The sequence below is a fragment of the Phocoena sinus genome, chromosome 10 (genome assembly GCF_008692025.1).
Source record: "Phocoena sinus isolate mPhoSin1 chromosome 10, mPhoSin1.pri, whole genome shotgun sequence".
In the NCBI taxonomy this organism is placed as follows: domain Eukaryota; kingdom Metazoa; phylum Chordata; class Mammalia; order Artiodactyla; family Phocoenidae; genus Phocoena; species Phocoena sinus.
In genome coordinates, this window is record NC_045772.1 from 78,941,705 (window position 1) to 79,013,793 (window position 72,089).

The 72,089-nt window shown below is 36.6% G+C and overlaps 1 protein-coding gene across 1 annotated transcript; it reads right to left on the reverse strand.

Annotated features, from left to right (window-relative positions):
- Window positions 1–13,724: 13,724 nt before the first annotated feature.
- LOC116760921 (WD repeat-containing protein 82-like) lies at window positions 13,725–14,783 on the reverse strand. Its single transcript, XM_032646455.1, has one exon. It carries the CDS (start codon window positions 14,781–14,783, stop codon window positions 13,842–13,844), a length of 942 nt encoding a protein of 313 aa, XP_032502346.1. The 3' UTR covers window positions 13,725–13,841.
- Between the last annotated feature and the right edge of the window lie 57,306 nt (window positions 14,784–72,089).

Here is a 72,089-nt window from a genome sequence, read left to right on the forward strand (position 1 = left end):
GTAAAACATTCAGAGACCAAGGTGGTATGAGAAACCATAGGAATATGGAGCTCATATAACTTATCATCCAAGTGGGGATACCACTGGAAGTGAATTGCAGTGCTTTTAATAATTATGTCAGGACAACAGGCTTAAACCAGGACTGTCCTCTGTAACCAGGATGTATGGTTATCTAAGTCATGAAGGCATCTTGGATGGCTAAAGGAGAGAGACCACCATCCATGGGGAGAAGGAGCACCTGGAGCACAGGGGACTTCCCATTTGTGAGAAATCAATGAAGACAGCCAATTTAAAAAAAAAAACAAAACTTTGTTGTTAATTAGCTGTTAACTTCTTAATTCCTATTTAACTTATTTTCAAATTTACGATCTCTTGTTTTGGGTTTACTGCTAAAAGAATACAACAAATAAGATTGATTTGTTGTTGTACAAAAATTAAATGAAGAATATTCCAACTCAACAGAAGCTTTTAAAATTAGGTATATTAGAACTGCAATTGATTAATTAATTGATAAAGTGGGTTAAATTGGAAAATTTCACACCTAACTTATGTAGTTTATGTTAACTTAAAACATATAAATGGATCTTCATATACAGTTTTTTTTTTCCTTTTGTGGATTTAGAACGTTTTCTTTGAGTATGGGTCCACTGTTTGAAGTTCATTATTGCTTCTCTTCCATTAACTACACAAATTTTACATCAGTGTCAATGTCCAAGTTTTTTTTTTTCTGTGAAGCAACAACTTTAAAAAGTAAAAGTATTCTAAGTGTTGAATTTTAGATTTTTATTACTTTTCCCCTCTAATTTGGTTATATTTTTCTGCCTCCCCCTAATTACTGTGATTTGTATTGTCATTTCTATTAATAGAGTCTTTCCAAAGCATTCAACTCAACTTTCATAGAAACAGCAACTTTATTTTCTCACTCATGATTCATAGGCTTTTGTAATACTTAATTAAATTGTGAAATAATAATAATAAATTTAACTGGCAAGTTAAGGTTTGGGAACAAACACAACTGTGTCTTGGTACATATACAGCAAGTGAGTGCAGGAAGGGGTAGACCCACTGAGCGAGCATTTGGTGAGACTCAGTTATTGGTCAACATGTATTGCATTGGGAATGAAGAGCTCTGATAATCTGGTGAAATTGTTAAGAGGAAGTATAAGATTCAGTTTCTATCACATATGTTGGGAAAAATGTCTTCATGTGAAGAAGATGGAAGCTTTTGGAAACTTCAAATCCAGTGTCTCTGATTTTAAATTTTATGAATGTCAATTATAGATTTAAAAATAGTATATCATTGGTTTGAATTCAGACCAAGCTTTAGTCCCAGGAGAGGCAACAGGTTCTGCCATATGTGAGATTGGAAAGGGCAAGTAGTGCAGCCCACATACCTTGTGTTAGAATTTTAAGACATCTATATGAGGAGAGAACACATGTCGACAACAAAGAACAAACTCACAGTTCGATTTCCATGTAGGAGATGATTTAAAAAAATATTGTATCATTGAGAATAAGGAAGAAATAAAGCTAACAGTATTTGGTGGGGTAATGCACAGCACTGCAGAAGCAAATAATGCTCTAATATCCATAATTCTTCTAAATTTTTATCTAAAACACATTATGCAGCCACTGGGCAATGTGATTTTGATTCACAGTCCAGTGGGAGTTAATACCACATTTCAAGTGAGGAGATGAGGTGCAAACACGTCAGCCATTTTCTCATTGGACCTAGAGCACACATGTAACCCTGAAAATAGATGGTTTGAGTCAGTTACTATTTCAGAGATGTGAGCGTGGATTATATCAACTTCAGAAAATTGTTTCTCCCAGAATGCTTGCCTGTGTGGGTTCTCTGTAGTTTTTTTTACAGACTTTATGCCACCCAGTCTTCCCAATACAGAGACGTGATAGGTGTTTGGATCTCTACTTTGTATTCAAGGAAACTGAGGCTCAGTAAAATTAGGTCAATTGCCAAAGGTCAAACAGCTAGTGAGTGTCTGATGCCAAGCCCAAGCTTTTTCCTTCCTATACAATCTGCTTACTTCCTGACTTTAAGTGTACACATATGCAGGTCAGGAAGATATAAATATGCTGAAACTAACTAGGCATTGCCCTTTAAGTTTTGAATGACCTTTCTCTTTATAAAGGCTCTACATGCTATGAGTTATGCAAGTCTTCAGAGCTAGGAATAATACAAACATTCTCAAAAATGATCTCTCATATTCTTGTGTTAGTTTAGAAGACAAAGCTTCTAAATCTTTGTCATGAAAATAGAAAATCTCCATCTAAATAATTACAATAATAAGTTCAGTTAATTTTCTACTTATTAAGACTGGATTATTCACAGTTGTTACTCATTTATAAGACTACTAATTATCACCAGTATTACTTATTTTGGTTTTGAAATGAAATGAATTCACTAATGCCTGGAAATAGAAACATATTGGATAATCTCTAGAGATTATTTTGAGACTGCAGTTATCGATAATGTTTTTTCTTTATTAAAGAAAGAAAACAAGAGAATGGCTCAAGATGGAGAAGTAGAAGGACATGTGCTCACTCCCTCTTGTGAGAGCACTGGAATCACAACTAACAATCATCAACAGGGGATAGCCTCATCCACCAGGGGGAAGACAGCAGAAGCAAGAAGAATTACAATCCTGCAGACTGTGGAATGAAAACCACATTCGCAGAAAGATAGACAAAATGAAATGGCAGAGGACTATGCACCAGATGAAGGAACAAAATAAAACCCCAGAAAAACAAATAAATAAAGTGGAGATAGGCAACCATCCAGAAAAAGAATTCAGAATAATGATAGTGAAGACAATCCAGGACCTCAGAAAAAGAATGGAGGCAAAGATCAAGAAGATGCAAGAAATGTTGAACAAATACCTACAAGAATTAAAGAACAGCTAGAAGAATCAAAGAACAAACAAAGAGAGATGAACAATGCAATACATGAAATTAAAAATACACTAGAATGAATCAATAGCAGAATAACTGAGGCAGAAGAATGGATAAGTGACCTGGAAGACAGGATGATGGAATTCACTGCTGCAGAACAGAAAAAAGAAGGAAAAGAAATGAAGACAGCCTAAGAGACTTCTGGGACAACATTAAACACAACAGCATTCACATTCCAGTGGTTCCAGAAGGAGAAGAGAGAGAGAAAGGACCCGAGAAAATATTTGAAGATATTAGAGTTGAAAATTTCCCTACCGTGGGAAAGGAAATAGCCACCCAAGTCCAGGAAGCACAGAGAGTTCCAGGCAGGATAAACCCAAGGAGAAACACATGAGGAGACACATAGTAATCAAACCGACATAAATTAAAGACAAAGAAAAATTATTAAAAGCAACAAGGGAAAATGAAAATAACATACAAGGGAACTCCCATAACATTAACAGCTGATTTCTCAGCAGCTCTACAAGTCAGAAGGGAGTAGCAGAATATATTTAAAGTGATGAAAGGGGAGAACCTACAGCCAAGATTACTCTACCCAGCAGGGATCTCATTCATATTCGATGGAGAAATCAAAAGCTTTACAGACAAACAAAAGCTAAGAGAATTCAGCACCACCAAACCAGCATTACAGTAAATGCTAAAGGAACTTCTCTAAGTGGGAAACGCAAAAGAAGTAAAGGATCTACAAAAACAAACCCAAAACAATTAAGAAAATGGTAATAGGAACAAACATATTGATAATAACCATAAATGTGAATGGATTAAATGCTCCAACCAAAAGATATAGGCTTGCTGAATGGATACAAAAACAAGACCCATATATATGCTGTCTACAAGAGACCCACTTCAGACCTAGGGACACATACAGACTGAAAGTGAGGGGATAGAAAAAGATATTTCATGTAAATTGAAATCAAAAGAAAGCTGGAGTAGAAATACTCATATCAGATAAAATAGACTTTAACATAAAGAATGTTACAAGAGACAAGGAAGGACACACATAATGATCAAGGGATCAATCCAAGAAGTAGATATAAAAGTTATAAATATATATGCACCCAACATAGGAGCACCCTAATACATAAGGCAAACTTTACCAGCTATAAAAGAAGAAATTGACAGTAACACAATAATAGTGGGGGACTTTAACACCTCACTTACACCAATGGACAGATCATTCAGACAGAAAATTGGTACGGAAACACAAGCTTTAAATGACACGATAGACCAAATAGATATAATTGATATTTATAGGACATTCCATCTGAAAACAGCAGACTACACTTTCTTCTCAAGTGCACATAGAATATTCTGCAGGATAGATCACATCTTGGGTCACAAATCACACTTCAGTAAATTTAAGAAAATAGAATCATATCAAACATCTTTTCTGACCACAACGCTATGAGATTAGAAATCAATTATAGGGAAAAAACCTGTAAAAAACACAAACACATGGAGGCTAAACAATACGTTACTAAATAACCAAGAGATCACTGAATAAATCAAAGAGGAAATCAAAAAATACCTAGAGACAAATGACAATGAAAACACGATGATCCAAAACCTATGGCATTCATCAAAAGCAGTTCTAAGAGGGAAGTTCATAGCTATAAAAGCCTACCTCAAGAAAAATCTCAAATAAACAATTTAACGTTACACCTAAAGGAACTAAAGAAAGAAGAACGAACAAAACCCAAAGTTAGCAGAAGAAAAGAAATTATAAAGAACAGAGCAGAAATAAATGAAATAGAAACAAAGAAAACAATAGCAAAGATCAATAAAACTAAAAGCTGGTTCGTTGAGAAGATAAACAAAATTGATAAACCAGACTCATCAAGAAAAAGATGGAGAGGACTCATTCAATAAAATTAGAAATGAAAAAGGATAAGCTACAACTGACACTGCAGAAATACAAAGGATCATAAGAGACTACTACAAGCAACTCGATGCCAATAAAATGGACAACCTGAAAGAAATGGAAAAAATTCTTAGAAAGGTATAACCTTCGAAGACTGAACCAGGATGAAATGAAAATATGAACAGACCAATCACAAGTAATGAAATTGAAACTGTGATTAAAAATTTTCCAACAAACAGAAGTCCAGGACCAGATGGCTTCACAAGTGAATTCTATCAAACATTTAGAAAAGAGCTAACACCCATCTTTCTCAAACTCTTTCAGAAAATTGCAGAGGAAGGAACACTCCCAAATTCATTCTACAAGGCCACTGTCACCCTGAAAACAAAACCAGAAAGAGATACTACAAAAAAAGAAGATTATAGACCAATATCACTGATGAATATAGATGCAAAATTCCTCAACAAAATACTAGCAAACAGAATCCAGCAACACATTAAAAGGATCATATACCATGATCAAGCGGGATTTATCCCAGGAATGCAAGGATTCTTCAATATACGCAGATCAATCAATATGATACACCATATTAACAAACTGAAGAATAAAAACCATATGACCATCTCAATAGATGCAGAAAAAGCTTTTGACAAAATTCAACACCCATTTATAGTAAAAACTCTCCAGAAAATAGGCATAGAGGGAACCTACCTCAACATAATAAAGGCCATATATGACAAACCCACAGCAAACATAATTCTCAATGGTGAAAAACTGAAAGCATTTCCTCTAAGATCAGGAACAAGACAAGGATGCCCACTCTCACCACTGTTATTTAACATAGTTTGGGAAGTCCTAGCCATGGCAATCAGAGAAGAAAAAGAACTAAAAGGAATACAAACTAGAAAAGAAGTAATACTGTCACTGTTTGCAGATGACATGGTACTATATAGAGAGAATCCTAAAGATGCCACCAGAAAACTACTAGAGCTAATCAATGAATTTGGTAAAGTTGCAGGATACAAAATTAATGCACAGAAATCCTTGCAATCCTTGCATCTGAAAGATCAGAAAGATAAATTAAGGAAACACTCGCATTCACCATTGCAACAAAAAGAATAAAATACCTAGGAATAAACCTACCTAAGGTTGTAAAAGAACTGTACTTAGAAAATTATAAGACCCTGATGAAAGAAATCAAAGGTGACACAAACAGATGGAGAGATATACCATGTTCTTGGATTGGAAGAATTATTATTGTGAAAATGACTATAGTACCCAAAGCAATCTACAGATTCAGTGTAACCCTTATCAAATTATCAGTGACATTTTTTACAGAACTAGAAGAAGATGTCTTAAAATTTGTATGAAGACAAAAACAACCCTGAATAGCCAAAGCAGTCTTGAGGGAAAGAAACAGAGCTGGAGGAATCAGACTCCCTGTCTTCAGACTATACTACAAAGCTACAGTAATCAAGACAATGTGGTACTGCCTCAAAAACAGAAACATAGATCAATGGAACAGGATACAAACCCCAGAGATACACCCACGCACCTAAGGTCAACTAATCTATGACAAACGAGGCAAGGATATACAGTGGAGAAAAGACAGTCTCTTCAATAAGTGGTGCCGGGAAAACTGGACAGCTACATGTAAAAGAATGAAATTAGAACACTCCCTAACACCATACACAAAAATGAACTCAAAATGGATTAAAGACTTAAATATAAGACTGGACACTATAAAACTCTTAGGAGAAAAAATAGGAAGAACATTCTTTGACATAAATCACAGCAAGATCTTTTTTGACCCACCTCCTAGAGAAATGGAAATAAAAACAAAAATAAACAAATGGGATCTAATGAAACTTAAAAGCATTTGCACAGCAAAGGAAACTACAAAGAAGACGAAAAGACAACTCTCAGAATGAGAAAAAATATTTACAAATGAATCAACAGACAAAGGACTAATCTCCACAATGTATAAACAGCTTATGTAACTCAATATTAAAAAAACAAAAAAAAAATCAAAAAATGGGCAGAAGACTTAGACATTTCTCCAAAGAAGACATACAGATGGCCAAGAAGCACATGAAAAGCTGCTCAACATCACTGATTATTAAAGAAATGCAAATCAAAACTACAATGAGGCATCACCTCACACCGGTTAGAATGGGCATAATCAGAAAATCTACAAACAACAAATTCTGGAGAGGGTGTGGAGAAAATGGAGCCCTCTTGCACTGTTGGTGGGAATGTAAATTGATACAGACACTATGGAGAACAGTATGGAGGTTCCTTAGAAAACTAAAAATAGAATTATATATGACCCAGCAATCCCACTACTGAGCATATATCCAGAGAAAACCATAATTCAAAAAGACACACACACCCCAATATTCATTGCAGCACTATTTACAGTAGCCAGGTAATGGAAGCAACCTAAATGCCCATCAACAGACGAATGGATAAAGAAGATGTGGTACATATATACAATGGAATATTACTCAGCCATAAAGAGGAAAGAAATTGGGTCATTTGTAGAGACATGGATGGACCTAGAGACTGTCATACAGAGTGAAGTAAGTCAGAAAAGAGAAGAACAAATATCATATATTAATGTATTTATATGTGGAATCTAGAAGAATGGTACAGATGAACCAGTTTACAAGTCAGAAATAGAGACACAGATGTAGAGAACAAACATATGGACACCAAGGGGGGAAAGTGGCAGGGGATGGTGGTGGTGGGATGAATTGGGAGATTGGGATTGACATATATACACTAATATGTATAAAACAGATAACTAATAAGAACCTGCTATATAAAAAAATAAATAAAATAAAATTCAAAAAAGAAAACAGAGGCTGGTAACTTCAGAGGGAATGTATAGCATGTATTTGATTTTAGCAAGGAGAAGGAAAACAAAACAAAACAAAACTAGGTTTTCAAATGACTACATTTTCTCTAAGCTTTACTAGGTATGGAATTCTCTTTAAGTAACTCTTCTAAGAAAACATTTAAAAAAATAGTTTTTGTTCTCAAACCTAATTCCAGCATGGAATTGCTCAAATCGCAGGATTTTCTGGAACTTGCTAAGTATTGGCAAGTTTTATTTCTTCAAACCTTTTCAAACTGGCTGGATCATTCATTCAGAAGCAGCTAGACCCAGGATTCATCTTCACCACATTAAAACATTTGTCATCTTTCCGTCAATGTGCGGCAAGACACAGTTGTTATGGCTGTCCTGCCAGTTAAGCCTGTTTAAGGTTTTCTAACTGAAGCTTCAGATAGTGGCATCTGTTCTTCATCATCTTAATCTGTGGTCATTTTCCTGAAAGGCCAATTCATCCTTCGACTGGAAATCAATATGCCTCTAACCTCATGTGGCCCAGATTTTATGAATAACATCCATGGTTTCATTCAGAAATGCTCCACCTTCCTTTGAATCTTGGAAAAATAGAGATCATTCTATACTCTGCTTTCCAGATGGTTCTGTCTTCAGCCATCATTCAGCAATGAGCCAGAAGCCCTGTTTATTAGAAAAGTCCTGGGGAAACGCTCTCACTGGTGCACTGACAGGGATCATAGCTTTCTCATCAGATACCACTGCAAATGGAGATTCTGACAGGATAAGCAATGACAGGCATTTCCTGGGTTGCACAGACTTGAAAGATTTTCCATTAAAGAAAGATTTTGGTAATAATTTGATCGAACATTTCTGATTCTTGTTTATATTCAGGTTAGACTCATGGGATGCCACCCCCACTCGTAGATTCTACAATCAGCATCACAGTATCTTTACTGCATGTTCATCCATCTATTTATTCTACATTTCATCTATCAATTAATCTTAGTTTTTGATGTATTTCAAAGTAAATAGCAGACACACATGTATTTCTCCCTAAATACTTCAGCATGCTTACTTTAACTAAAGTTAAGCATTTGTTTACAGTACTTTTTCTTTCATGACATAATTTACAAACAAGGAAATTTGCAAATTTTACATGACTGTTTGGACAAATAAATATATCTATGTAACCCAAACCTCTATCAAGATGTAGAACTTTACCCTCACCCTAGAAGCTTCTCTCATGTCTCTTAACAGTTAATTTCCACCTCTGTTCCATTTACAACAGTTCTGATTATTTTCCACAATATTTTTTTTCCACAACAGTAGTTTTGACTGTTCTATGATTTCGTTAGAATGGAATCATACAATATGCATTCTCATGTAAGGTTTCTTTTATTCAATATAATGTTTTTTGAGATTCAGCTGTTATTGTATGTATCAATAGTTCATTCCTTTTTTATTTTTGAGTTACACTCTATCGTATAAATAAGTCACATTTTGTTGATTTATTCTCCTACTGATGGACACCTGGTCTATTTCCAATTTCTGGCTAAGATGAATAGAGCTGCTATAAATAGTCTTTTTTTTTTTTTTTTTTTTCTTTTGCGGTACGCGGGCCTCTCACCGCTGCGGCCTCTCCCGTTGCGGAGCGCAGGCTCCGGACGCGCAGGCTCAGCGGCCATGGCTCACGGGCGCAGCCGCTCCGCGGCATGTGGGATCCTCCCGGACCGGGGCACAAACCCATGTCCCCTGCATCGGGAGGTGGACTCTCAACCACTGCGCCACCAGGGAAGCCCCTATAAATATTCTTATACAAGTCTTTTTACAGATTAGTCTTTTCTATCTCTGGTAACATCTGAAAGTGAAATTTTGGGGGTCACAGCTGTGCCTTTAGTTTTATACTAAACTTTCAGACCTCTTTTTTTCCAAAGTAATCGTACAGCAATGTAAGAGTGTAAGAAAATTCCAGTTGCTCCATGTCTTCACCAACACTTAATATTGTCAGTCTTTTTAATTTTGGCTTTTCTGGTAGCTCTATTCATTGTGACTTTAATTTACATTTCTTTCCTGGCTAATAATGTCAAGCACTTTTGATATGTGCTAGTTGGTCATTCATATACATTATTAGTATAGTGTCTGTTCAAACGTTTTTCCCATTTTAAAAATTGGACTGCTTGTCCTTTTAATATAAAGTTGTATGGTTTATTTATATTCTAAATGCCAAACTTGTGAATATTTTCTCTAGACTAGCCTACTCATTTTTGTAGTGGCATCTTTTGTTGTATATCAGTTTTACATTTTGGTAAAATCTAAGTTATCTATCTTATATTATTGAGTCATTGCTTTCTGTGTTCTTTCTGAGAAACCATTGCTTAAAAGAAAGTAATAAATATATTCTCCTGTTTTCCTTTTAAATTCTAATTAATTTTGGGTGTGGTATGAGAAAGCAGTCAAGACTTCTTTCTTGCATATGGAATCAGTTGTTCCAGCACCATTTGTTAAAAATCCACACTTTGCTCCATCGAATTTCTTTGGCACCTTTGTGGAAAATTGAATGTCTACATAAGTGTGGGTTTAGTTTGGAGCATTCTATTTTATTTTGTTGATCTATCTCTTTATAGTTTGGCCAATACCATATCGTTTTTATTACTGCACATTGTAGTAAGTCTTGAAATCAGATAATGTATACCCTATAATTTTGTTCTTTTTCAGGCTTTCTTTGAATATTCCAGGTCCATTGCAGTGCCATGTATATTTTATAACCAACTTTTAAGTGTCTACGAAAACGCTGACTGGGATTGTGTTGACTCTATAGATGAACTTGAAGAGAATTAATATCTTTATGATACTGAGTATTCTAATCTATGAACATGATATCTCTCCATTTGTTTTGGTCTTCTTTTTATTCTTTCGGCAATATTGTGTTATTTTCAGTGATAATATTCTGCACACCTTTTATTAAATTTATTTCTAAAGGCTTTCTGTTATTTGGTGTTACTGTAAATGATATGCTACTTTCATTTTCAATTATTTTATCTTGACATATAAAAAATAAAATTGATTTTTATTTTATTTATTTATTTCTGTTTAAGACAGATAACATGGAAAAAACATTTATATGTTAATTACAAAAAGGACATAAAATTGTATATACAGTAGAATAACAACTATGTAAACACGTCAAAAATCTATGCACAGAAATGTCTAGAGGAGCACTAAACACCAAAAGATTAGCAATGGTAACATTTGGGTGGCAAACTGATTCTTTTTAAAATTCCCAGATTTTTCTTAATAAGCATTAATTATGATTGCAGTGGGTCTTTTCTTAAGAAAAAAAACCAAATACCCCACTGGCTGGTGGTTGAGCAGTGCAGTGTCACTGTCGCATATACATCAGAGGCTTTGGCCCTGACTCTTGAGAGCGTGGTGCGCCCCCCACCCCCAGGAGAGCTTAAGCGCCTCTGGCTCCCACTGAGGGTGTCCTTGCAGCCCTGGTGTTCCTCAGCTTCTCTGACCCACAAACTCTTTTCTCCCTTAATTCTGCCTTTTCCCACTACCACATCATCTTCGGTCACTTCCAGCTGCATCTTTCCCTCTCCTTCCCAACTCAGGAGCCAGCTATGCAGCCACAGGTCCCCATAAATAGAAGTGGTGCGCTGCATAATTTCAAAGGACATGGTGCCTCAGCTTGGACACACAGGAACTCAATACAAATCATTTTCCTGCCGATAGACAAGTCATGCGTGGTGGTTGCTCTGGGTACAGATATGTTAATTACGCAGGCTTTCTTGTTAACCTACAGTTCCAAATACTTTCTCTGAACAGTTATTCCTACCATGAATTTTCTACCCTGGAAAGCCAGGGGTGGGCAGTAATAGCTCAGATCACTTGGTTTCTAAAAGTCTCTCCACTCTGAGAATGTAGAGCTATACATTGTGTGGCACCTCAGAAGCTTCAGATTCTAGCCTATGTCTGGGAAACATGTATGCCCCTCATTTTTAAGGTTAAGGAACAAGGCAAAAAGTAATTGCTAAAAGAGCAAAACAAAACAGTAATTGCTAGCAATTCACAGCCTATTCCTGCTGCTGAACAGAGGCAGTAATGGCTTGCTTTCCCCACGAGCAACTAGGTACTCTTGGGCAAGTCAAACATAACCTTGTTGAGCCTGTTTCTGGATCTGCAGGGAATGTGTTACTCACTTAGACACTTGGGAACTTAGTGAAGAAACATGCCATTTGTCCTGCTCTTAGAAGGCCATTCAGGGGAAAAGGCAATGAGCTACCTGCAGCTCATCTCAACCCCAATCAGGAATCCTCCCTCTCCTAAGAGAAGGCAAGGAAAAGAAGTAAGAAAGCAGACATACCAGCTAAACAGGAGTGACCTATAATTGGCAAAGAAGCCTCAGACAAGCTGAAAATGCTCTGGTTCCAGCATCCTGTCCCCAAATGCTGGGAGCCAGACACAAAAGGCATGCAAAAGTGACTGTCACACACATACAGGTGCAGATAGAGCATCATTGGGCAAAAAGGGAGCTAATCCTGCAGAGAAGACCCTAAAGTGTGGCTTGAGGAACACAAGGGAGTCATTCCAAGACCTTCACTTAGCTGCCTTGGGGACAGCAAACACTCAAAAGATTTGCTTTTGTTCAGTCTCCCAAAGGGAAAAAGGTAATAAGGAAGACTAACACTTGTGGCAAACACTATTAGCAAGGATGCAGTCTTTCTCCTGGGGCAGAGGACTCTATCTCCTTCAGCTGAACTCTGATACTTAAAAATATATATATATATACACACACACACATGCATACATATATGTATATATGTATGCACACACACATATGTATTTATGTATGCACATACACGATATATTTAAATGAAGGTGTACACACACTGTGCTAAAATACAAACAACAGAAATCCCAAGTCATATATAAAAAGGCTAAATATAACATATAACACAAGCCTAGAGCCAGCCCTTGGTTGGGAGCTGGGGAAGAGATGGTATCATCTGGTGACTATGTACACAACTTGTGGTGGGCAGGGAAGGCACCAGTATAAACTCACTCCACAATACTGGCCTACAGGAAAGTGTGATGTAGCTCATATACCAAAATAGATGTCCACCTTGCTTTTTTATACAACCAAACTTGGCAGGCACCCAGAGGACTGTGGGTTTGTTTTGATGACAGGGCACCACATCAAGTTGCTGTTAAACCTCCCAGCCCTAGGAACTCACCTGCTACCCTTCCTCCCTCCCTTTCAGACTCTTGGCCCTTTTTCCCACCCAACACCCAGAGCCTGAGGCACACCCAGATCACCCACCCTCACACGACTAACGTGCAAGTCTTCCTGGAAAGCAAGGTCCTTCTGTTATCTGTCCCTTTCTGATCCTAAGATATATGGAGACATTTCTGTAAATGTTTGGCACCTAAGTAACATGATAGTTGTGGATAATGCCACAATGACACAGGGAGACCCAGTAACAAGACATGCAGGGTGAGGGCAAGGGGCACTGAGCTGCCCTAGCATCTCAAAACCAGAACTGCGGCTTCCTATGCATTTATGCGGGTGGGAGAAGGGATGTGCAGAATTAACTTCACCGACTCCTCAGCAGCAAATACATTCAAAATCGAAGGTGTCTTGAGGGTTCCACTATACCCTAGTCACGAGTCTGGTCACTCCTCTGGAGGAGCTCGGTGCAGTGACAGCTGGAAAATCTGAGTCCCGATCGAATCTGCCACATCAAGAGTCCTTTTTTTTTTTTTTTTGTGGTATGCGGACCTCTCACTGCTGTGGCCTCTCCCGTTGTGGAGCACAGGCTCTGGACGCACAGGCTCAGTGGCCATGGTTCACGGGCCCAGCCACTCTGCTGCATGTGGGATCTTCCCAGACCGGGGCACGAGCCTGTGTCCCCTGCATCGGCAGGCGGACTCTCAACCACTGCGCCACCAGGGAAGCCCCAAGAGTCCTTTTGAAGAAGCTTGGCAAAGTAATTTTTTCTTTTGAGCAAATGTGCAGCACATCCTTGGGAAAGTCATGTGGAAGGATGCTCTCCAGCCCAGTCAAATGATCCAATCTCACTATTATCTTAGTTCCCTCTGAGATTTTTTCCTACTGGCCACCCTCGCTGTACAGAAAACAGCCAAGCACCATGCAGGTCAGTCATCGATGGTGGGCAAACAGAAGGCCATGTTGGAACAAGCACTGGCAAAAGTCATGAACTTGGGGTTGACCTGCAAACAGGTGATGGGGCCTGTGTGTTTGCCATCCAACACAGCTACTTTTATACCACTGTCTCCATTCCAGACATGGATCTTGCCATCCTCTGTACCAATCATAATAAACTGCGAGTCTGGAGTAAATGAGGCCTTCAGTGTGACGGCTTTGCTGCTGGCATAACCCCCAAACGTATGCATCACCACTCGCTTGACTGCATCGATCAGACAGATGAAGCTGCCGTTGGTGGAGATGAGGATGAGTTTGCCATCATTGCTGAACTTAACTCCTGTCCACTCGCAAGTCCAATCATACTGCATCTTAAATGTCGCAAATGGCCCCTTATGGAAAGAGCGAAGATCATAAACTTTGACCATTTCAGAATTGACACCTGCAGTAAAAATTAATCCTTCTGAATCAAAAGAACAAACTGGCTTGCCCTGTAGATGCCTGAGATCCTGGCAGTTAGGAGACTGGAGATCCCAGAGCCGAATGGTCTTATGAAGAGACCCAGAAATGAAAGTGTCATCCACAGGTGACATGGACAAGGCGACCACCCTTTTGCTATGTCCAGGAAAGTATCTGATGTATTTGTTGTCATGCAAGGACAGGTAACTGATAGTATCGTCTGTTTTGTTAGGGCTGTAAACAACTGTGTTTGCTGCATGAGAGTATCTGATGAGGTCCACGCCATATTTCTTACTGTACAGGGTTCTCTTTGGTTTGCCCTCCTGGCAGTCACAGAGCACGATGGAGTCGTCGTCGCTGCTGGAGATGACCGTCTCGCCGTTGGGGCTGAAGTCGAAGCAGTTAATCTCGTCCGAGTTCTCGTGGAACACCTTGGTAACATGGAAGTTCCGCAGCACGCTGTCGCTCAGCTTCATGGCGGTGAATGCTGGAGATGGTGGCGGCTAAAATGGATTTTTATAATTTAATCTTTGTTCTATGACCTTTCTATTTTTTAAAATTAATATTTATTTATTTATGGCTGCACTTGGTCTTAGTTGCAGTGTGCGGGATCTTCATTGCAGTATGTGGGATCTTTCACTGCGGGGTGCCGGGTTCTTCGTTGGGGAGCATGGGCTTCTCTCTAGTTGTGGCACGCGGGCTCTCTAGTTGTGGCTTGTGTGCTCAGTAGTTGTGGTGTGTGGGCTTAGTTGCTCTGCGGCATGTGGGAATCTTAGTTCCCCGACCAGGGATCGAACCTGCGTCCCCTGCATTGGAAAGCAGATTCTTAACCACTGGGGGGAAGTCCCTATTCTATGACCTTTCTAAATCCATTTACTAATTGTAGAAATTATTTTGTAGGTTCCTTAGGATTTTCTGTATGCCCAATGATGTCTGAAAATAGCATCAGTTTTGTTTCTTCTTTTCCAGTCTACATGCCTGATTTCTCTTATTCTTCTATTACAATTTTAGAATTACATTTCAAAAAATAGTGAGTGGATGTGGACATGATGGAATGATGGAAGTGGACATCCTGATCTTAGGGGTAAAGAATTAACTTTACGATTATGTGTAATGTTAGTTGTACAGTTTTTGTACTTGTCCTTCATTAGATTGAGGAGTTTCTTTTCTTTTACTTTTTTTTTTCTATGATACGCGGGCCCCTCACTGTTGTGGCCTCTCCCGTTGCGGAGCACAGGCTCCGGACGCGCAGGCTCAGCAGACATGGCTCACGGGCCCAGCCGCTCTGCGGCATGTGGGATCTTCCCAGACCGGGGCACGAACCCATGTCCCCTGCATTGGTAGGCGGACTCTCAACCGCTGCGCCACCAGGGAAGCCCGAGGAGCTTCTTTTTAATACTTGTTTGCTGAGAACTTTTTTCATGAGTAGCTGCTGAACTCACTAGCTAATTTTTCTGCAACTATTGAAATGATGTTTTTACTCCTTTATTGTGTTAATATGGTGAACTCCACTGATTGATTTTCAGAGATTCAACCAATCTTGCATTTGTGGGATAAACCCCACTAGGACCTGATGTATTATTCCTTTTATGTATTACTGGATTTACTTGTGAAATAGTTTGTTAAGAAATTTTGTGTCTAAATGTAAAATAGATAGCTAGTGGGAAGCAGCCGCATAGCACAGGGAGATCAGCTTGGTACTTTGTGACCACCTAGAGGGGTGGGATAGGGAGGGTGGGAGACGCAAGAGGGAGGAGATATGGGGATATATGTATATGTATAGCTGATTCACTTTGTTATACAGCAGAAACCAACACACCATTGTAAAACAATTATACTCCAATAAAGATGTTAAAAAAAAAAGAAAAGAAATTTTGTGTCTATATTAAGAAAGTATATTGTCCTGTAATTTCCTTCCTTCACCTTTTGGGTAATATATTCTTAAGTTGTAATAAGATTTTACTAGCAGATTTATTCCCTCAGCAGATGTCCTCTGGAGAATCAATGGTCAGAATTATATCCTATGTTCACACCATATCAACTAGTGACAAAGGGATGGTTTCCTAAGCTTGATTTAGACTATTAAGGATACACTTCTGAGAGAGGGGCTGCTACTAAAGCTATGTGGAGAGGGTGACTCCCCAATCAAAATCACAAGTTGTTTTGGAGAGGGAAAAGGAACAGCTCTTACAATACATCCACAAAATATATTATTACTATCATCCCCTTTGACAGAAGGGGAAAAAATAGTTTAAGAGGTTAAAGAGCCAAAGTACACAGCCAGCAAGTAGAAGACCCAAAATTATGGAATAATGAAAACAGTATGACTACAGGTGCCAAGAAACTTGTTATAACCTAGTCACATCATGAAGTAACTCTGGGACCTGTAGCTATTCAGCAAAACTCTCAGGAGCTGTCTCCCCATCTCAAAATTAAGCTCTAAAATAAGTTCTATGAATCACAAATTTCACTCTCAAAGACAGATTTCCATGGCACGTGTCCCCAAATTTTATTGAATTGATGAATGAACCATTTGTGACCTGAAATATCGGAACTAAATGTCACTATCAATTCTGTTGGAAAATAAAGCAACTAGAATGTTGGTTTTGTGTAAGAAATTTGGAACAAGAAGAACTGAAGTTTGGAAACTGAGTTTACATGATATTCCATCTTCATTTTCTTTTTTAAAGATCTTATGATTTACATAGTTTTAAATTTTCTACTACCTTGTAATTAAATACATGTAAAGAATTAAAGCAACAAAAGATTTAAAGTTATGAAGGAGACATGATGGTAGTGAAAAAACTTAAGCATCACATAGTTTGAATCTTGCTTCTGCCTCTTCCTAAAAGAGTAAGGACAAGTCACTTAACTCACTGACTCTCAGATTCTTCATTAGAAGAGGCGTGAGAAAGTCTGGTGAAGGCTAGAAAAGCTATCTCTCAAAGTTATATGAAAATGATGAGATAATATATGTAAAATTAATAGCAAAATATATGTACATAGAAGGTGCTCAATAATTGTTTGTCCCTCTCCCAATATTACTTATGAATGATGATTATAAATGTGCTTCCTTGTGAAGTGGATATTCCTAAGCTAGTCTGGATAACTTAGAATGTGTGAAGCTTTGATTACTGTATATTTTGATGAAAACTGAGACTCCTCTCCAAGCTTAAATTAATCCAGACATAAGAGAAGGGTTAAGGGAGGGAGCTGTAGCAATAGGAATTGCATCTTTATGATTTTTTGTGGTGTGCCTTCCTCCCAGTCCCTTCTGATCCAGGTACTTGAGAACTTCTTCCTTAATGAGGTTTTTCATCTTCTACACAGCTATAATTTTACTCCCAGGAAGATTTACATAGATGTGAAAGAAAAATTCTACCTGAAAGCTTAAGGTCCCAGGTAATAGAGCAAACCTTAACCCTACACGTGGTAACTGAATTTAGGAATTTGGGAAGGCTTATTAATACCCTCCCTAATTCTTCTTCATCCACTGATTTATGCTTGAATTCTCTGTTTCATTCTTAATAACTCTTGGTACGCGGGCCTCTCACTGTCGTGGCTTCTTCCGTTGTGGAGCACAGGCTCCGGACACGCAGGCTCAGCGGCCATGGCTCACGGGTCCAGCCGCTCCGCGTCATGTGGGATCTTCCCGGACCGGGACACGAACCCATGTCCCCTGCATCAGGAGGCGGACTCTCAACCACTGCGCCACCAGGGAAGCCCTCTGTTTCATTCTTAATAACTCTTAAATTACATATGTAAAATCTCTGCGGTAACAGTTGAAGAGGTTAACCAGAATTTTGCAATTACCCATGAAACAAGGGGCTACCAGTAGATTTTAAAGAGGATTAAAGGAAAGCTTTAGAACACTGAAGGGGGTAGAGTGTGGGAACCATAGACAAATTTCATCCAGAGTTTTGTCCAGGACTAATCCTTTTATGTAACCCATCACAACAGTTTACACATTTTCTATTCCTCTGGTAGCCAGTAGTTGAATTGGATTCTTTGCTTCTTTGTTCAAGAGAATAGCTACCAACCAATACACATTCCTATCTCATCTTTTATTACTCTCCTATAGAAACCAAGGTGACTTCCTTGCTAGTCTCAAAATATGCTTTATATTTTCTTACTTCTACATGATTGCTCAGAGTATGTCCTACCCAGAAAGCCCTCACTATCCACTGAAATCTTGCTCATTGGTCAGTGCCATTTTCAAATATTCCCTTCTTTGTTCATCTCTCTGTGTCACTAAACATATGTTACCTAGGATGGCAGATACTTTGTTAACAGCTCTATTAAATCATAAGGTACTTTATCTCAGAGAGTAACAATTAGCTATCTCTGTAGTACCCTCCACGACAACTTTCACATTATAGGCACTTCATTTTTAATCTATTTGTTTAGTTTTTATTCTATTTGTAAAATAAATATATAATAAATTTGTAGCATAAATTAACAAATGGAGTAATTCTGTGCCTTGAAAAATCACTGACCTGAAAAAACTGAAAATTTCCTAAATCCCTTCTAGTACCATCACCAAATGGTATGTATATGATTTGGGGGGAATAGCTCACTTTTGACATTTTGTGTTTGAGTTGTTGCTGTTATTATATTTTAGACATATCATGGAAAATAATAAATGAAGGACAGTATTCTAGATAGGAAACAAGAAGTCTGAGCATTGGGCACTAAAATATATGATGGCCAGTAATTTATTTCATTAACTTTCTCAGAGAGCTAAATTGCTAATCTTGGTTACTTGCTATGACTGATGTTTGTTGGTTTTATTGTAGCAACTCTTCCATCTGTTGATGGCCAATAGTTAAATTGGATTCTTCTTTCTTTGCCAAAAGAGTGGATGACTTAATAAAAGTGTGGTGTTTCTATATAAAATTAATAATATCTCCTTTTTTTTTTTGGTATGTCATTTGCTCCAACCAAGAAGACTCATAGTTAATGTTGCCTGTCCTTCACTGAAAATTAATTCAAAAAAGATCCACCCTAAATGGAAGAGCCACTCTGTCAAAAGACAAGAGATGACCATGGATCAGAGGACTATTTGTAGTTCAATGGTTTTGAGGTTAATAAAAAGACATGTTATTCCTGAGTCCTGTCGAAGTCTAAAGACATTGCCAATGCACTAAATTGGAGACAGTCTGATAAAATAATTATGAAAAAAATATCACTGGGAGACTATCAATTTTTTAAAAAAATTTAATACAAATACGTGGTAATTTTCAATTTTCACTCCCTTTGGAGCATATATATCCTGACACTTTAAAATTTCAAGTGACTTAGGCTTTACATTTAAAAAAATAGATTCCTTTCTGTTATGTTTCTGATGTAGTTATTTCTCACCCACAGAACCTAGAATTCGATGATTTTCAGGAGCTAGGAATAAAATAATTGTTAAAGATTCTACCAAGGTCCAAAATTGTTCTTGAATTAAAGGGATGCTAAGCCTAACTAAAGTGAAGGAGAATTTCCATCCAATAAATTTCAGAAGTGTAGGGCTTCTAATTTACCCCTCTGCAATTGACAGTTCTTTGAGACTGTGTGAACCCCCAAAAAGAAGGCTGGAAAAAGCCAAATTAAAGGGCAGACATCTTAGGTCACTCCAAGAATCCAAAATGAAACTGCCTTCTGCAGCTCCACCCAACAAATAGAGATTTTCCAGTTACAAAATTTCCATCAAAATCCTAACCTACACATTTTGTATTTCAGTTCTTCCTCTTGTACAGGCTTAGATTTCCCTCAGATCTGTGATTCTGTCTTTATTTCAGAAACTCAGGGTTCCTTACTTTCTGAAGACTGATTTAATGATTTACGAATGATCTTCTTTTGCCAGGGTGTCAACAAATTGTCCAAGACTGTGTTCCTGAAATAGCTGAAATCATTTTCAGGCCAAACTCCATAGACATTACATTTTATTATCCTAGAAAGAACCGCAAGACATTAGTCATTGCTAGTTGCATTCCTATGTTATGAAAGACTTTTATTACTTCTGTTTCTGTATTTACAAGAGCGCCCCAGTTTTCCCAACATTATTTAGAATAACAAATCAGCATGCTCCTATACTATCATCCATTCTGTACCCAAAAAACTCTGATTAGTAAGGTAGATATTTCAGAAGTGCCTAGTTCTGAGTCAGCTGAGGCTTCATGCATTCGTTACCTCGTGCTTGTGGTCGTGGCCAGGACAAAATATTTTAGTTCCTTAATCTCAGAGGCTTGTGACTCTGGGAATCCACCAGTAATGACCCTCGGCTCAATCTTCTATAAGTAATCATTCTTGTGAACAATCTCCTTCCATTTCATTATAGTCTTCTTGGAAGGTCCTCAAAAATACAGTCAAGCTTGTAGTGAAAAACATATATACCACTTTACTCATCTGAAATGAAGACTCAGTAAAAGTATATGCACTTTTCTGCTCTGCCTTTTCACACTTGCATTTATACTGTGATCATTTTTATTATCCTTATACTTTTAAAATATGAGTTGAGTAGTATGTTAGTATTATAGGGCTTAAATATTTTTTAACAGAGAATTACACTATGTATCTTCTTTTTTTAAAAAAAATTGGGGTATAGTTGCTTTACAATGTTGTGTTAGTTTCTGCTGTACAACAAAGTGAATCAACTATAAGTATACATATATCCCCTCCCTCTTGGACCTCCCTCCTACCCAACCACATCCCACCCATCTAGGTTACCACATAGCACCGAGCTGAGCTGCCTGTGCTATATAGCATGTTTCCACTAGCTATTTGTTTTACACATGGTAGTGTATATATGTCAATCCCAATCTCCCAATTCTTCCCCCCTTCCCCCACCTCGTGTGTCCTCATGTCTGTCCTCTATGTCTGCATCTCTATTCCTGCCCTGCAAATAGGTTCATCTGTGCCATTTTTCTAGATTCCACATACATAGACAGATGAATGGATAAAGAAGATGTGGTACATATATACAATGGAATATTACTCAGCCATAAAAAGGAACGAAATTGAGTCATTTGTAGAGACATGGATGGACCTAGAATCTGTCATACAGAGTGAAGTAAGTCAGAAAGAGAAAAACAAATATCGTATATTAACACATATATGTGAAATGTGTACTTATTCTTGATGATTTTTTGGTTGTTTGTGCTTTTGACCTTATCTTGGGTGTGTATATCAAAGTGATAACAGAGGTTCTTTAATTTTCTCTTTATCTCATCTCATAGTTATCCTGAGGCTCTTTGGGAGTAGAATTGAAATAAAATAGAAGCAGGAGCTTAGCAGGTTTTCTAAGCAGCAGTTTATTGGTTCTATAGCATAAAAGAGGAGAAAGGCTGTAGGTGTTGATTTACAGGGTTGGCTCGCTTGGCACTGGCTGAGCAGAGTGCCTCTGGGCTATAGGGCAGGCCGGAGCATATATGGCTTCATGGAGACAGTTGAGAGAATAGTAGGCACTCCTCACTTTTATAGGCACTCACACTTTTTAGTGCAGTAGTTCCATAGGTACTCACACTCTTAGTGTAGTAGTTCAGTAGGCACTCACACTTTTAGTGGCTTAAAACCTTGTATCCTACAATTGGCTGTCATTGTGACATGAGAAGTGAAACCCAGTTAGACACTTGGTCTTAGCTTTGGCCCCAGGGCCCAGGGTGGAGTGGCTTTTCTACCTTGTTGGCCTGTGAGGTCACCCCACTCCCATTCAGTACTTCTCTGAAGCTTCTGTTTATTGAGTTGGTTATTAATTAGTGCTACAAGTGAATTCTTGCTGTGCCATCTGACTATACCTGTGGCACCCTGGGTCAGTTCCCCTGGATCACCTCTGATTTCAGCCATAATTGTGATGAGTGTTCAGCGCAACCTTAGATTCACCTTCACTGAGAGCATCCCACTCCTAAGTGCACCACGTGCCTTTTCACTTTCTGCTCCAGGGCTTTCTTTAACTCTGCAGGAGCCTATAAGATGAGTTTGGTCCATGCACAAGCTCAGTCCAGAAATTCAGAGTAGTTAATACTCATCAACAAATATGGGATGTGAGCTGGTATGTAAGGATTACAACCTCCCATTCTTTATACCATTAAGTGACAATTCTAGTAAATATTTTGAATGCGTCTCTTGACATCTCCTTACCCACAGTAGAGACTTTGATAATGCTCTCATATTTTCTCCTCCTTCCTTGTCTCACTCTCCCCATTACTTCACTCTTGTATCCTGGGATTGTACCTTAAATGAAATATCCTTGTCCAAGTCTTTGTCTCAGCCTCTGCTTTCAGGGAGCCCAAAGTAAGAGAGTCCGCACAGAAGTGGTCCTTAAAAAACAATTCTCAGGGGCTTCCCTGGTGGCGCAGTGGTTGAGAGTCTGCCTGCTGATGCAGAGGACACGGGTTCGTGCCCCAGTCCGGGAAGATCCCACATGTCGCAGAGTGGCTGGGCCCGTGAGCCATGGCCGTTGAGCCTGCGCGTCCGGAGCCTGTGCTCCGCAATGGGAGAGGCCACAACAGTGAGAGGCCCGCGTACTGCAAAAAAAAAAAAAAAAAACAATTCTCAGAATTGGATTATAGAAATGGTTCACTCACCAGTGAGAAACAACTATAGATGGCATTGGTGATGATAAGTGGAGAGGTGATAACCCCTAGTATGGTTATAACTGCTGGCAAGTTATAGCATTACAAGTACTAAGATGCTCACCTGTGTTGGATTCAGAGGAGGTACAGATATGAGTAGAAGGAATGGTATAGAGCAGGGGTTGGCCTACTGTAAACTGTTCGCTAAATCTGATCCACTGCCTAATTTTGTTCATAAAGGGTTATTGAAACACAGTCATGTGCATTTATTTACATGTTTTCTGCGGCTGTTTTTATGCTATGTTTACTAGTTGCAACAGAGACCATATGTCTAACAAAGCCTAAAATATTTACTCTCTGACTTCTTACAAAAAAAGTTGGCTGATTTCTAGTGTACAGCATGGGTTAATCTCAGTTAGACTGGATTGCATGCTATTGATTGCATGCCTATCTCTAGAGTTGCCTGAAGAGTAGTACTGATCCTTGACCAAAGCCGCAGAATCTACTAATTGAGATGAATTGTGCTTTGCAAACATGAGCCTGTGAGTTGTTTGAGGACAGGATATAATTACTTGTTAGCATTGTATAATAATAATATTTGGATTTACCAATTATGACTTTGCAGCTGATTTTAGTAGAACATGGTGGGGGGGTTTCAATATTTGAGGCTGGTCACATGGCTGGAATGTGGTTACATAAATAACTTACTAAATAAGATCCCATGAGCATAAGTTAGTGCCATAAATGTCAGGAGTGGAATGACTGAAAAAATCTTTGACTAACCTTTATCTTGGACTTCTCAGTCTTCTGAACTGTGAAAATAAATTTCTGTTGTTTAAGCCACTCAGTGTGGTACTTTGTTCTAGCAGCCTGAGCAGACTAATACAGATGAGAAAAGAGATGAAAATGAACTTTTTGTGTCTGAAATGGTTACTAAGTCATCCTTGGTTTGAAGTGGTGAAGACATTGTGCTCTGTGATGGGGGAAAACTTATCAATGGTACTTAAGGATGATAGATATGGAGCCTAGGAAAATAGGAGGATGGACTAAAAGGGATGTATAGATTGACAGCAAAGTGTCAAAGAGTTTTGTTAATCATTTCATTGCTAGTGAAGAGACACCAGAAATTAAGTTTATTTTTGCACTTTGGTCAGAAAATGAAGCTCCAACCAAGGGAATCTGAGTGACTATGATATTTGAGAGGAAAGCTACTCCTGTTTGACTTCTAGTTACAAAAAGCATGGTTTACAGGGGACATGTTGTAGGACAAGAGAACATGGGGACCAGAGGATATACAGTTAAGAAATTGAATCACTGTATTGATGGGTATAAGCAGTTCCCTGGGGAGTCATTGTTAATCTGTTACTGAGAATTATTTACCACCCTATCAGCTGGGGTGGATTCCCCAGCTCTGGATACTGTTGAATGGCAAATATGTTTTGGTTAATACCAGAACTACAATTAGCAGCCATTTTTGCAGAGGTGAAACTCTCACAGGAGGGACAAACATTCAACCTGTTGTATTGGACTAAAGGAGGAGCATGTCATACCTGTAAGGAAGAGTCAAGCTACCCCACCCCATCTGGCTAAACTTGGTCACATAGCAGCAAATGATTTACTACTGAATGCATAAGAGAGTCCCATGTCTTTACCTTTCAAATCCCATCCCATATAAATGAGAATGGGCAAGGAATCAGGCACTATCAAGACTACTATTGCTTCCAGAAATATGGGTCAGATAGTATAATTACTTAGAGACAAAAACAATTAATTTAAAATAAATGATAGTTGGAAGGTAAAATAATTGCAGCCACTAAGTTTTGGAGTATTTTGTCATGCAGTAATATGCAGCACTTATATAATGAATACAATATCCTATGGTGGATTAAAATGTGGGGGTTTTGGCAGGCTTCAGTAAGAGACTCACAGTTTTTACCTTTAGGGATCTGGAAGAAGGTTATGTTTTCTCTGGCAGAGAATTCCCCATCATTTGAGAAGCAGGTCCTTGTGTTGTACTGGACCCTAGAAAAGACCAAGTTTCATGTCATAGGGCACCAAGCAAGTTACCATAAACCCAAGATGCCCATCATGACCTGGGTAGTATCAGACACATGAGGTTACAAGACTGGATGGGCACAGCAGCAATGCATTGTACATATCTGAGATTGGGCCTGGATAGGTCCAGGAGGCACCAGTAAATTCTTTGGATTGGTAACCTAGCCTCTCATGACACCACATTTATTGTAGAAATGCTTCTTCCTCAACTCATAGTATACCTCACAGAAGGTTTCCTAAGGCCAACTGGTAGAAGTGGGAGAAACTGGGAACTAGTTCACAGATGGGTTTATAAACATATTCTAGCTTTAATTGGAATGCTTCAGAACTTTAGCCCCACTCAGAGATGTCCTGAAAGATAGTGGTGGGGTCATACACCAAATGGGAAAATCTTTGAGTGTTACACTTGGAAACCCTTTTGTGTAGCTCATGGTAAGGATGCAAATGTAGTGCCGACCAGTGGCCAGTAGCTTGGAAGGAGCAAGATCCGGGACAAGGAGATTTGAGGAAGCAGCATGAAGTCCTTTGTGTGAGGACTTTGTATTAACATTAGTGCCACAGAGAGAATCCACTACAGAGAAGGCAACCAACAGTCAGGCTGAATAATACAGTAGACTTCAGCTAGTTTCTATGCTCAGGCTCCTCTTCATTGTACAGAAGATCCATTAAGGTAGCTATGGTTGCAGTGATGGGGGTTATGCCTGGGTAAGCACAGGATACCTCTAATTAAGACTGATTTAGCTATTGCCATGGCTGAATGTTCAATATGCCAGTGAAGAGGCCAACACTGGGCTCCTAATATGATACAACCAACCATCTACTTGAAAGCAAATTGGTTATATCAGATCCCTTCTACCCTAAAAAGTGCACTGATTTATCTCTAACAAAATTATCTAGCCTGGATTTGGATTTGCCTTATCTACCCAATATACCTTGGCCAGCACCACCATTTGAGAGCTTATAGAATAAGTCATCTATCAGCATGATACCCTACACATGTTTTTTCTGGCCCAATGATCTGTTTTATGATAAAAGAGGTACAACACTGGGTGCATGGCAATGAACTCTACTCATCTTATGCATACGTATCTCAGCAGCCTGATGCAGATGACATATTAGAATGATGGAATGTCCAGTTAAAAGCTCAACTAAGGTGCCAGCTTGGGGCTAATGCTGGCCGATCATTGGCTTGGGGTGCTGTCCTCTAGGATACAGTATTATATTGAATCAACAGTATGTATGTGGGAGCTATATCCTCCACAGGTAGACTAGATGGGTCAAACAACCAAGAGATAGTAGTAGTATTAGGCCCTCTCACCATCACTTTCAGTTGCTACTTGTGGAATTTGTGCTATCTTCATAACACTAATTTCTGCTTGATCAGAGGTTCTAGTTCCTAGGGAGAAAAAGCTTTTACCAGAGAACAGAGTAAGAATCCCATTGGTTCTACATGCCATCAGAACAGCAGGCACAGAATGAAATGACTAAAAAATGGCTGTGATCAGTCTGATTTCTAGGGAGAGCCAAGGTTGTTTCTACTTAAGTTGAGGATGATGCCTGGAACTCAGGGAAATCTCTGGGTGCACCTTTTGCTATTTCCATGCCCAGTGTTAATAATGAATGACAATTACAGCATTCGCTTCCTGACAAGAGGAAGACAACTAAGGGCTTAGATGTCTCAGGGATGGTGATCTACATGTCTTCTCCAAGACGTATTGATCAGTTGGAGTACTGACAAAAAAAAAAGTGAGAAATATCTAAAATGGATAGTGGGGGAAGGAGATAATGAATATTAATTCTTGCTTTGGGGTCAGTTGTAACAACAAGGATGCCAGTTTTTTCATCTAATCTCCTTTTCTTAAGTCTTTGCTGATACTGTAGCTGGCCACACCTTTGAAGCAGACCATGTGATATATTGGATTTAATGGAGAGCTTGAGCAGATTGGAGGGATGTGGGAGGTGTGTTGTATCAGACAACTCTTATATACAATTTCATATATTCTAAGCCTACATTTTGCACCAGCCATTATAGTAGCAGCCATATCTGCTCAGATTTTGATAAGCTTCATGAAATTGAAACTTGACCATGCCTCATCTTGAGCTTCATGGTATGTACGTCTTGCTTTCTGCTCCATGGTTTCTCTGAAGTCAGAGTATGGGATATCTATGGGTATTAGTTCAACACCCACAGTATGCTATTAGAAACTGCAGGAGAGTTAGGTTGGTGGGGCCACACTTGACCAATGGAATATAGGAGCTAATGTATAACTTTTTCTTTTGTCTCCTGGGCAGTTAGCTCTGAGACATATTTCATAAGGTTCTTTGGACAGTACCATAATATCGAACAACAATTGCCTGAAGCAGTGGCCAACTTTATAATACATGCTTCAGTTGTTTTTTGCTCTTTCCCTGTTGAGTTCCCTGTCCCTCACGCCTGTTTCCTGGTTTACATTCTCAAATAAACCACCTGCATGTAAGGCTTTATCTCATAGTCAGCTTTAAGAGAGAAATATGTGCTAGAATTATTTCTCTATATGCCTTTCTCCCTAATGGACTGTAAGTTTCTTGAGGGTAGGGACCACTAGGTGCTCAACTGATGTTTCTTGAATTAATTGAATCAAGAAAAATTCAACATACATAAATTTTTCCAAATATAGCCTTGGTCCGATTTATTCTTTCAACAGAGTAAAACATAAATATCCAAGGAAATTGAAGTTATTTTAAAAGAGAAGATTACTTGTTATAACAAATTTGGCTCTCTTTACTATGGTCAACTGTCAAGTCTATGAGGCAAGGGACAGTTAGATAGGTCAATAGAAGATGGAATATCTGAAAACTAGCTGCCATGATGTGGCTTCATTTAAGAAATAACTAAGCATTATAAAAATAATTAAAATGGAAAGAAAACTAGCAGTCACTAGAGTTAGGTGGTCTAATTACAATAACATATGCCATTTATTGAGAACCAAGTATTGATAGGCACTTTTCTCAGTGTTCTCCATGTATCCTCTCAGTTAATTCTCATAATCTCATACAATAGAGACTTACGGTTCTTAAATATGTGGAAACTGAGGTATGGAAATATTAATCAACTTGCCCAAGTTCACACACAGGAAAAATGAGTTAAGACATGACCTCAGACTCTCTACTCTATGACATCTCCACCACTGTAGTATAGCTTGAAGACACGTGAGTTGTCTATTCAATCTTCACATGGGCTCAAGGCCATATCTGAAAAGCTGATTTAGTGTCACTTTTAAATTTCTGGATCAAGATTCCTGGCTCTATATGCCAGATCAAGCAAAAACAATATTGCATACAAATTAAAAGGTAATAAGTGTGAACCTAGATATGGGATACAGAGAAGCCCTGGTGCATGCTTTATTTTTTACTAGGACATCTAATAGTAAAGGTACAAATGAAGTAGTACACAAAATGTTTGTACTTAGATCTGTCTCTGTTCTGAGTTTGTGCTTTGGTACAGTCTACCACATGAGTAAAAGTTGATAGGAAATATATAGCCATGAATACTTTAAACAAATTGTTTAGCCTTTTGTGCTTTAGTTTTCTTCAGTTGTCATATGTTTACCTGCTCTCCATTTAACCACAGTGTTCTTACAAGGTTAAAAAGAATGTGATTTGAGAAGGCTGAAAGTCCTATTTAAGTGTTTAGTGCTATTAATCATTACTTTCCATCATTAAATTTCTTACGCATCTGCTATATGACCCTACATTGCCCACTGTATAAGATCATCTTTCCTATAATTAAAATAGTCCTCAAATCAAAAATGTTATTGTTTGAGGATATGTTATTATGACCCTTTGGATTAATGCAATATTTTCAGAGATGACACAATGAAAGAATGCTTAAACCTCTGAGAATGCATAAATGTTTTCTTTTCCTAGCTTTTGATATTAAAGAAGCTATTGAGTGCTCTGGACAAATGCTCCTTTTGGGTGAGGTTCATACCTTTATTGGTTCAGTTTCTCTTCTCTTGGAAACTTTGTGATGGTTTGTGTAACAAGAATCTTTAGAACACTTGTTCAAGATGTAGGAACAAGGTCAAGTGTAGCTCTTGGTCAAATTCCTATTTGTGTTCCAATCCAATTTAGTTGCCATAAAATGGTCAAGGCTACTCTCAAACTGAAACATGGGCAATCTCCATACAAATGCTACAGAAGGCTACTGTGCCTCTGTGTTCCCTTCACACCAGGGAAGAATGGCAAAAGGGAAGAAATTGCTTCAGTGAGGAGAGAAATAGATTTTTATTAGACTTATTGGAAATCAAATTGAGGCTAAATCATAAGAGGAGTATGAACTCTAAAGGGCAGGATTGGACTTTCTTTGTTTCTTTAATCCCAGGAGCCAGAAAGGCACATTGTAAGCATTTTAGTAAATAATTTTAAAGAAAATAATAAATTGACATTTAGCCTAAGAAAACCCATTCCTTTCACTCAATAAAGGGAATAATTATGAGGGTGAAGTTAGAAAAATCAGGATTCAAGTCTGGCTTCTTCCCCTTATAATTTTTATTTATCAAATAAAAAATTATTCTGTGTGTTTACTGAACTTCTAAGCCTAAAACTTCTCATCTTTAAAATGGAGGTGAAACTAGCTTCTATATGAGTGACAGAGAAATCTATTTAAAATGCGAATCTGACCAAGACACTCTTGCTTTAAAACTTACTGTCTCCAGGATGAAGTATAGGCTCCCTAGTGAATCACAAAACCCCTTGATGATCTGGCCTTTGGCTTTCTTCTGGACAAATAAACTCTTACAGTTGCTACTGGTGGATTTATAAGCCATAAGAGGTTGTTGAAAAGAAGAGTGATGAATACGTAAGACAGACTAGTTCTTATAATATCAGGTCAGCAGTGGAGTTCCAGAGATTAGAAATGCATCCCTTGCAAATAATAGAAAACCCTACTACAGTGATTGAAATAGATGGGAAGAAATGTCAAGTATAAAAGCCCTGAGGAGGGAAGCAGGTTGGCATGTTCCAGAAAAAAAAGCAACCAGTCAGGTATGCAAAACAACACCGAAGAAGAAGGCAAGGGTCAGATCAAATCACCTACAGCTCTGAATGCTCATATTAACCAGTATGAATTTTATGCTACATGTAATGGGATAAGGTTGAAAGGTTTCAGGCAAGTCAGAATAAATATGAGGTGAGAAACAGAATGAAATCTAGGGATTGATTTCAAAACCAATTGAATGGCAGTGTCATTTATTACAAGGGGAAGGCGAGAGAAACGGACGTTGTTGGTTGTGGAAGCAAAGGGCAGAAAATCAATAGCTTTATTTAGACATGTTTGAGATGCCTCTTAGACATCGCTGTAATTTGGTTTAGTAAAAATTAAGTGTGGATTTCAGGAGTGAGACATAGGCTGGAGAAAGCCTTGCTTTCCTTAGAGTTAGGGGCCTCCTTCCAGGGTTTACCTTGGAGAATTTCAAACTCTTCTCCTGCAGTCATAGGGTTCGCAGGAAATACCATGGGGGCAACTCAACAAACTGAGGGACAGCCAAGGGGATGGAGCTCCTTTAACAGAGCAGGTCTTGTGTATTTGCTTGTTCTTTAAATGTGTTTTCTACATATAGATTCTACATAATATTTCATTAAAAAAATTTGAAAGTTATAGCATCATAATAACTAGCATGCATATAGTGCTTATAATATGCTAGACACTGTTTTAGTTTATATATATATGTACACTCATTAGATAAATATTACTATATATATTAGACATAAGTACTAATTTGAATATCACAACAAAAACCTTGTACAGTAGGCACAATTATTAGGCCTATTTTATGATGGGGAAACTGAGGTGACTTACCTAAGTTTCAAAGCTAGAAAGAGGTAGAGTCAGAGTTCTGTTGGATGCCTCACCACTACCACAGAATAATACTGAAGCTTTCTAACAGAATACACAAAACTTTAACCTATTTTGATGCCTCATGGCTTATAAAAATATCCCAAGCAGCTGATGCCCAACTAGCCTGAATTGTGACCATTTCTCCAAGTCATTCATACTCTTGCCTCTGTACCCTTTTTGTTCTAGACTTCAAAACCCAGCTAAATATGATGTTTTCATAAAGGTTTGCTTGAGTCCTCACCTTCTGAGGGCAGAGTGAATCATGACCTCCTTTGAGCTTTCAGAATGCTCTGTTCATGGCCCACATCCATCAATCATGATTTTTTTTCTTGTGCATTACCCATTCTCTATCTTTCACACACCCACATAGAGACTGTGAAAGCCTTAAGGACCACAGTACACCTCCCTTGTTTACCAGAGCTTCATAAGGTCTCTTCACTTCTGGAACTAATGGTCTAGAGCAAATGTAGACACATAAACAACTAAAACCCAATAAACAACTGCTCTAAAGAACTGGCATTTCAGATTCTTGAATCGAACTTAAGTTCAAATCCTGGCTTTGCCACTTGCTTCCTAAACTTAGAGAAGTTATTTAACCTCCATTTGCCTCAGTCTGTGTATCTGTACTGTGCAAATAATAGTACCTACTTCATAATGTTGTTATAAGGATTAAACAAGTCATGCAACACACTTGAAACAGTTACTGGCATACAGTATTTGATAAAGGTTTGTTATTATTTATTGTTATTTACTTTATTGCACTACCTTTACTATAGAAACATATTCCAATGTGTCCCAGATGATTATATTTTTTATTTCAAGTACTTAAAAATATAAGTGACACTACATATCTTTTGAATGAGTGACTCAATTAATGGATAGACTATACCCATTGAATCATCCATTAGTACAACAAATATTTACTGTGTGTCTACAATGTTCTACTGCTATGCTAGTTTATGGGGTCTTATTGGTGAACCATATAAATAAGGTTTCTGTCCTCTCAGAGACTACAATCTCACCCAGATGGGGCATAGGTGGCACAAACAAATAAATAGGCATTACATCACAAGATATAAACCATATGATAAGGAAAGTTCAGAGCATTATGAGAATAGAGGAAAGATCTCTTCATATATTTGGGAAGTCTAAATGTTACCTGAATTAATACAGGTAGCCAACCAGGTCAGTGGATCAGGAGAAAAGAGAATACAAGACTGGTGTTTAAGCAGAGAACATACAGAAAGTTCTGGAAGCCAGGGAGAGCACGGTATTGGAAGAACTTCAGTGTGATTAGATACAAGACAGCAGAAGACAACAGGCTCAGATCATGAAAGAACTGTGGCCATTTTAGTCAGTTTGGACTTCATTCTTATTGCAGCAGTTAGTTATTGAAGGTCTTAATTAGAAGAGTAACTTGATCAGAATTATGTTTAACAATATCATTCTGGCTTCAGTGTACAGAGTAAATTGGACAAGTCCAAGACTGAATATAGGGAGACCATTGTGGGGCTTTTGTAAAAGTCTAAGAGACTAAGAGAGACTGGCCTAAGTGAGTGTAAGTGATAATAAAGTCATGAGGACTGGAGCTAAAGCATCAAGGCCTGGGAATAGATTGGAAATGAGGGTTGGTGAAGAGCTGGACATGTCTAATGTAATGTTTCGCTTTCTAAGAGAAAACTGAATAGGTAGGGTACTGGGTGTGCAGATCCCATGAGGATAACACAATGGCTAGAGTTGGTGAGAGGGTGATGAGTTCGCTTTTGGAAACACTTTCAGCTGCTCATGATATTCAAAAGTATAAAGCAGCTATAGCTGAATTAGCCCAGGGCTTGGGTTTTACAAGGCAGTGATTAAATGAATCAGCAGCGAGGTGATTGAGAATATTGCAAGAAGTTAATAAAAGTGACGGTTTATGGAATCTAACTGGATAGAGAAAGAAAAGAAAAGGATAGGGAAAGTCTGGATAAACAGAGAGAAAGCAGATGAGAAAAAAATACAGAGATACTGCTAAAGTGTAGGCACAATGACAGCAAGTAAGCAGGAGGAATAGAAGAACAGAAGTTATTGTTAAATTATTGGAATTGATGATTTCAGGGATGGACTCCTCCAGAGTGATGAAAAGGATCAAACTGTAATCATGAGAGTGGGAAATAAATGGAGTAAAGGCAAAAGTCAACAAAAATAAGTAAATCAAAACACCAAGGGATTAGTGTACTGTTTGTGTCATAGAAGTGCATTTCACATCATTCAGAATGGTGGCAGAGCTTGGGATGGAGAGAAAGACTTTAAAATGGGAACAAAAATCTTTGGTCAATATGATAAACCACCTGGAATGACACCAGGGAGGGGGTGTTGAAAGGAATGATAGAGAGCAGTCTGGGCTTTATACTTTCAGGGGGTCTATACAGGTGCTTAGATACACCCTAAATTTAAAATACCATTTTGCACAGAATATGAGTTGGGCAGATAATGATGCTGCATAGTTCAGCTCACTGGTGGGCTTTGTTCCCAGAAACTGAGTCATGCAGACTCTTCATTATCAGCATCAGCAGATTGGGGCCACCTGGGAACATCCACCATCTCATGCAATTAATTTCTTCCCTGGCTGTGAAAACTTGGCACCTAGGGTAGAGAACAGTGAATACAAAACCCCCCGACTCCAGAAACTCCTGGTAAGAATTTATTCATTCTGAAAGGCTACTTTTAAGACTAGAATTTTTATTTTTTAAGAAAAAAATGGTTCAAGTCCCACCCTCTTCTTCAGAATCTGGGTGGAAGGAAATACAAAAACAAATCAGTAAAAAGAACTGGAAATTCTCCACTCCCTTAATGTGTTCCAGTGTAAATATAGTGGGAGATGTGGAAAACTCCACAAGGCAACATTTCATAGGATCATAGAATTTTTGAGCTGGAAGGGACCTGGATGAAATGGACCAGTGCTTTGTTTTAAATGAAGATGCTCTGAAGAGGTCAGCAGAGTGGAAAGTAGTCAGGCTGGAACATTGCTGATTAGGAAAGTCATTGCAGATCTCTCACAAAATGATCTTTTTCAATTTCATAGAAAAAGAACTGATGGGCTTCCCTGGTGGCGCAGTGGTTGAGAGTCCGCCTGCCGATGCAGGGGACAGGGTTCGTGCCCCGGTCCGGGAGGATCCCACATGCCGCGGAGCGGCTGGGCGCGTGAGCCATGGCCGCTGAGCCTGCGCGTCCGGAGCCTGTGCTCCACAACGGGAGAGGCCACAACAGTGAGAGGCCCGCGTACCGCCAAAAAAAAAAAAAAAAAAAAAAAAAAAAAAAAAAAAAAAAAAAAGAACTGATAATTCTAATACTTTAAAAAAGAGAATCCTAGATAAATTTTATTATGCAAATGTAACTCTAATCAGAAGCTTAACAAAAATTCTATTGCTAACAAGACCTTGTTCATTAATAGTTCATATAAATCTGTTATATAATCTTGACTCTGAAATGTTAAAAAAAAAGCACTGTAACTCAGTGGGGTGACAAATACTCTTAAAGGCAAAGCCGTTCCTCTGTTAATGCAACTAGGAAATCAGAATTAATCCTAATTGGGAACATTACTCCATTAATGTTATAACCTACTATTTTTCTCACAGTAATTACACAATAGTTTAGATTTTCCTTTTTTCACTTCATCCACATATACCTAAAGATGGCTAGTACAATAAATTACAGAGAAGAAAGGGACACCTCCTTGTCACTGACAATGACTATAGGAAGTCAGGAAATCTAACATCTTCTTCTCTTCACCATCTGATAATTGGGCATAATTTGTTAAATATATCTCCAGGCATATCTCAACTTGGGTGTTATGGTATCCTAAGCATCTACAATTTTTTTTTAAATTAGCAGAACTCTTTATTTAAATGAAATCTTACCAACTATGTAAAATAGATAATAGCCAAAGTTCCAATTGAAATAGTGATGGCATAAAGCCTACATCTCAGCCCACATACACTTCTGCTCCTCACATGTCCCTTTACCATAGCTTGAAAGGATTTTGTGGAGCTGAGGTTGAAAACCAGTGCCATAAGGGGATTTATAAAATGCCTAGTCAAATAAACATTCTTAGACTAGTTTATTTATTTACACTCACATACACACCCATGTATATTCATATATATATTCTTATATTGATATATATGTATACATACACAGAATACATATACATAAAAAATTTATGCATAAAGTGAGACCTGGCTATTTAGAAAAAGTTAGCAATATGGAAACCAAACAGAAAACATATTCTAAGCATTTGGAAACGTTAATGGAGAATGGATTTCAATAGTTTTCAAGGGTTTATGGTACACCACATGGTCTGGTCTATACCAATTGACACTGGCTTCTTGTGACCAAGAGCTGGATTTTATTTATATTCTGGTTGGAACCTTCAACTCATATGATCAGACATCCACACAATCTGCTTAACTTAAAAAACAACAATAGCAACAGCAAAACACACCCACATGAAGAAGGTAACGTGTTGCAGTCTCCTTTGTGGATTGTGGTTAGTGTAACAGGATCGTGAACAAAAGGATTACAAAACCACATGGTTTGGACAGAGAACAGTTCAAAGCAGCAGTTGCCTTCAAACTCAAAGTGTTTATAAAGGGAAATTGAGCATATGTTTATTTAGTGTCCTAAGATGACTTGGGTGAGGACTGGATCCATGAGAAAGGTGAAGGATGTTAAAAGAAAGATATCATCTTTGGTGAAACACCTACTGTGTGTCACAGGCTTTATATACATAGTCCCCTTTTATCCATAGTATCAATACAAAGTAGGCTATCTCCTGGTTACAAAGGAGGACACCACAGTTAGGAGAGGTTGATTAATTTGTCCAAGACTATACAACGTGTGTTTGTTTTATCATATTACATTATCTCCTTGTTCTTCCACAAACTAGCCAAGCATGCTTCTACCACAAGGCCTCTGATATTTGCTATTCCTTCTGCCTACAGTTCCCTTCCAACAGACATCCTCATATCTCACTTATTTCACACAGGTCTCTCCTCAAGTGTGAGGCCTTCTCTGACCACCTTTCATAAGATATCACTCGTCATTCTCTATTCACTTACCCTGCCTTATTTATTTATTGCTATCTGACTTTATATTACATAAGCACTTGGTCATTGATTCATCATTGTCTTTCACGCTAGAATATAAATTCCATTAGGATCGGGACCTCATTTGTATAGATGACTGCTCTAGCCTCAAGACCTGGCACAGCATGTGTCTGGCACATGATAGATGATCAATAAATATTTGCTGATGAATGAATGAATGTATACCAAGAAATTAAGTAATACTAATTAAATTAAATAAGAATTAAATAATAGGCAGAGGAGTTGGAGATTTTGCTCCAATTTTAGCCCTTTGGGAATTTAACATGTTAATTGTGTCCTAGGTTAATCCTTTGTTAATGCCCTATATGAGTCACTTGACCTTTCTGGGCAAAAACTGTCATATGTAAGATCCTGCTTAAAGGTTGGGTGGTAGAGTGGACAGCTGTAGGAGATACTAGTGTGTAAACCTTTTTTTTTCATGGCAACTGCACCAGAATATTCTTTGGGGGAACTACCTCTTTGACTTTCTTAAAAAATTGATTGGAGTGGATTCTTCTTACCCTCAGCAATATGGATGGGTCTTGTCTGGCTTAAGTCAGTTTGTGAAGACCATAATTCTGGTCAATGTAATTGGCTCAAGGATGGTCACATGTTCTGATACAGGACAATGAGATCCAGGAGACTTTTTTCTGGTAACTTCTTGGAAAAAAGCAATCTTATACTTCTGAAGGAATTATTAACAGAGATGATCTTTGTTTTTTGGATGCATGAACAAGTGATTGGGAAGAGGTTAGCCAGGAAAATTCTGAGTTGTGGCTAGGGTTTATTCAACTAATATTGAGTCTCTAATATGTGTCATATACTATTTTAGACACTGGGAATATAGTGGTTAATAAGAGAGAAAAGGTCTTTGTTTTATGGAGATTAAATTTTATGGAGGAGACAAAATAAGTAATCCAATAAACTTACAACTTCAGCTAGTGATACATGGTATGAAGACAACGTACATTATATGATGGAGAAAAAATGAAGGGCTTTTATCTTCAGATAACAAGTAAGCCCTCTCTGGAGACAGCTTTCAAGTATTCATATAATTGCCCCTTTTGTCCAAAGTAAATAAATATTACATTTTGGTAATAAATCAATTACATTATTTTGAGTGATTTTTGACATAATCAAGCAAACATAATTAAGCAAAATTTAATGTAAAATTGTAAGATAAAAATTGTAATATGTTTTGTTGGTCTTGCAATAGGAGCCGCCCAAAAAAAAAAAAAAAAAAAAAAAATTGTAATATGTGTTGTGGTCAATAACATTACTATACTACCATCTTGTATCTTTTAAAACTTGGTAACTATCTTTTATCAAGTATGTCAGAGAATGCCTTTTCTCATCTCAGTGATCTGTACTGAGTGAATGTGACCCAGCTCTAAACCAACAACCTTGTCCAGGGTTATGGACTTTGCTAATTGGCTTTAGCTCCCATAGACTTGAGGGTAGGGTCAACCCTACCAAACTGGCAAGCCAATTGATGGCAGTAAAGGAGGTTGTAAATGGTTATAGAGGAAGAATCATGAGAATAGCCAGAAAAATGGTGAATCAAAATAAAATGGACCATGGAACATACAACTTCTTCTCCCCATCCCATGCTACAAACACATTGAACATATGAATAAGCATAACTCTAAGAAAAAATGAGGTATCCTCAGGTGTCAGAACTTAGAAGAAATTCAAGGCAAAAGAACAATCAGGAGCTGATGGACAGCAGTTCAAAAGAGCACAAATCTCAGACCTGGGACACGGGAGAGAAGACATGGTCTTTAGTTCACACAAGGAGGAATGCTGAAACTAACCTCCTGAATAAATTTGGGAGCTTTTAAGCCCCACCTATCCAAGGAAAAAGAAATAGAACAACTCTACCAACAGCAAAAATGCTTGTCATCCACCTGAAAATGTGCATAGGGGAAAAAAAGTCACCTCTAGTCATCCACAATCTGTCAGAGAAGTTAAAATTTAGGGGGTCTTTTGAGAAATAAAATTTACAAACATTCTGAAGGGAGCACTTTCACAACCTAGGGCACAAAGGAATTTACAAGAGGAGAAGAAAGTAAAGAAGAGCTGACAATCCAAGTTTAAGTGACAGACAAAGAGATGTACCACATTGAGGGAATATCACTGAAGTCAGAGATCATTTAAAAATGACAGCGACATTTCTCCACTGTACATTCATGTCTCCTTTATCAAAGATAAAGAGATCATATCTGCATGGGTTTATCTCTGGGCTTTCTATCCTGTTCCATTGATCTATATTTCTGTTTTTGTGCCAGTACCATACTGTTTTGATTACTGTAGCTTTGTAGTATAGTCAGAAGTCAGGGAGCCTGATTCCTCCAGCTCTGTTTTTCGTTCTCAAGATTGCTTTGGCTATTCGGGGTCTTTTGTCTTTCCATACAAATTGTGAAATTTTTGCTCTAGTTCTGTGAAAAATGCCAGTGGTAGTTTGATAGGGGTTGCTCTGGATCTGTAGATTGCTTTGGGTAGTAGAGTCACTTTCACAGTGTTGATTCTTCCAATCCAAGAACATGGTATATCTCTCCATCTATTTGTATCATCTTTAATTTCTTTCATCAGGGTCTTATAATTTTCTGCATACAGGTCTTTTGTCTCCTTAGGTAGGTTTATTCCTAGATATTTTATTCTTTCTGTTGCAATGGTAAATGGAAGTGTTTTCTTGATTTCACTTTCAGATATTTCATCATTAGTGTATAGGAATGCCAGAGATATCTGTGCATTAATTTTGTATCCTGCTACTTTACCAAACTCATTGATTAGCTCTAGTAGTTTTCTGGTAGCATCTTTAGGATTCTCTATGTATAGTATCATGTCATCTGCAAACAGTGACAGCTTTACTTCTTCTTTTCCAATTTGGATTCCTTTTATTTCCTTTCTTCTTTGATTGCTGTGGCTAAAACTTCCACAACTATGTTGAATAAGAGTGGTGAGAGTGGGCAACCTTGTCTTGTTCCTGATCTTTTTTTTTTTTGAGGATCATTATTATTATTATTATTTTTACATCTTTATTGGAGTATAATTGCTTTACAATGGTGTGTTGTTTTTTGCTTTATAACAAACTGAATCAGTTATACATATGTTCTCATATCTTTGCCCTCTTGCATCTCCCTCCCTCCCACCCTCCCTATCCCACCCCTCTAGGTGGTCACAAGCACCGAGCTGATCTCCCTGTGCTATGCAGCTGCTTCCCACTCGCTATCGGTTTTACGTGTGGTAGCGTATATATGTCCATGCTACTCTCTCGCTTTGTCACAGCCTACCCTTCCCCGTCCCCATATCCTCAAGTCCATTCTTTAGTAGGTCTGTGTCTTTATTCCTGTCTTACCCCTAGGCTCTTCATGACATTTTTTTCCTTAAATTCCATATACCTGTGTTAGCATACGGTATTTGTCTTTCTCTTTCTGACTTACTTCACTCTGTATGACAGATTCTAGGTCCATCCACCTCATTACAAGTAGCTCAGTTTCGTTTCTTTTTATGGCTGAGTAATACTCCATTTTATATATGTGCCACATCTTCTTTATCCATTCATCTGATGATGGACACTTAGTTTGTTTCCACCTCTGGGCTATTGTAAATAGAGCTGCAATGAACATTTTGGTACATGACTCTTTTTGAATTATGGTTTTCTCAGGGTATATGCCCTGTAATGGGATTGCTCGGTCATACAGTAGTTCTATTTATAGTTTTTTAAGGAACCTCCGTACTGTTCTCCATAATGGCTGTAACAATTCACATTCCCACCAGCAGTGCAAGAGTGTTCCCTTTTCTCCACACACTCCCCAACATTTACTCTTTCTAGGCTTTTTGATGATGGCCATTCTGACTGGTGTGAGGTGATATCTCATTGTAGTTTTGACTTTCATTTCTCTAATGATTAATGATGTTGAGCATTCTTTCATGTGTTTGTTGGCAGTCTGTATATCTTCTTTGGAGAAATGTCTATTTAGGTCTTCTGTCCATTTTTGGATTGGGTTGTTTGTTTTTTTGTTATTGAGCTGCATGAGCTACTTGTAAATTTTGGAGATTAATCCTTTATCAGTTGCTTCATTTGCAAATATTTTCTCCCATTCTGAGGGTTGTCTTTTGGTCTTGTTTATGGTTTCCTTTGCTGTGCAAAAGCTTCGAAGTTTCATTAGGTCTCATTTGTTTATTTTTATTTCCATTTCTCTAGGAGGTGGGTCAAAAAGGATCTTGCTGTGATTTACATCATACAGTGTTTTGCCTATGTTTTCCTCTAAGAGTTTAATAGTGTCTGGCCTTACATTTAGGTCTTTAATCCAATTGGAGCTTATTTTTGTGTATGGTGTTAGGGAGTGATCTAATCTCATACTTTTACATGTACCTGTCCAGTTTTTCCAGCACCACTTATTGAAGAGGCTGTCCTTTCTTCACTATACATTCCTGCCTCCTTTATCAATGAAAAGGTGACTATATGTGCATGGGTTTATCTCTGGGCTTTCTATACTGTTCCATTGATCTATGTTTCTGTTTTTGTGCCAGTACCATACTGTCTTGATTACTGTAGCTTTGTAGTATAGTCTGAAGTCAGGGAGCCTGATTCCTCCAACTCCATTTCTCGTTCTCAAGATTGCTTTGGTTATTCGGGGTCTTTTGTCTGTCCATACAAATTGTGAAATTTTTTGTTCCAGTTCTGTGAAAAATGCCAGTGGTAGTTTGACAGGGATTGCATTGAATCTGTAGATTGCTTTGGGTAGTAGAGTCATTTTCACAATGTTGATTCTTCCCATCCAAGAACATGGTATATCTCTCCATCTATTTGTATCATCTTTAATTTCTTTCATCAGTGTCTTATAATTTTCTGCATACAGGTCTTTTGTCTCCTTAGGTAGGTTTATTCCTAGATATTTTATTCTTTTTGTTGCAGTGGTAAATGGGAGTGTTTTCTTGATTTCACTTTCAGATTTTTCATCATTAGTGTATAGGAGTGCCAGAGATTTCTTTGCATTAATTTTGTACCCTGCTACTTTACCAAATTCATTGATTAGCTCTAGTAGTTTTCTGGTTGCATCTTTAGGATTCTCTATGTATAGTATCATGTCATCTGCAAACAGTGACAGCTTTACTTCTTCTTTTCCAATTTGGATTCCTTTTATTTCCTTTTCTTCTTTGATTGCTGTGGCTAAAACTTCCACAACTATGTTGAATAAGAGTGGTGAGAGTGTGCAACCTTGTCTTTTTCCTGATCATAGTGGAAATATTTTTAGTTTTTCCACCATTTTTTTTCCAATTATTTTCACCATTGGGGATGATGTTGGCTGTGGGTTTGCCATATATGGTCTTTTTTATGTTGAGGAAAGTTCCCTCTATGCCTACTTTCTGCAGGGTTTTTATCATAAATGGGTGCTGAGTTTTGTAAAAAGCTTTCTCTGCATCTATTGAGATGATCATATGGTTTTTCTCCTTCAGTTTGTTAATATGGTCTATCACGTTGATTGATTTGCATATATTGCAAAATTCTTGCATTCCTGGAATAAACCCCACTTGATCATGGTGTATGATACTTTTAATGTGTTGTTGGATTCTGTTTGCTAGTATTTTGTTGAGGATTTTTGCATCTATGTTCATCAGTGATATTGGCCTGTAGTTTTCTTTCTTTGTGACATCCTTGCCTGGTTTTGGTGTCAGGGTGATGGTGGCCTCGTAGAATGAGTTTGGGAGTGTTCCTCCCTCTGCTGTATTTTGGAAGAGTTTGAGAAGTATAGAATATACAGTGGAGAAAGGACAACCTCTTCAATAAGTGGTGCTGGGAAAACTGGACAGCTACATGTAAAAGTATGAGATTAGAACACTCCGTAACACCATACACAAAAATAAGCTCAAAATGGATTAAACACTTAAATATAAGGCCAGAAAGTATAAAACTCTTAGAGGAAAACATACGCAGAACACTGTATGACATAAATCACAGCAAGATTCTTTTTGACCCACTTCCTAGAGAAATGGAAATAAAAACAAAAATAAACATATGGGACCTAATGAAACTTCAAAGCTTTTGCACAGCCAAGGAAACCATAAACAAGACCAAAAGACAACCCTCAGAATGGGAGAAAATATTTGCAAATGAAGCAACTGACAAAGGATTAATCTCCAAAATTTACAAGCAGCTCATGCAGCTCAACAACAAAAAAACAAACAACCCAATCCTAAAATGGACAGAAGACCTAAATAGACATTTCTCCAAAGAAGATATACAGACTGCCAACAAACACATGAAAGAATGCTCAGCATCATTAATCATTAGAGAAATGCAAATCAAAACTACAATGAGATGTCATCTCACACCAGTCAGAATGGCCATCATGGAAAAATCTAGAAACAATAAATGCTGGAGAGTGTGTGGAGAAAAGGGAACACTCTTGCATTGTTAGTGGGAATGTAAATTGTTACAGCCACTATGGAGAACAGTATAGAGGTTCCTTAAAAAACTACAAATAGAACTACCATATGACCCAGCAATCCCACTACTGGGCATGTACCCTGAGAAAACTATAGTTCAAAAAGAGTCATGTACTAAAACTTTCAATGCAGCTTTATTTACAATAGCCAGGAGATGGAAGTCACCTAAATGTCCATCATCTGATGAATGGATAAAGAAGATATGGTACATATATACAATGGAATATTACTCAGCCACAAAAAAGAAACGAAATTGAGTTATTTGTAGTGAGGTGGATGGACCTAGAGTCTGTCATACAGAGTGAAGAAAGTCAGAAAGAGAAGGACAAATACTGTGTGCTGACACATATATATGGAATCTAAGAAAAAAAAATGTCAGGAAGAACCTATGGGTAGGATAGGAATAAAGACTCAGACCTACTAGAGAATGGACTTGAGGATATGGGGAGGGGGAAGGGTATGCTATGACAAAGTGAGAGAGTGGCATGGACATATATACACTACCAAACGTAAAATAGATAGTTAGTGGGAAGCAGCCGCATAGCACAGGGAGATCAGCTCGGTGCTTTGTGACCACCTAGGCGGGTGGGATAGGGAGGGTTGGAGGGAGGGAGACGCAAGAAAGCAGAGATATGGGAACATATGTATATGTATAACTGATTCACTTTGTTATAAAGCAGAAACTAACATACCATTGTAGAGCAATTATACTCCATTAAAGATGTAAAATAAAAGCCAAATGACAGTGACAAAACAAACCTGGATTTTCTAGGGGACAGGGCCTGGATATTTATGGCCAGGAGCTGAGCTGGGAGTACTTGGAAGCCGGACTAGTGTGGAATGAAGTCAGAACTCCAGAGGCTTGGAGCAATGGCTGGAGAGGCTGAGTGAGAGTTACTAAACCAGAGTGTCAGAGAGGCTGTCTGGGCCAAAAGGCAGTGAGAAGTTCCCTAAAGCCAGCCAGATTCCTATAGCCTCAGAGTCAAGGGGATATCAATTTTCAAAAAAGCAGAGAGAGGGAAAGCGACATTTGAGATACCTGCTTGGAGCCAAAATAATTGAAGAGTGTGAGATTGTCCCTGTATAGGGGATCATCTGGATGACAACAGTTTTGAAAGTTTCTCAGAATTGGCTCAGAATAGGACTCTCAAAGATGGAAATAAGCATGACTTCAGAAACATGATTGCCAAAAATTGAGAAGTCGAGTGGTCTTAGTGAATGCTTCTCAACAGAAACAGGACACAAAACATGTAAGTACCAAAAGACTGGCAATATTAGAATTGGCAGATACAGGATGCAGAAAAACTATGAAAAGGTTTTACTTATTATAATAAAGCATGAATTTATAATGATGAGTATACCAAAAATATCAAGAATGAATACAGACTTTTCAAAAATAAGAATTCTAGGAATAAAAACTATTGTGTGTTATGTTTCAAGTGACAATATAAGAAGTTAAAAAAAACAGACAGAATACACTCTATATGGCCAAACTCTATGTGGCCATTAGAGAAGCATACTTTTCTCAGGGGAGAAGTGGTGAGGGAGCTTGGGAAATGCCTAGAGTTTTCCAGCTACTCTGTCTCCAGTCAAGCACTTTAGGAAGGAGTAGGAAGCATATTTTTTTCTTTTACTCTTCATGTTCTCCAATCTAGTATTACCAGTAATAAAGCTGATATTTGGATCCTTAATGTGACTCTTGTACATATTTTTTAGATTTGCTTTTTATTCTTTATGTGCTTTGAATTTATATTTTAGTATTTCATTTTGAAAATTCTTAACCTACAAAAAACTTCAAGCATAAGGCAGTGAATACTTATATACGTTTCATCTAGATTCAGTAATTATTAACATTTTATACATATACTTTATCTCTCTCCATAAATATGTGTGTATTAATGTAATTATTACTTTTTTGGAACCATTTGAAAGTTGATAATATCATAAATCATCACTCCTAATACTTCAGTATATATATACTAAGAACAAAGACTTTCTCCTACATAATTACAGTTATGAAATTCAAGAAATTTAGAATTGACAGAATACTGTTACCTAATACACAGTCCATATTCAAATTTTACCAGTTGCTCCAGAAATGTTCTTTATAACAATTGTCTTTCCTGACACACGTTGTAATCCCAGATTCACATTGCATTTGTGTCTTTTGTCTCCTTTAACCTGGAACAGCTCCTCAGCGTTTCTTTGGCTGACATTATTGAAGAGTACAGTTCAGTGTTTTTATGAATGCTCTCTGAACTTGGGCCATCTGATGGTTTTCTCACGATTAGATTTAGGTTTTGTATCTTTGTCAGGAATACTATATGTATAGATGATCAGTCCTTCTCAGTTTTTCACATCAGAAGGCATATGACGTCAGTTTGTCCCATTCAAGATGATGTTAACTTTGATCACTTGATTAGTATAATTTTGCCAAAATAAAGAAATCATTTTTTCTTTTGTAACTGATATGCAATCTATATGTAGATACTTTGATGCCATTGAACAATAGGATCTGTGATGCATTGGTTGTGCTTCCACTGATGATTCTTAACTAAATCAACTATTGCTGTTGGTGGCCAAAAATTGTGTGTCTTTCTATTTTAACTGGATCAGAATCTGGAATGACAAGGAATTGAATTGTTTCTCATAAATCTAATGCGTGGTATTTTAGCCTGGTGACCTTGAGAAATCAACATACAGGGTAGAATAGGGAGAAAACATGTCTTGGAGTGGTTTGGGTGGACGGCTTTAAACATAGGCCTTTCTAGTCTTCGAATTTGTGGGCAGTAGAAGTTTATATTGTGGCTAGTATTTGCAGACTTGTGATTGTTTTTAGAAAGCACTTCCAGATTTGGAGGATTGACCCAATTGTTTGTCTGGTGTCTTCAAGACTGGAACCCTATCTGGGTTTAGTAAATAAAGGGATTCGGCTTAAGGATTAAGGTAATTAGGGCCTTCAACTGAGTAAGTAAATCCTGAATTTAGAATGAGATTAAGATTTCTTTCCATCAGTCAGAAAACTTTCTTGACTCTGGGGCACAGCTTATCTCTTGACAATTTCAAAATCCCTTGGGGAGAAGAGACACCCTTGCAGAGCTAGAACATGCTCACCTCAAATGAAGTAGTGCTTCCTTTGTAGCATCTCTGCCAGGACTGTGAGGGCACAGAGCTGCAGTAGGCACTCCAATCTCTACTGCTCATTATTTTCAGAATATTGAGCATGAAGACATGAGAATGTAATTGATTTTTCCTTTTAACCCCTCACCTCCACCCTACTGATCATGTTCCTCAACTTGTGCTAAGAAACAGGCCTTTACAGAAGTTCAGGTTCTGCTGCAAAGGGTGACAGGTGGTAGAAATAATATTTATTCAGGTAATAAAGTTATTCAATGTCTGAAGATTAAAAGCTGAAAAATACAGATCTGTTAATATAAAGGAAATATTAGCAGACATAAAGGGAGAAATTGACAATAATACAACAATAGTAGGGGACTTTAACACCCCACTTCCACTTCCATCCATGAATAGATCATCCAGACAAAAAACCAATAAGGCAAAAGTGGCCTTTTTTAAAAAATTGAATTATCAGTGATTTACAATATTTTGTTAGCTTCTGGTATACAGCAAAGTGACTCAATTATAGACATATACATATATATATATATATACTTTTTCAGATCCTTTTCTCTTATAGATTATTACAAGATATTGAGTATTATTCCCTTTGCTATACAGCAGGTCCTTGTTGGTTATCTATTTTATACATAGTAGTGTGTCTGCTAATTCCAAACTCCTAATTTATCCGTTCACTACCCCCTTTTCCCTTTGATAATGGTGTTTGTTTTCTACATCTGTGAGTCTGTTTCTGTTTTGTAAATAAGATCATTTGTATCATATTTTAATTACACACATAAGTGATATCATATGATATTTGTCTTTCTCTTTCTAAATCCAGCGCCTTAGACCACTCAGCCAAGTTACCTCCCTTGTCTTTCTCTTTCTGACTTACTTCACTTATTACGTTAATCTCTAGGTCCATCCTTGTTGCTGCAGATGGCATTAATTCATTCTTTTTTATGACTGAGTAGTATTCCATTATATATATATATATATATATATATATATATATATATATATATATCTCACATCTTCATCTATTCATCTGTCCATGGACTTTTAGGTCACTTCTATGTCTTGGCTATTGTAAATAGTGCTTCTGTGAACATTGGGGTGCATGTATCTTTTCTAATTAGAGTTTTCTTTAGATATATTCCCAGCAGTAGGATTGTGGGATCATATGGCAACTCTATTTTTAATTTTTTAAGGAACCTCCATACCTCCATACTCCATGTTTTCCATAGTGGCGGCACCAATTTATATTCCCACCAGCAGTGTAGGAGGGTTCCCTTTTCTCCACACCCTCTCTAGCATTTATTATTTGTAGACATTTTAATGATTGCCATTCTGACTGTTGTGAGGTGATACCTCATTGTAATTTTGATTTGCATTTCTCTAATAATTAGCAATGCTGAACATCATTTCATGTGCTTATTGTCCATCTGTATGTCTTCTTAGGAGAAATGTCTATTTAGGTCTTCTGCCCATTTTTTGATTGGGTTGTTTGTTTTTTTGCTATTGAGTTGTATGAGCTGTTTGTATAGTTTGGAAATGAATCCCTTGTCAGTCACATCATTTGCAAATATTTTCTCCCAGTCCATAGGTTATCTTTTTGTTCTGTTTGTGGTTTCCTTTGCTGTACAAAAGCTTATAAATTTGATTAGGCCCTATTTGTTTAATTTTGCAACAGTGGTCTTAATTGACACAATTGATCAGCTTGACTTAATTGACATCTACAGGACAGTCTATCAAAAACAGCAGAAAAAAAAAAAAAGAAAAAAAAAAACAGCAGAAAACACACTCTTTTCAAGCATACAGGGGACGTTCTCCAGGGTAGATCACATGCTGGGTCACAAAACAAGTCTCAACAAATTTAAGAGAATATAAATAATATCAAGCATTATTTCCAACCACAATGGTATGAAACTAGAAGTCAATTACAGAAAGAAAAATGGGAAAAGCACAAACACATGGAGACTAAACAACATGCTACTAAAAAAATGATCAATGAAGAAATCAAAGGGGAAATCAGAAAATACTTTGAGGCAAATGAAAGTGGAAAAACAACATTCCAAAAACTGTGAGATGCAGCAATAGCAGTTATAAGATGGAAGTTTATAGTGATACAGGCCTTCCTCTAGAAATAAGAAAAATCTCAAATAAACAAGCTAACCTATCACGTAAAGGAATTAGAAAAAGAACAAACAAAACACAAAGCAGCAGAAGGGAAATAATAAAGAGAAGAGAAGTAATAAGTAAAAAAGAGATAAAAACAATAGAAAAGATCAATGAAAGCAAGAGCTATTTTTTTTAAAGATAAACAAGATTGATGAACCCTTAACCAGGCTCACCATGAAGAAAAGAGAAAGAACCAAAATAAACAAAATAAGAAATGAAAGAGGAGAAATAACAATCATAACTACAGAGATATAAAAACCATATGACACTACTACAAACAGTTATATGTCAACAAATTGGACTACCTAGAAGAAATGAATAAATTTCTAGAAATATACCACTTTCCAAGACTGAATCAGGAAGAAACAGACAAACTGAACAGACTGATCACTAGTAGTGAAACTAAATTTGTAATAATAATAAAAAAAACTCCCAGCAAACAAAAGTACAGGACTCAATGGCTTCACAGGGAAATTCTACCAAAGATATAAAGAAGAGTTAATACCTATCCTTTTCAGACTGTTCCAAAAAATTTAAGAGGACAGAACACTTCCAAATTCATTCTATGAGGGCACCAATTTCTTGATACAAAAACCAGACAAAAACAGTACAAAAAAAGAAAATTACAGGCCAATATCTTTGACGAATATAGATGCAAAAATCCTCAACAAAATATTGGCAGATCAAATTCAACAATATACAAAAAGGATCATGTATTATTATCAAGTGGGATTTATTTCAGGGATGCAAGGATAGTTCACTATCCACAAATTATTCAACATGATACACCACATTGACAAAAGGAAAAATAAAAATCACATGATTATCTCAATAGATGCAGAAAAATCATTTGACAAAATTCAACAGCCATTCATGACAAAAACTCTCATCAAAGTTGGTATAGAGGGCATGTATATCAACAGAATAAAGACTATTCATGACAAATTCACATCCAATATCATACCCGATGGTAAAAAGATTAAAGCTTTCCTCTAAAATCAGGAACAAGAAAAGAATGCCCACTCTCACCACTTATATTTAATATACTGTTGGAAGTCCTAACCACAGCAGTCAGACAAGAAAAAGAAGTAAAAGATATCCAAATTGGAAGACAAGAAGTAAAACTGTCACTATTTGCAGATGACTTGATACTATGTATAGAAAACCGTAAAGTCTCCACCAAAAAGCTATTGGAACTAAAAATGAACTCAGTAAAGAGGCAGATTAATGTACATAAATCTGTTTATTTTCTATACAGAAATAATGAACTATCAGAAAGAGAAAGCAAGAAAATAATCCTGTTTAAAATCACATCAAAAGAATAAAATTCCTAGGAATAAACTTAGCCAAGTATGTGAAAGACCTATACTCTGAAAACTATAAAATACTGATCAAGAAAATTGAAGATTATGGAAGGAATTGGAAAGATATCCCCTGCTCATGGATTGGAAGAATTAATATTGTTAAGATGTGCTTACTCTCCAAAGCAATCTACTAATTTAATGCAATCCCTATCAAAATGCCCATGACATTTTCCTCTGAACTAGAAAAAATAATTCTATAATTTATATGGAAGTACAAAAGAGCCCCAATAACCAAAGCAATCCTGAGGAAAAAGAACAAAGCTGGAGGTATCATGTCTGTGACTTCAGACTATACTACAAAGCTACAGTAACTGATATGGTACTGGCACAAAAAGAGACATAGATCAATGGAACAGAATAGGAACCCAGAAATAAACTCATGCATTTATGGTCCATTAATCTATGAGAAAATCTCTTCAATAAGTGGTGCTGGGAAAACTAGACAGCTATATGTAAAAAAATGAAGTTCAAACATTTTCTCACACCATGTAAAAAATAAACTCAAAATTGATTAAAGACCTAAATATAAGACCAGAAACCATAAAACTCTTGGAAGAAAACATAGGCAGAACACTCTTTGACATAAATCATAGCAATATTTTTTTAGATCTGTCTCCTCAGCCAAAGGAAACAGAAAAAAAAAAACAAAAAACAGATGAGACCTAATTAAACTTAAGTTTTTTCACAGTAAAGCAAAATATTGACAAAATGAAAAGACAATCTACAGAATGGGAGAAAATATTTGCTAATGATTTGTCCATTAAGGGGTTAATATCCAAAATATATAAACAGCTCATACAACTCAATATCCAAAAAACAAAAGACCCAATTAAAAAATGGGCAGAAGAACAAAGAAGACATACAGATGGCCAATAGGCACATGAAAAGATGCTCAACATCATTAATCATCAGAGAAATGCAAATTAAAACCACACATGTCAGAATGGCTATCATCAAAAAGACCACAAACAACAAATGTTGGTGAGGATGTGGAGAAATGGGAACCCTAATACAATGTTGGTGGGAATATAAATTTGTGTAGCCCCTATGGAAAACAGTATGGAGGCTCCTCAAAAAACTGAAAATGGAAGTACCATGTGATTCAGCAATTCCACATGTGGGTATATATTCAAAGAAAACAAAAACACTAATTCAAAAAGATACATGCACCCCAATGTTCATAGCAGTATTATTTACAAATGTCAAGCTATGGAAGCAAGCTAAGTGTTCATCAGCAGATAAATGGATAAAGAAGATGTGGTATATATATACAATGGGATATTACTCTGCCATAAAAAGATGGACTTTTGCTATTGCAACAATGTGGATGAATCTGGAAGTTATTATGCTTAGTGAAAAAAGTCAGACAGAGAAAGACAAACTCACAGATATAGAGAACAAACTAGTGGTTACCAGTTGGAAGATAGAAACGGGGAGGGGCAATATATGGTAGGGGATTAAAAGGTACAAACCACCTTATGTACAAAATAAATAAGCTACAAGGATATATTGTATAACATAAGGAATAGAGTCAATATTTTATAATAACTTTAAATGGAGTATAAATAGTGATTTACTATGTTGTACACCTGAAACTAATATAATAGTTGAAACCAACTCTACTTCAATAAAAAGAAAATAAAGAAAAAAAAAAGAAGACCTCAGTAAGGATGCCTGAAAAAGACCTAGGCTGAAGGCCCCAAATAAAGGGGTCTCCAATGGAAAGTGTCCAGGTTAGGAATGCAAACATATAAGAGCAGAGGGACCTGAATCCCTGACTGCAACTATTTTGAGGGAGTGCAATTTATGCTATCTACCAAGTCTGGTGTAGGCAGGGCAGTTTTTCCCATGAGGTCGGCCACCTAAAGTCTTTGTAATCACCTATGGTCACACCTGAAAGTCATGCATTTTGGCCAGGAGCAGACCTCTCATGTAAGAAGGATGAACTCTGTATCTGGAAAAAATATCCTTCAATAGGGTTACTATGAGAATTAAATTAAGTGAATAGAACTGAACACAGTGCTGATACCAGTGCCTGGCACACAGTTATTGCTATATGTACTTTTTAATTAAGCAAATAAAATAGTATGGTTTCAATAAATGTTAGCTATTTTGCAACTATCACAGATCTCACAAAATCTCTTTATCCCTTCCACTCTGATTCAAGCCATCCCTGGATGATTGTAATCAGAGAGGAAAATGTACAAGAATGTTTACCATTTGATACAAGAGAAGAAGTAAAGATTATTCTTTCCCTTTAAATTCAATAATTTTCTCAACAACAAACAAATAATAGAATTAGAATGTTACCATTTGGCAGTCCTCAATAATTAGTCATTAAATGTCTACAGCTAATAACATCACAAAAAGAAAGTCAAGCAGAAATTGCATAACTCTTGAAGGAAGAACATATCACTACCTGTGTTGCTAAAGAAATTAACAGGCATCTGATCAAGCATCTAGAACTAACAATCAATTTACAAGACATACAGAGGAGAGAAGAACATGTTAATTGACATAATGTGGATGAAATCAACAAAACTTTGACTGTGGGAAACTCATAGGACAAACAATCTAGTTTCTTCAATATAGAATTTCAAGGTTAGTGATGGAGTGGAAACCTATAGATTAAAAGAGATTTAAAAGACAAAATAATAAATCATTATGTGGTTCTTATTTGGTTAAGAATAGAAACAAGCTGTAACAAAGAAAAACTTCATTTATTACATATGCACACACGTGCACATACATCCATATTTCAGCAACCTAGGCAAAGAATATTACTTTGCCCAGTCAATAGCCTCAAAATAGAACCACTATTCTTACCTCTATCCTTGAACTTTTGATAAATGGAAAGGTACAATATGAACACTTATGTGTATAGTTTCTTTGCTTAAAATTATATGTTGGATTCAGCCATATTACTGCCAGGTAGCAGTAGTTCAGTTAAGACAGTATATCTTAAAAATATGTGTGAGTATAAGGTGTTGCCCATTATGGGAATGGTTTATTTGGCAATTTGAAAAGCATTCAGCACATATACAACATAACTTATAAGTCTTTGAGAGAATCAATCAGTGTAGCTGCCATGGGTAGAATGTATGAAAACAAAGGAATTTGGGCTGGATCTTGGAAGAAGGAGAACTCCAAAGAAGCATAAGAAAATGACAGTCCATGTGGAAGAATAGTAAACAAAAGCTTTCAGGAATTTTGGAAAAGTGATTAAATCAACATAACTAGGCTGATGGTGGTATTTGTAGGATATACCCCAAACTTTATTGAGGCAAATTTGATATAAAATAAATTATACATACTTAAATTGGTACTATTTGATTTTTGATATATATATATATATATATGTTTATAACTGTGAAATCTTCACCACAATTAAGTTAATGAAACTGTCACTACTAAAAGTTTCCTCATGCTCTATTGCTCCCTTACTCCCATTCTTTCCCCATCTTGCTTGCTTTGCTAAGCATAGTTACTTTGAGATGCATATGTGTTGCTGTGCATATCAATTGTTTTTCATTTTTATTGCTAACTACTATTACTACTTATGGATATACAACAATTTGCTTATCCATTAATCTGTGGATGAACATTTAGGTAGTTTCTAGTTTTTTGGATAATGCAAGCAAGTAGTCACTGTGAACATTTTATATGCAAGTCTTTGTATAGAAATATGTTTTCATTTCCCTTGAGTAAATATTATAAAGTGGAGTTGATGTGAGAGATAGATGGGCCCTTGGGCTGGACAGCTGGTGTTTGTCAAGTGGAGTGAAACTGAAACTTTGTTCTCACCCAGAAACTCCAACGACAAAGCTGGTGGCAGAAGCTGAGCTCTGCTGGAATAAAGAGATAAGATGACCACTCCTGTGGTCAAGGAAAACTTTCTTGTCTACACATGCGCAAGAAGTCTCCTTGGGAGTCAAAAAGGGAAGGGGCACCACCCCGTAATATTTGTAGACATACCCCCACACAGGCCTCTGCAGTGGGATCCATCTTAGCAAAAAGTTGCACATGTGTGTTGGGGAGTGTCCTAAAACAGGTCAGATGTAGAAAAAGAAGTGAGATAATTGGCCAAAGGTAAACAAAGACCCAGAAGAACTGTCCTATATAAGGGATTTAAATCACCTCTTGACCACACTCCTCCTCATTAGGAAGGATGCTCACACCCTTTCTCTCCAGATGTGTATTTCTGCCTAGCTTCTGACTTAAACAAATAAACTGCTTCTCTGTGTGCTCTCCCATACATTGTGCTGTGTCTCTAATAATAAATTTTGTACCTGTTTTTACAGTTTTTGCCTCCTTGAAATATTCTTGCTTTCAAACAGAAGAAAGAGCCAGGACCACTTTGTTTCTAGCCTCTAGTCCCTGGTGGTCTAGAGGCTAGGATTCCTGGTTTTCATTCAGGCTACCCAGGTTCAATTCCTGGGCAGGGGACTAAGATCTCTCTTCAGGACCGCTCACTGCTGTCTCTCTGAGATCAGAGTGGCTGGGTCCTATGTAGGTATTTTTTTTAAAGAAGCTGTCAAGTGTTTTTTCAAAGTATTTGTACCATTTTACATTCACACCAGCAGTGAATGAAAGATCCAGTTGTTCCACATCCTTGCCAACACAGGGTATGATCAATATATAATTTTTAACATTCTAGTATGTGAGTAGTGGTGTTTCACTGTGCACCTAATTTGCCTTTCTCTAATGACTGATGATATTGAGCATCTTTACACATGCTTATTTGGTATCCCTAAATTTTCTATGGAGAAATATCTGCTCAAATCTTTTGCCCATTTTTTATTGAGTTATCTTCTTATTAAGTTGTAAGAAGTCTTTTTATATTTTAGATACAAGTGCTTTTGGGGGTATACGTTTTGAAAATATTTTCTTTCTGTGGCTTGCCTTTTTATTTTCTTAAAACTGTCTTTTGAAGACAAACATTTTGAATTTATTGATTTATTCTTTTACAGTCTGCCCTTAGTGTTACATTTAAGAAATATTTTTCAAGTTTAGGTCACTAAGATTTTATCCTTACTTCTAAAGTTTTGTAGTTTTAACTCCTACATGAGATCTATAATCCATTTCAAGTTAATTTTTGTATATTGAGGGAGATAAGGTTTATTTTTTGCATATGACTATCTGATTGTTCCAGCTCAATTTGCTGAAAAGATTGTCCTTACTCCTTTGAATTGCTTTGGAACTTTGTCCCAAATCAAGTGACCATATATGCATGAGCCCCTTTCTGCTCCATTGATCTACTTGTTTATTTTTATGACAATACCACATTGTCTTTATATAAGTCTTGAGATCAAGAAATGCAAACCTTTCAAATTTGTTTTTCTAAGTCGTTTGGGCTAGTCTAGGTCTTTCGAATTCCCATATAAATTTAAGAATCAACATGTGAATTTCTACAAAAAGGGCCTGGTTGAATTTATGAACAGGATATATTTCTACATTTATTTAAATCTTTTTAAATTGTTCTCAACAATGTTTTGCAATTTTCAATGTGAAAGTCTTGCATAACTTATGCCAAATCTATCCCCTATTGTTTTTGTGTGTGTGATATATATACCACATCTTCTTTATCCTTTCATTGTTGACAGACACAAGTTGTTTCTATTAGTTTGCTATTATAAATAATGCTGCAATAAACATAAGAATGCATATACTTGTTTGATATTCTGTTTTCATTGCCTCCGGGTATACACCTAGAAGTGTAAGTGCTGGGTCATATGGTAGTTCTATTTAAAAAGTTTTAAGTAACCTCAATACTGTTTTCACAGTGGCTGAACCAGTTTATATTCCCACCAACAGTGCACAAGGGTTCCCTTTTCTCCACATCCTTGCCAACACTTGTTCTCTCTTGTCTTCATGATGATAGTCATTTTAATTATAAGGTGATATACTATGAGGTATAAGGTGATATCTCATTGTGGTTTTTATTTGCATTTCCCTGATTATTAGTGATATTGAACATCTTTTCTTGTACCTGGTGGTCTTTGGGAAAATGTCTGTTTAATTCTTCTGCCCACTTTTAAATCAAATTGTTTGCTTTTTATTATTGAGTTGTGTGAATTCTTCATATACTTTGGATATTAACCTTTTATCTGACACACACTTTGCAAATATCTTCTCACATTCCATAGGTCGCCTTTTTATTTTTTTTGATTGTTTATTTTGCTGTGCTGAAGCTGTTTAGTTTGATGTAGATGTACTCATTGATTTTTGCTTTTGTTCCTTGTGTTTTTGGTATCATAAAAAATTATTGTCAAGACTAGTGTTGGAGAGCTTCTTTTCCATGTTTTTCATCTAAGCATTTTATAGTATCAGGTCTTATGTTAAGCCTTCAATCCATTTCAAGTTAATTTTTGTGAGTAGCATAAGATAGGGGTCCAAATTCATTTTTCTGCATGTGTTTATCCTGTTTTCTCAACATCATTTATTGAGGATACTATCCTTTCACCACTGAGTATTCTTGGCTCCCTTGTCAAATATTAGTTGACCATAAATGCAGGGACTAATTTCTGGCCTCTATATTTTGTTTCATTGGTCTATGTGTCTATTTTTATGCAAATACAGTACTGTTTTAATCACTATAGATTTGTAGTATAGTTTGAGATCAGGAAGTGTGATGCTTTGTTCTTCTTTCTCATGATTGCTTTGGCTATTCAGGGTCTTTCGTGGTTCCATACAAATTTTAGGGTTGCTTTCTCTATTTCCATAAAAAATGCCATCAAAATTTTGACAGGGATTGCACTGAATCTATAGATGGCTTTGGTGGTATGCACATTTTAAAAATATTAATTCTTCCTACCCATGAACAGGAGATATTTTTCCATTTGTTAGTGTCTTCTTTAATTTCTTTCATCATCTTGTAGTTTTCTGTGTACAGATCTTTCTCTTTATTTAGTTAAATTTATTTTAATACATTTTGTTGTTTTTGATGCTATTGTGAATGGGATAGTTTTCTTTCTTTTTCAGATGTTTCTTTGTTAGTTTATAGAAATGCAATTAGTTTCTGTATGTTGGTTTTATATTCTGCATCTTTTCTGAATTTGTTTATTCCAATAATTTTTGGTTGAGTTTTAGAATTTCTATATATAAGATCATATCATCTTCAAATAATGACAATTTTACTTCTTTTTCCAGTTCGGATGCCTTCTATTTCTTTGTCTTGTCTGATAGCTCTATCTAGGACTATCAGTACTATGTTGAAAAAGAGTGGTGAGAATGGGCATCCTTGTTTTTTTCCCAATCTTAGAGAAAAAGTTTCAATTTTTCACCATTGAGTATAATGTTAGCTATAAGTTTGTTGCATATCGTCTTTATTATGTTGAGGTATATTTATTCTAGACCCAGTTTGTTGTGGGTTTTATCATGAAAATATGTTGTATTTTGTCAAATTCTTTTTCTGCACCTGTTGAAATGATCAAATGATTTTTAGCTTTTATTCTATTAATGAGATGTATATTGATTGACTTGCATATGTTGAAACATCCTTGCATCCCAGGGATAAATCTCACTTAGTCATTAGTGTATAATTCTTTTTATGTGTTGTCAAAATTTGTTTGCTAATATTTTGTTGAGAATTTTTGCATCTATATTTATCAGGAATATTTGTTTACAGTTTTCTTTTCTTGTAGTGTTCTTATCTGGCTTTGATATCTGGGAAACAATGATCTGGTAAGATGAGTTTGAAAATGTTCTGTATTCTTCAATTTTTGTGGAGGAGTTTGAGAAGGATTGACAATAATTCTTTAAATATTTGGTAGGATTATCCAGTGAAGACTTTTGGTCCTGGACTTTTGTTTGCTGGACACATTTCTATTTTGTTTGCTGGACAGATTCAATCTCCTCACTTATTGGTGTGTTAGGATTTTCTATATTTCTCATCCAGTCTTGGTAGATTGTATGTTTCTATGAATTTATGCATTTCTTCCAGGTTATCCAGTGTTGGCATATAACTGTTCATAGTAGTCTATTATGATCTTTGTATGTTTTTAGTATCAGTTATAATGTCTCCGCTTTCATTTTTGATTGTATTTGCATCTTCATTATTTTTCCTTACTTAGTCTAGTTAAAGATTTGTTAATTTTGTTTGTCTTTTTGAAAAAACAGCTCTTAGTTTTTTAATTGATTGTTTACATTGTTTTCCTGGTCTGTATTTGATTTATTTCTGCTCTTATCTTTGTTATTTCCTTCCTTCTGCTAACTGAAATAAGTTAATTCTTCTTTTTCTCATCCTTTGAGATATAAAGTTAGATTGTTTATTTGAGAACTTTCTATTTTCTTAATATATGCACTTATCATTATAAACTTATCAATCAGAATTGCTTCTGTAGCATACCATAGGTTTTAGTATGTTGTGTTTCCATTTTCGTTTGTTCAAGATATTTTTTTAAATTCTCTTTTGATTTTTTCTATGACCCATTGGTTGTTCGGGAAGTTTGTTGTTTAATTTCCACATATTTGTAGATTTTTAATCTTTCATCTTGTCGATTTCTATTTTCAAACCATTGTGGCAAGGAAAAAAGATACTTGGTGTGATTTCAATCTTCTTAAATTGGTTAAGACTTGTTTTGTGTCTATCATATGGTCTACCCTAAAGAATGTTCTGTGTGCACTTGCAAAGAATGTGTATTCTGCTCCTGTTGGATGGAATATTTTGTAAATGTCTGTTAGGTCCATTTGGTCCAATGTACGGTTCAAGTCCAAAGTCTTTTTGTTCATTTTCTGTCCAGATGATCAATCCATTGCTGAAAGTGAGGTATTGAATTCCCTTATTACTATTGTATAGTGTCTCTTTCTCTCTTCGGATCTGTTAGTATTCACTCATGATATTTAGGTCTCCCCGTGTTGGGTGCCTATATATTTATGAATATTTTATCTTTTTGATGAATTGACACCTTTATCATTATATAATGACCTCTTTGTCTCTTGTTATCATTTTTGTTTAAAGTCTATTTTGTCTGAAACCCCTGCTTTCTTTTGGTTTCCAGTTGCATGGAGTTTCTTTTCCCATTGCTTCACTTTGAGCTTATGTGTGACCTTTAAGCTGTAGTGAGTCTCTTATAGGCATCATATAGTTGTTTTTTTTTTTCATATAGTTGTTTTTTTAACCCATCCAGCCACTCTGCCTTTTGATTGGTGAATTCAATCCATTTACATTTAGAATTATTATAGCTTTATAAGGACTTACTAATGCTGTTTTATTAATTGTTTTCTGGTTGTTTGTATTTTCATTGTTTCTTTTCCCCTCTGTTTCTATCTTTGTAAATCGGTGATTCTTCATGGTGGTATGCTGTTTCCCTTCTTTACATTTTGTGGATCTAACTCTTTGCTTTGTGTTTATCTTGAGGCTTACATCTGACATATCATATATAAAATAGGACATTTTAAACTGATAGCAACTTAACTTTAATTGTTTAATAACAAGATAAAAGCTAATAAAACCTTCACTCTTTTACTCCTTTTTATAATTTTGATGTTATTCTTTACCTCTTTTTATACTGTGGTATTCATTAACAAATTATAATAATTATTTTAATAATTATTTTAAATACAGCTTTCCTATGACCTTTGTACTATAGTTATGTGGTTAATATACCATCCTATTACAAATTAGAGCTTTCTAAGTCTAACTGTATATTTACCTTTACCAGTGTGTTATATACTTTTGTTTTGTCATGTCAATGATTTATGTCTTTTTACTTCAGCTTGAAGAACTCCTTTCAGCATTTCTTTCAAGGCCTAGCGGTGATGAGCTCCATAGCTTTTGTTTGTCTGAGAGATTCTTTATTTCTCCTTCACAGATGAAAGATAACTTTGCTGGTTAGAAAATTCTTGGATGGCAATATTTTTCTTTTAAAACTTTATTATTCCTCTCTTTCCTGGCCTATAGAGTTTCTGCTGAGAAATCTGTTGTTAGACTAATGGATGCTCCTTTGCAGGTTACAATATTTTTTTCCCTTGCTGTTTTTAGAATTATTTCTTTATGTTTGATTTTTGACATTTTTACTATGAGGTATCATGGAGAAAGAATTGTTGCATGGAGATCATAAGGTTATCTATTAGCTTCATGAACTTGGATGTTTAATTCTCTCCTCAGATTTGGGAATTTTTCTGCTATTATTTTTTAAATTAATTTTCTGCCCCCTTCTCCCTCTCTTCTCCTTATGGAATCCTCATTATTCAAATATTTATTCTTTTGGTGATATCCTATAGATTTTATAGGCTTTCTTCAATCCTTTTCATTCTTTTTTCTTTGTTCTCTAATTGGATTATTTCAAAATTCTTATCCTCTAACTCACGTTTTATGATTCTGTCTTCCATTTGCTCTACCCTATTGAAGATGCTTTCTATTGCATATTTCATTTCACTAATAGAGTTCTTCAGCTCAGAATTTTTGCTTGTTTTTTAAAAATGACTATTATCTCTTTAATAAATATCTCATTTTGAACCTATTTCTGAATTTCCTTGCAGCTTGTAGAGTTTCTTTATGTAGAAGGGAATTTATAGCATTATATGCTTATATTAGAAAAGAAGAAAATCCTTAACTCTATAATGTCACCTTGGTCTTAAGAAACTTGAGCATATTGGATGGTACTCAGCTGAAGAAATGAAGTGGAGGCTCTACTAATTTCTGGAGATTCCTCCTATGAAAATTTCTTCTTTGTTGCACCCTCCCCTGAAAACTCTATCCCCTTTGGCCTTCCTGGACTCCCAGCTCTATCTGTTCTACTCAGGGAGATCAAGAGGCTCTTCCTGCATTCTCCTTTCCCTATGTGGTAGCTTGGAAACTCTTGCTGGGGCAATCATAGGGATCACTATTGTTTCTCCCCTCTCAGAGATGACTGTGCTGTAGGATATCCAATGTCTGAAACCTGCTGTTTGTTATATTTTATCTGTTTTTTTAAAAAGGAGTTTTAGGTTGGAGGTTAAATATAGTCCTGGTTTCTACATCTTTGCAAAGGTAAACATTTTGTTACCTTTTAATAGAAGATTCTTCAACTTCAACAAGTTAAGAAAAAAAATTTAAATGCTAATTCCTTGTCTCTACCCTATAGAGATCTACTTAATCTGACTCTGGTAAAATTTTGGTGTTTGCATTTTAATGTATTTTTCCAAATATTCTGGTGCAGATTGTTAGAGGATTAAAATTTAAGAAACACCTGGATAAGAAATCTCAAAGAAAACTGGACAGAAAACTCAGAATCCCATTGAGGAAGCTTTTACATAAATAATGAAGAGCCATCTTAAGCTTGCATAGTATCCAAGAGAAAACTATTCTGTCAGCTTTCCAAATTAACATCAATATTACCCAAGTGTGTACCCTTTAACTATGAATGGCAAAAACACATACACAAATGAAAGTCAGATGAAACTGCTTATTTCAATTAATAAAGTTGTTCCTGAGATTTTAAATTATATGTGTTACTCAATTAAGATAGTATACCATTTTTGTGAGGCTTCATTTATTTAAATGCCAGGACAATAAGGGTGTCTTTTAATGGATTTTTATGTATTTAATTTTATTCCTCTATTACCAGAGCTTATAAGAAGGAAAAAATAATTAAAACTTTCTTTCAGATGAAGACATCAAAGCAAAAATATTTTCAGTAGTAATAATTAATTATAAGAATTATTTATTAACATTAGCTTAAATAATTATGAAATAATTAAAATAGAGAGCTCACACTTGCTTCATGGCTCATACCACTGAATGTGAAACTCACTCCAAGTAAATACACTGAACAGACAGTGATATTAAACTCAGACAGAGGTTCTGATGACACTCATTAATCAAATGAAATGTCTCTGCTTCAGTTTCATTGCTTAACAGTTTATTCTCATCTCTCAGTATATTTGTGTCAATATAACTTTTAAAAGAGTTGACAGATTCTGACAAAGCTTGAAACATTTCAAAATTTACTGATAATCTTAAGTTTGATTTCTGGTTTGTATTCCTACCTGGAAACAGAAATTATTTCTGATATATTTAGCTTTTCAAATGGAGGTGGCCATCACCATTTTATAAGACATTTTAGAAAATTTCTGTAGCTATGTAGAAGCCAGAGAGCTATAAGTACTGTGCAATGTCATGTCTATAATTTGTAGCATATTCAGTATTTCATATAATACTGCAATTTTTCTTCCGCACAAATAAAACATGGTCTTCATCTTGCTTACTAAATTTTATTTACTATTAATCAAGTTGTTAATCTCCTGGCATCTTAAAAATATTGACCAATGTGGTAAACTTTTCAGAGTTATCAATTTTTTTTGTGAGTTGAATCTATAATTCATTCTATTTTCTTGATTAAAAATTACAGTCAATATAATTTGGCAAATGCTTATCATCAATATTTATGAAGACATTTTGATTAAATGTGATATATGAGTCATACAAAATAGACTTTAAAACAAAGACTGTAACAAGAGACAAAGAAGGACGTTTCATAATGATAAAGGGATAGATCTAACGAGAAGATATTAACAATTGTGAATATATATGCACCCAACATAGGGACACCGAAGTACATAAAGCAAATATTAACAAACATAAAGGGATAAATTAACAGTAACACAATAATAGTAGGAGATTTTAACACTCCATTTACATCAATGTATAGATCATCCAGACAAAAAATCAATTAAACAACACATTAGATCAGATTAACTTTAAAGATATATATAGAACATTCTATCCAAAAGCAACAGAATAAACTTCCTTTTCAAGTGCATACAGAACATTCTTCAGGATAGATCACATGCTAGGTCAAAAATAAGTCTCAGTTCATTTAAGAAGATTGAAATCATTAAGCATCTTTTCTGGCCATAACAGTATGAAACTAGAAATCAACTATGAGAAAAAAAAAAAAACCTCAAAAACACAAATATGTGAAGGCTAACCAATATGCTACTAAACAACCAATGGGTCATTGAGGAAATCAATGAAGAAATCAGAAAATACCTGGAGGCAAATGAAAATGGAAGCACAAACATCTAAAATCCACAGTGCACAGCAAAAGCAATTCCAAGAGGGAAGTTATAGCAGTAGAAGTCTACTTCAAGAAACAAGAGAAATCTCAAATAAAAAAGCTAACTGTACACCTAAAGGAACTAGAAAAACAGAACCAACAAAATCCACAGTTAGTAGAAGGAAAAAAATCAGTCATAAAAATCAGAGAGAAATAAATGAAACAAACACTAGAAAGATAGAAAAGATGAATAAAACTAATAAAGCTGCTTCTTTGAAAGATAAGCAAAGTTAATATAATTTTAACCAGATTCATCAAGAAGAAAAGAGAGAGGAATAAAATCAGTAAAATCAGATATGAAGAAGTTACAACTGACAACACAAAAGATCATAAGCGATTACTACACTTTTATGCCAATAAAATGGACAACCTAGAAGAAAAGAGTAAATTCCTAGAAAAGTATAATTCCCCAAGACTGAATCAGGAAGAACTAGAAAATGTTAACAGAACAATTACCAGTAATGTCATTAAATCAGTAATAAAAAAGCTTCCAGCAAACAAAAGTCCAGGCAGGCCTAGATGGCTTTACGGTGGATTTCTAGCAAACATTTAAAGTAGAGTTAATGCCTATCCTCAAATTATTACAAAAAATTGCAGGGGAAGGATCACTTCCAAACTCATTCTATGAGGTCAGCATCACCCTAATACCAAAACCAGACAAAAGCACCACAAAAAAAGAAAATTACAGGCCAATATCCCTGATGAACATAAGATGCAAAATCATCAAAAAATTATCAAACATAATTCAGCAATATTTAAAAAGAATCACACAGCATGATCAAGTGGGATTTATTCCAGGGATGCAAGGATGGTTCAATATCTGCAAACCAATCAATGTGATATACCACATTAACAAAATGAAGGATAAAAATCACATGATCATCTCAATAGATGCAGAAAAATCATTTGATAAAATTCAGTATCCTTTTATGATAAAGAAGTCTCAACAAAGTTATAATAGAGGGATCATATCTCAACATAATAAAGTCCATATATGACAAACCTATAGCCAACATCATACTCAATGGGGAAAAGCTGAAAGCATTTCCTTTAAGATCAGGAACAAGACGAAAATGCCCACTCTTACCACTTTTATGCAACATAGTATTTGAAGTTCTAGCCACAGAAATCAGACAAGAGAAAAAAATAAAAGAATCCAAATTGAAAAGGAAGAAATAAAACTATCACTGTTTGCAGATGACATGATTCCTAGAAGTTCCTAAAGATGCCATAAAAAAACCATTAGAACTAATAAATGAATTTTGTAAAGTTGCAAAATGCAAAATTAATATACAGAAGTCTGTTGTGTTTCTATACATTAATAATCAGCTATCAGAAAGAGAACTTAAGAAGACAATCCCATTTACAATTGCATTAAGAAGAATAAAATATCTAGGAATAAATCTAAGTAAGATGGTAAAAGACCTGTACTTGGAAAACTATAAGACACTGATGAAAGAAGTTGAAGATGACAAAACCTACTGCAAAGATATACTGTGCTCATGGATTGGAAGAATTATTATTGTTAAAATGATCATACTACACAAGTCAATCTTCAGATTCAATGTAATCCCTATCAAAATATCAATGACGTTTTTCACAGAACTAGAACAGATAATTCTAAAATTTAAATGGAAACACAAAAGACACTAAGTAGTCAAAATAATCTTGAGAAAGAAGAATGAAGCTGGAAGTATCAGGCTCCTGGATTTCAAACTATACTACAAAACTACAGTAATCAAAACAGTATGGTACAAGCACAAAAGCAGACACATAGATCAAAGGGACAGCATAGATAGCCCAGAAATGGACCCACACTTATATGGTCAACCTATGACAATAAGGACAAGAATACACAATGTGGAAAAGACAGCTCCTACAATAAAATGTGTTGGGAAAAATGGACAGCTAATGTAAAATAATCAAACTGGACTCCTCGCACTATATACAAAACTAAATTCAAAATGGATTAAAGCCTGAAATATTAAAGGTTTGAAACCACCAAACTCCCGGAAGAAAACATAAGCAGCATGTTCTTTGACATTGGTCTTAGCAATATTTTTTTGGTTACTTCTCCTCAGGCAAGGGCAACAAAAGTAAAATTAAACAAATTAGACTACCCCAAATTAAAAAGCTTTTACACAGCTAGGGAAGGGGTTAATATAAAAAATATACCAAAAAACTCATATAATTCAACGTAGAAAAAAAAACAGTCTGCTTTAAAATGGGCAGAGGACCTGAAGAGAAAATTTTCCAAAGAAGACATACAGATGGCCAACAGGCACATGAAGAAAAGCTCAAAATCATTAATCATCAGGGAAATGCAAGTCAAAACCACAAAGAGATACCACCTCATACCTGTCAGAATGACTATTATCAAAAAGACAACAAATAGCAAGTAGTTGTGCAAACATGGAGAAAAGGAAGCGCTGTGCACTGCTGGTGGTGATGTAAATTGGTACAGCCACTCTAGAAAATAGTATGGAGGTTCTTCAAAAAATTACAAATAAAAATACCATATGATACAGCAATTCTGTTACTGGGTTTTGGTCTGAAGAAAATGAAAACACTAACTGAAAAAGGTATATGCAACCCCATGCTCATTACAACATTATTTACCATAGTCAAGATATGGAAATAGTCTGAATGTCCATCAATAGATGAATGGATAAAGAAGATGTATGTATATAATGGAATATTACTCAGCCATAAAAAAGAATAAGATCTTTCTATTTGTGACAACATGGATGGACCTAGAAGGTATTATGCTTAGTGAAATAAGTCAGACAGAGAGGACAAATACCATATGATTTCACTTATATGTGGAATTTAAAAACCAAAGCAAATGAACAAACATAATAAAATAGAAACAAGTGATAGATACAGAGAACAAACTGGTGGTTGCCAGAGGAGACGGAGGTGGGAAGAAGAGTGAAATAGGTGAGAGAAATTAAGAGTTACAAACTTCCAGTTACAAAATCAATGAGTCACAGGGATTAAATGTACAGCATGGGGAATATAGCCTATAATTCTTTTTGATATATGAGTGGGGTGATTAGATTGTAAAAGCAAATATCATCAAGAAAAAATTTCATTTGAAAAATATTACCTATTACATAGTTTAGCCCTAGGGTAAAATTATTAGTAATAAATATTGTAAAACAATTTATTATTCCTCAGAATACTTCTGTGATGCAGTTTAATATTGGCATCACCGAAGTTCAGAAGGACCTCAAAGAAGACCTTGTAAAATCAAACATCTGATCTTTGGGTTCTTTGCACTACATCACTGACAAACTTGAATGTCTTTGGTAACTTTTAACTCACTTCTTTTTTAGCACTGTCTTCTATCTTTAGCTAGTTTTGAACTAAGAATAATTCCAAATCAATTTTTTGTCCTGTAGCTTTCATACATTGATTCACTTCTCCATTGGGATAATAAAGAACGATTCTCATGCCTTTTCCACATGAAAGTCCTCATGTTTTTAGAAAGCAGTATGCTCCCTGAGAATTCTCTTTGCAAGAGAAAACATTCCCAGTTCTTTCAACTGTTTCCATTTACTATGGTTTCCCCATGCTGGTTGTTCTTTTTTGAATAAGCTGAAATCTTTTGAAAAGAGAAATTTTAATATTCAAGTCTCATAGATAATGGTCAAACATTTGTTAAATGAGTGAAAGAATAAATGAATAAATGAAATTTATTGATGAAGAAAGCTGAAATTAAAATAAGACAAATAACCTGGTGTGTATATTGAATATTACTACTAATTTCAGAACAAGCAAACACTGTCTTTCAATGTTTTTTTTTTTACTTGGTGTCTGGGCAGGTTTAAGGGAAGTTATTTACAAATATTCATCTTACTTAAGATATATGTTATAAAGTTATAATTTCTAAATGCCTCCTAAAATCAAAACTGGTTTCTAGACTTAGCACCTATTTGGATATTCACAAGGCAAAAACTGATGAAAATTTTCAAAATGAGTAAAAATGTATAGCCATATTTCAAACTTATCAACCCCTCTTCCAAAGTTAATATTCAAATAAGAACTTTTATTGTGGGATTAATGTGCTCCTCCAACAAACAGATAGTGCTTTGTGATTCAAGAATTATTACATCCTTTGCATTTCAAATCATTTCCACACTGCTGTCTGAATACTGATGAAGGGAAATAGCTAATCATCTAGAGCAGTACTATTCAACAGAACTTTCTGGGATGATGGAAATGTTTGATATTTACTGATCTAAAATGGTAGCCACTAGCCACATGTGGCTCCTGAGCACTTGTAGTGTGGCTAGTGCAACAGAGGAACTGAATTGTTTATTTTACTTAATTTTAATTTAAATTAAAACAGCTACATAAGGCTAGTGACTACTAAACAGAACAGAGCAGCTCTAGCTGATATATCCTCAGATACCCTTGCCTCTTAGGTATTGTGTTCCAAGACTAATCAACAGTGTTTGGATTTTTTCCTTCCCAGTTAAATATGTTTTCATCCAAGTTGCTTTCATTGTGCAAAAGAAAAATTTTGGTTACAACATAGGCATTGCAAGCCATGATATCTATCTATCTATGTATTTAAACTAATTTCTATGTATTTTCCAATTTTGTTTTGTAATGTTTCTTTCAAAACTTTAAAAGTAAAACCCTTGTTGAGTAGCTTAGATCCAGGTTATAATTAATAAAGTGGGTGTTTTCAAGGGGGGAGGAGGAAAAGAGGAAGGGAAGGAATTACTTTTCAAATTTAAATGGTCACATAAGTAATAAAGATTGCCTTGAATTTTAAAACTGCTGCCTTTCAACAACAGCAAGCAACTGGGATATCTCAGATATCAAGTCCTGGGATATAAGTTATATTTTTTATTGATGCAAGATGAATTTATGCTACTTTAAAAATAAACAATTAGCATATAAAATAATAAACAGAAAAGGAATAGGGATTCTTTAGCTCTCTTTTGAGTGTTTCAAGGATAACTGCAAAAGAGGGTTTTATAGAATTCACATTATAGATTTTATATTTTAAACCCTGGAAATCTCAGCCTTGGAGATGTGGCAAGGAGAGTGTCCTTTGGCAGTTCTGGGCAGTTTCAAAGGCTTGTTGCTCTCTCTGGCGGAATTATTCAGCCGGCTTCCTGATGGGTAGCTTAACTTTAGATTCAGTAAGCAATGATTAGAGATGGGGTGGGAAGGCCATGAGTTAAAGTTCAGTTGCTTAAAGAATTCACCATCACTAAAACACTTCCCATTCACATGGCTGGATCTTTGTGCATGATATTTCTTCTTCAAAAAAGATCCATGATATCGTTTAAAATCAAGTTCAAATGTCACCATCTACGTGAAGCCTTCTCTGATCACGTGAATTAAAGCAATCTCCTTCTTCTCACTTCTGTAGTACTTTGGTTATACTATTCATGACCTCCCCACACACCATCTTCACCCACCCGTCATCTTCTCTAGTAGTCTGGGAGATCACTGAGGCATGGCTTACATGTAAAGTATCTTTGTACCAATGCCCAGTATCTAGCAAATGCTAATGATCTGAAGCCACCCTCATCTTTGAAATGGGAATTCCACCAGCTTCAAAAATTGTTCTGAATACTGTTGCTGCATAACAAATTACATACCCCCAAATTAGCAGTTTAAAACAGTCATTTTATTGTTGTGCTCATAATTTGCGGGGACAGAGTTCATCTGGATAGTTCTCACTTGGGGCCACCCTAGCAGATGTAGTCAGTTGCAACCAATGGAGATGCCATCATCTAAAAGCTCAGGTTGGTGGAAGTCCAACTTGGTTCACTCATAGGGCTGGCAGTTGACCAGGGCACCAACATGTGGCTTCTTCAGTATGGCAATGTAATTGTAATTAGACTTCTTATGTGAAAGTGTGGGGTGACAAGTGCAAGGTTCAAGCAAACAAAGTAGAAGATGTATTGCCTTGTAGGACCTGGTCTTAGAAGCTAATTGTGTCACTTCTAAAGTACTCTGTTGCACAGAGCAAGTGGTCACAGATTCAAGGGGAGGGGTAATTAGACTGTACCTCTCAATGGGCATGGCAAGGTCATATTGTAGAAGAGCCAATGAGATGGGAGATATTGTGACCATCTTTGAAAAATGAAACCTGCTACATATAAATAATACATGGGAAAACACTTTGGACCCCAGAGAGTTATGGCTCTATTCATTCATATTTTACCTTCTTTTTTTTAATCATACAGCCTTATGAACTTTGACCTCTTCAGTTTTATGCCAGGTCTGATACTTATCCAACGAGTTATGCTCAAGGTCTGTAACATAAAATGCTAGTATTCAGGGATTGGGAAATAACCCTCAGAATTTCTTTGAGCTTGTCGGTCTTGCTATTCCACTCTTTTATCTTTCCTCTGATATCCTTTCATTAGTCTTATCTATTTTGTTGACCCTTTATCAAGATGGTTCTATATGTTATATTTCTCCTCATTGGTACTCTCAGAGTATCCTCCTCTTCTCCTTTCACCACCACTAGGGAACTGATGGAAAAGACCTTAGAACCGAAAAGCATAATTTTGAGTTTCAGAAACTCCTAACAAAATCTAGTGATAATATGAAGCAAGGGATTTTTGATGAATAGAAACCTTTCAGTTTCATAGCAGAAGGTTAATTTTAATCCTACAATGTCCACACTGTAAATACCACCTTGTAAAGAGGGTGGAGTCATTATCTTAGCCCAAACCCCCCTATGTGAGATTTTTTGTTTGTTTTTACTTAAATGGAAGAGAGAGTGAGGGGGCACAAAAGCGAGAGAACAAGAGAGTGAGGGAGTGCCTCTTCTTGCTGGGGACGCAGGTGAGTCCCAATCAAAGTACCCCAGGTGAGTACCTGATACAGCAGGCCCTGAGGAAATATTTGTTATATAAATAGTTGCGTATAATCAGCATTCACCCGGTGCTGACCATGTACCAGATAGTCACTAGTTAATGGATATAAAGAAGTATGAAGAGCCAGTTGTCAAGCAAGTTGGGAAGACAATAGTCCCAGAAGTAGGCAACTACCAAAACATTTCTGTTCTTTGTAAGGCCCAAAGCTAATGGTACAACCATAAACAATGATCTTGGGAAAAGTGGATGGAATGAGCATTCTTAGGACACCTTATCTACTAGGTGGTCAACTCTGCTATTTTGCTAGATCCTCATAACAGAGCTACAGGAAAGCAACAGAGAAGGGAGCTCAGGAAGTGGAACAGGAAGGGCCCAAAGTCATAAACTTTGCCAGGAAAAAAGCCAGAACAAACTCAGAAAGCCAACTTCAGTATCAACTCTTTCCCTGCTGTGACCTATATCTTTAGGCAAGCAAGACTCCTTTCCTCTTCTTAGAGAGCTTGTCCAGCTTCATCTTATACTCTATTACATGACTGGGGATAATTAATAGGTAATTTAAAAATGTTGATTGTACCTTTTCTAAGAGACTATCTGATGCCCAAACTAACCAGGGTTCAATTTTTCTTTTTTTTACATTTAGAGAATATTAGTTTCCGTAATCAAACCCATGTAGATAAGACCTGACATATTTAATACAGTGTGTTACCCCTCTACAAATGGAAAAAATTATGTTTAATGTTTCTAGACCAATATGGCTGTTAACCTCTGTACAATGCCAACCCAACATGGTACAGCTGGGATACTTTTTCCAAAGTTGACAGCACAGCTAAAGTTTCCAAAAATTCAAGTATATATATATGTATAAGTATATATAGAGAGATTTATTTATTTATATAAAAAGACCAATAGCAGTATGCTATGCATCAATTAGCAGCAACAGCTTTTCCAGGTTCTTCAGTCATCTGAACAAAATTAGAGAGACATCCAGCACAGGGTTCAATTTTTCTAACAGCCACTGGAGGGCTCCCCATGCTAAGATTTATAGACAATCACCAGGTATTACTTAAGTACTTTTTTTTTTTTTTCTTTTGGGGTCTCTCTGAAGTTTGATTAATTCCAGGGCTTTGGGAGTTGGTAAGTGACTATGTCACTCTTAAAAATGAGGAATGAATAACATTTGGCTGGAACCAGATTGAGTCAACTTTGGGCAGAGGTCATATAAGGATCTTGCCACACAGTTCTTTACGTACCCCTGAGGCCAGGCCGCCCACACTTTGCTTCTCAGGTCCCGAACCCACACATAATTCAACCAATACACCTGCGCATGTCTGACCTACAGCACTGCATCTTCATTATGCTTCTTGTGCTGACCACCAGCTTCTCACTGCCGTCCACCTTGTTGTCTGCCCTAGGCGCCGAGGCCCCAGTCAGGGCAAGGATCTAATTTGCTCACCACCGGAGACTTGGAATATTTTTCAAAGTGGGCCTCTAAGCTTTCTTGCCCCTGTGCTGTCTTAAAACAAGAGGAGGCCCATAAAAGGGCTCAAGGAGGTTCCAGTTTACTCTCAGACAAAATGCACTTTCTATTCTCTATAATTTTTCCCTGCTGGTTGAGATGTTACCCTGCCTGGTGCATTTGCACTTTAAAATACTGCGAGAGAAGAAGTGTTGAACATAGTGAAATATATTGTGACAGCAGAATTTTGTATTGCAGCAAGATGGAAATTTGGGGCAAAGCTTCAGAGCCCTCCAAAATGTACTAAAAGGAATGACAGACTGGTGTTCAGCTGTTCATGACTACTTGAATTTTTTTTTTTTTTTTTTTGCGATACGCGGGCCTCTCACTATTGTGGCCTCTCCCATTGCGGAGCACAGGCTCTGGACGCGCAGGCTCAGCGGCCATGGCTTACGGGCCCAGCCGCTCCGCGGCATGTGGGATCTTCCCGGACCGGGGCACGAACCCGTGTCCCCTGCATCGGCAGGCGGACTCTCAACCACTGCGCCACCAGGGAAGCCCTTGAATTTTTGAATAATGATTGCAGAGGATCTATCTTGCTAGAAAGTTGTTTGGAAAGTAAACTGGAACTTTTCATAGGACCTTCTCAATGAAAAACTCTGCCAAAGTTTAAATCGGAATTATTTCATTAAAACGTAAGTTACTCCAACTCAGGTGTGATTTTTCAATAGGATATTGACTTTCATCAGAGAAATCCGGAGAGGGTAGTCGTGTTCTTCATGACAAAATCAGGTGGACACAAGAACTAGTTATGTGCTTCTCAGTTGTGTCAAATCAGCAACAGCAGACAAAAATGGACAAAGATGGAATGCTGAATATCACGTTCATTACTATGTTTTCAAGACCAGAGTTCCAGTGCAAAGCATATCTCCAAGGTGACCAAGCAAATGCAAATTTTCTATTAATATGGAGGTGATTGGTCTACTTAATTGTTCCATACCCGTATGAGTTGATATCATTGTTTCCATTTTCGAGATGGAAGGACAGAGGTGTAGGGCAGGCAAGGAGTTGACTCAGGTCTGCCAGGTTGTGGTCGATGGGAATGCAAGTGGCTTAGTTCATGTCTTTGCTCAGGTGTACTCAACATTAAGTAACTTCACTTCGTCACTCCCTCCAGCAGTGGTGTTAGATGCTTGAGGCCTTTTGGCAAGAGATTTTTATAGGCAGGATTAGATAGTAGGCTTTCCAGAGAACCCTACCCGTAGCCCCCCTCCCTCCCCACCAACACTCCCTTTCTCCTCGCCACACACACACGCAAGTCATTTAATAATCCGAATCAGAGAAGTCAAAGATAAGACCATGAATCAAAATCTGAGAAGAGAGCAGACACTCCTACTGGCTCAGGTCTGACTGGTCCAGTCAGAAGTCTAGTAAATACCCACCAGCCTACAAGCCTGACAGCAATTTTCCACCCCAGTGGGAGAGAAGTAAGTAGCAGCGTCTATGTGGTTTGGTTCTAATGACATCAAATTGCCAACACCAATCTCTACAGCTTTTATCTGAGAAAACTCCACCCTCAGAAGTCAATGGTCTGCGTTCCACCCATGGCCTGGATTCTGGGATTCTGCTTGGGTGGTATGTAAAGTAAGTCCTACCCTGGCTAGGTCCCATCTACTGCCCGAGCCATCATCATGGCTAAA

Coding starts and splice junctions, on each gene's coding strand:
- LOC116760921 (XM_032646455.1), bottom strand. CDS start 14,783: ATGAAGCTGAGCGACAGCGTGCTGCGGAACTTCCATGTTACCAAGGTG.